Source organism: Oncorhynchus kisutch, linkage group LG22 (assembly GCF_002021735.2).
Source record: "Oncorhynchus kisutch isolate 150728-3 linkage group LG22, Okis_V2, whole genome shotgun sequence".
In the NCBI taxonomy this organism is placed as follows: domain Eukaryota; kingdom Metazoa; phylum Chordata; class Actinopteri; order Salmoniformes; family Salmonidae; genus Oncorhynchus; species Oncorhynchus kisutch.
Window position 1 is genome coordinate 49,669,700 of NC_034195.2, and position 72,089 is coordinate 49,741,788.

Genomic DNA, 72,089 nt, shown 5'->3' on the forward strand with positions numbered 1-72,089 from the left:
CTTTCTTTCTTTCTTTCTTTCTTTCTTTCTTTCTTTCTTTCTTTCTTTCTTTCTTTCTTTCTTTCTTTCTTTCTCTCTTCCTTTCTCTCTTTCTTTCTTTCTTTCTTTCTTTCTCTCTTTCTTTCTTTCTTTCTTTCTTCTCTCGCTTTCTCTCTTTCTTTCTCCTTCTCTCTCTAACCCTCACCTATTCATTTTAGCCCATCAGACACCTATCAGGCACTCTCATCATAATTTTGATTTCATTTGTTTTGATTTATTAGAATCCTCATTAGCCAACATCAATGGCGATAGCTAGTCTTACTGGGGTCCGACACATTACAAAAAAAATTTTCTGGACAAAATAATGTACAATTTACATACATTCAAAAACATTAAAATGTAGTGTGTTTGTGTACATCTATCAGTTACACATACCTGTCAGTACATACACACAACCAGTAGGTCACATGTCAGTACATACACACAACCAGTAGGCCACCTGTCAGTACATACACACAACCAGTAGGTCACCTGTCAGTACATACACACAACCAGTAGGTCACCTGTCAGTACATACACACAACCAGTAGGTCACATGTCAGTACATACACACAACCAGTAGGTCACCTGTCAGTACATACACACAACCAGTAGGTCACATGTCAGTACATACACACAACCAGTAGGTCACCTGTCAGTACATACACACAACCAGTAGGTCACATGTCAGTACATACACACAACCAGTAGGTCACATGTCAGTACATACACACAACCAGTAGGTCACCTGTCAGTACATACACACAACCAGTAGGTCACATGTCAGTACATACACACAACCAGTAGGTCACATGTCAGTACATACACACAACCAGTAGGTCACATGTCAGTACATACACACAACCAGTAGGTCACATGTCAGTACATACACACAACCAGTAGGTCACATGTCAGTACATACACACAACCAGTAGGTCACATGTCAGTACATACACACAACCAGTAGGTCACATGTCAGTACATACACACAACCAGTAGGTCACATGTCAGTACATACACACAACAAGTAGGTCACATGGGGGAGAGGCGTTGTGCCGTGAGGCTTTGCTTTATTCATTTTATAAAACCAGGCTTGCTATTCACTTGCGCTATATGAGATAAAACTAGAGCCTGTAGGACTTGCTTTGTGGAGTTTGGTGTCAAAAAAAGCAGAGCATCACTTTAATAGGGACAGACCTCTCCCCATCTTTACAACCATTGAATCTATATGTTTTGACCATGACAGTTTACAATCTAAGATAACACCAAGTAATTTAGTCTCCTCAACTTGTTCAACAGCCAGACCGTTCATTCATTACCAGATTGAGCAGAGGTCTAGAATTTAGGGAATGATTTGTACCAAATACAATGCTCTTAGTTTGGGCTCTCGAGTGACGCAGCAGTCTAAGGCACTGCATCTCAGTGTTAAAGGTGTTATTACAGACACCCTGGTTCAAATCCAGGCTGTATCACAACTGGCTGTGATTGGGGGTCCTGTAGGGCGGCACACAATTGGCCAAGTGTTGTCTGTGTTTGGCTGGTGTAGGCCGTCATTGTAAATAAGAATTTGTTCTTAACTGACTTAACTGAGTTAAATTAAAGGTACATTGTTTTAGAGATGTTCTGGACCAGTTTATTACAGGCCACCCATTCCAAAACAGACTGCAACTCTTTGTTAAGGGTTTCAGTGACTTCATTAGCTGTGGTTGCTAATGCGTATATGGTTGAATCATCAGCATACATGGACACACAAGAGTAGAGGGCCTTGAGAGCTGCCCTGTGGTACACCACACTTTACATGTTTGACATTAGAGAAGCTTCCATTAAGAAAACCCTCCACAATATGGCAGAGGTTGAAAAGCCAAAACACAAAGGTTTTCTCAACAACAGGTTATGGTGAATAATATCAAAGGCTGCACTGAAATCTAACAGTACAGCTTCAACAGTACAACAGTATCATCTATATGTGTTATGATACATCAAAGTCCGTAGCTTATTCGTAACAGTGCAGATTAACTTATGCAAACACACACAGTGTATCTATCACCTCTTGCTGAAATCTCTATTTTTCTCTATTTCATCCCCTCTCTCTGTTGACGCTCTCTGGTGATGTCATCATGAGGTAAAGAACTGGCTCACAAATGGCTGATTATTGGGGTCAAGGGTCAGACGACCCCAGGTCCAGGGTTGTATACCTGACAACTGGCAGGTGGTGTGTGTGTGTTTTAAATGAGTGACAGTTGGTAATAAGCGGTGACAGGAATGCACTTGAAAGACACTCTGGCCGGTTAGTTAAATGGCTGCGGTCCAAACATTTAAAAGACACACCCTATCCCCTCAGCCCTCAAATTAAGTGAACACTTCTAATGACGTATCATGATGTCTGACGAGTATACACTTGCAGGGCAAGGGGCGAGGGAGGAAGGAACGATTTTTAAATGTACCACCGTTGGCCGGGAATTCGTCACTCGTTCATCCCACGATGATTGTATTTTCAGCCACCGGTGGCTTGTGGGTGCTTTATATGCGCTCCGTTCAATTATGATGGCATGTCTACTTATATTAAATATATCATTATTAATATACGCCTGCTGTATGATAGCTAGCAAATTAATTAGCTAACTAACGTTAGCTTGCCTAGCTGGAACTTCTGAATACATTTTTATTTCTGCAATTTCCAACAGATAACCAAACCAAAACATATTGACTTTTTACGTAGTAGCAAAATTTCTAACTTATTTGCATTCGTTTTTGCTTAAGCTTGTATGTTGACTTCTCCATTGATGTTGTTTAAAAGTTTTCGCTGACTTCTCTTAGCGGATGTACAATCGTTGCAAATTGAATTATGGGGAGTTTCAGGCCGGAGTGAACATAATTGTACACTCGCAAAGCCGACTAAAAACCGGGGCTGAGGGGCTTACGTTCCAAACTTCCCTTGCTTGGCTAATCATTTGGACCGCCCTCCAAGATAGCGACGGGGATTCCCCCAAGGACATAAGGTGAAGGTAAGTGGACGAGAGTGTGTTTTTTAACTGTTTGGACCACAGCCACTGAAAACTTGTTTTTTAAAACAAAGACTTCAAATCAAATTCTAGTTGAGGTAATATGTACATGAAGGTAGAGTTATTAAAGTGACTATACATAGATAATAACAACAGAGAGTAGCAGCAGTGTAAAAGAGGGGAGGGGCAACGAAAATAGTTTGGGTAGCTATTTGACTAGGTGATCAGGAGTCTTATGGGATAGAAGCTGTTTAGAAGCCTCTTGGACCTAGACTTGGCGCTCCGGTACCGCTTGCCGTGTGGTAGCAGAGAAAACAGTCTATGACTAGGGTGGCTGGAGTCTTTGACAATTTTTAGGGCCTTCCTCCAACACCGCCTGGCCCCAGTACTGGGCCATTTGCACTACCCTCTGTAGTGCCTGGCGGTCGGAGGCCGAGCAGTTGCCATACCAGGCAGTGATGCAACCATGCTCTTGATGATGCAGCAGTGAACCTTTTGAGGATCTGAGGACCCATGCCAAATCTTTTTAGTCTCCTGAGGGGGAATAGGTTTTGTCGTGCCCTCTTCACGACTGTCTTCGTGTGCTTGGACCATGTTAGTTTGTTGGTGGTGTGGACACCAAGGAACTTGAAGCTCTCAACCTGCTCCTCTGCAGCCCCGTTGATGAGAATGGGAGCGTGTTCCGTCCTATTTTTCCAGTAGTCTACAATCATCTCCTTTGTCTTGATCATGTTGAAGGAGCGGCTGTTATCCTTGCACCACATGACCAGGTCTCTGACCTCCTCCATATAGGCTGTCTCGTCATTGTCGGTGATCAGGCCTACCACTGTTGTGTCATCGGCAATCTTAATGATGGTGTTGAAGTCATGCCTAGTCGTGCACTCATGAGTGAACAGGGAGTACAGGAGGGGACTGAGCACGCACCCCTGAGTGGCCCCTGTGTTGAGGATCAGCTTGACGGATGTGTTGTTACCTACCCTTACCACCTGGGAGCGGCCCGTCAGGAAGTCCAGGATCCAGTTGCACAGGGAGATGTTTAGTCCCAGGGTCAGCTTATTGATGAGCTTTGAAGGCACTATGGTGTTGAACTCTGAGCTGTAGTCAATGAACAGCATTCTACCATAGGTGTTCCTTTTGTCCAAGTGGGAAAGGGCTGTGTAGAGTGCAATAGATATTGCATCATCTGTGGATCTGTTGGGGCAGTATACAAATTGGTGTGGATCTAGGGATTCTGGGATAATGGTGATGATGTGAGCCATGATCAGCCTTTCAAAGCACTTCATGGCTACAGACGTGAGTGCTACGGGTCGGTAGTCATTTAGGCAGGTTACCTTAGTGTTCTTGGGCACAGGGGCTATGGTGGTCTGCTTAAAACATGTTAGTATTACAGTATTGGACATGGAGAGGTTGAAAATGTCAGTGAAGACACTTGCCAGTTGGTCAGCGCATGCTTGCAGTACACGTCCTGGTAATCCGTCTGGCCCTGCGGCCTTGTGAATGTTGACCTGTTTAAAGGTCTTACTCACATCAGCTGCAGCGAGCATGATCACACAGTTTTCCAGAACAGCTGGCGCTTTCATGCATGTTTCAGTGTTATTTGCCTCAAAGCGAGCATAGAAGTAGTTTAGCTCATCTGGTAGGCTCGTGTCACTGGGCAGCTCTCAGCTGTGCTTCCCTTTGTAGTCCGTAATGGTTTGCAAGCCCTGCCACATCTGACTAGCGTCAGAGCCGGTGAAGTACGATTCGATCTTAAGCCTGTATTCACGCTTTGCCGGTTTGATGGTTCGTCAGAGGGCATAGCGAGATTTCTTATAAGCTTCCGGGTTAGAGTCCCGCTCCTTGAAAGCGGCAGCTCTATCCTTTAGCTCGATGTGGATGTTGCCTGTAATTCATGGCTTCTGGTTGGGGTATATTCTAGAGGTCGACCGATTATGATTCTTCAACGCCGATACCGATTATTGGAGAACCAAAAACAGCCGATACCGATTAATCGGCCGATTTTTAAAAATGTATTTGTAATAATGACAATTACAACAATACTGAATGAACACTTATTTTAACTTAATATAATACATAAATAAAATCAATTTAGCCTCAAATAAACAATGAAACATGTTCAATTTGGTTTAAATAATACAAAAACAAAGTGTTGGAGAAGAAAGTAAAAGAGCAATATGTGCCATGTAAGAAAGCTAACGTTTAAGTTCCTTGCTCAGAACATGAGAACATATGAAAGCTGGTGGTTTCTTTTAACTGGAGTCTTCACTGACCCCTCCTGTCTCAGCCTCCAGTATTTATGCTGCAGTAGTTTATGTGTTGGAGGGCTAGGGTCAGTTTGTTATATCTGGAGTACTTATCCTGTCCTATTCGGTGTCCTGTGTGAATTTAAGTGTGCTCTCTCTAATTCTCTCTTTCTCTCTTTCTTTCTCTCTCTCGGAGGACCTGAGCCCTAGGACCATGCCTCAGGACTACCTGACATGATGACTCCTTGCTGTCCCCAGTCCACCTGGCCGTGCTGCTGCTCCCGTTTCAACTGTTCTGCCTTATTATTATTTGACCATGCTGGTCATTTATGAACATTTGAACATCTTGGCCATGTTCTGTTATAATCTCCACCCGGCACAGCCAGAAGAGGACTGGCCACCCCACATAGCCTGGTTCCTCTCTAGGTTTCTTCCTAGGTTTGGCCTTTCTAGGGAGTTTTTCCTAGCCACCGTGCTTCTACACCTGCATTGCTTGCTCTTTGGGGTTTTAGGCTGGGTTTCTGTACAGCACTTTGAGATATCAGCTGATGTACGAAGGGCTATATAAATACATTTTATTTTATTTTATTTGATGTCACGCCCTGGCCATAGAGAGGCTTTTTATTCTCTATTTTGGTTCGGCCAGGGTGTGACATCTTATGTCCCTTTTTCTATGTTTTGTATGTCTATGTCTTGGCCTGGTATGGTTCTCAATCAGAGGCAGCTGTCTATCGTTGTCTCTGATTGAGAACCATACTTAGGTACCCTTTTCCCCCACCTGTCTTTGTGGGAAGTTAACTTTGTAGTTGTTCAGGGCACATAGCCCAAAGCTTCACGGTTTGTCTTTGTTCAGGGCACATAGCCCAAAGCTTCACGGTTTGTCTTTGTTCAGGGGACATAGCCCAAAGCTTCACGGTTGTTTTTTTTGTTCTTCGTTTTGTCGGCGTCATCTTCTTCCACCAACAACGGCCGTGACAGAACTTCCCAACACCAACGGAGCAAGCAGCATGGTAAGGTGGACTCCTGGACATGGGAGGACTTTCTAGACGACAAGGGAGTCTCCACATGGGAGGAGATCCTGGCGGGAAGGGATCGCCTTCCATGGGAACAGGTGGAGGCAGCTAGGAGAGCAGAAGCAGCCGGAGAGAGGAACGGCTGGTTGTGATACAGCCTGAGATCGGACCCATGTCTGTAGTGACACCTCTATCACTGTGATGCAGTGCCTTAGACTACTGCGCCACTTGGGAGCCCAAACTAAGAGCATTTATTTGGTAAAAATCATTACAGACATATTCTAAAATGGATTAAATAAAACATTTTCCTCAGCAATCTACACATAATGACAAAGCTAAAACAGGTTTTTCCAAATTTCAGCAAATTTATACAAAATTTAAAACTGAAGTACCTTATTTACAGAAGTATTCCGACTTGAAATTGAGCTCAGCTGCATCCTGTTTCCATTGATCGTCCTTGAGATATTTCAACAACTTGATTGGAGTCCACCTGTGGTAAATTCAATTGATTGGACATGCTTTGTAAAGGCACACACCTGTCTATATAAGGTCACACAGTTGACAGTGCATGTCAGAGGAAAAACCAAGCCATGAGGTCAAAGGAATTGTCCATAGAGATCTGAGACAGGATTGTGTCGAGGCACAGATCTGGGGAAGGGTACCAAAAAATGTCTGCAGCATTGAAGGTCCCCAAGAACACAGTGGCCTCCGTCATTCTTAAATTGAAGAAGTTTGGAACCACCAAGACTCTTCCTAGAGCTGGCCTCCCGGCCAAACTGAGCAATCGGGGGAAATGGGCCTTGGTCAAGGAGGTGACCGCTGGTCACTCTGACAGAGCTCTAGAGTTCCTCTGTGGAGATGGGATAAACTATCAGAAGTACAACCACCAATCAGGCCTTTATGGTAAAGTGGACAGACGGAAGCCACTACTTAGTAAAAGGCACATGACAGCCCGCTTGGAGATTGCCAAAAGGCACCCAAAGACTCTCAGAACATGATGAACAAGATTCTCTGGTCTGATGAAACCAAGATTGAACTCTTTGGCCTGAATGCCAAGCGTCACGTCTGGAGGAAACCTGGCACCATCCCTATGGTGAAGCATGGTGGTGGCAGCATCATGCTTTGGGGATGTTTTTCAGCGACAGGGACTGGGAGACTAGTCAGGATTGAGGCAAAGATGAACGGAGCAAAGTACAGAGAGATCCTTGATGAAACCTCAGGACCTCAGACTGGGGCGAAGGTTCACCTTCCAACAGGACAACGACCCTAAGCTCACAGCCAAGACAGCGCAGGAGTGGCTTCGGGACAAGTCTCTGAATGTCCTTGAGTGGCTCAGCCAGAGCCCCGGACTTGAACCCGATCGAACATCTCTGAAGAGACCTGAAAATAGCTGTGCAGCGACGCTCCCCATCCAACCTGACAGAGCTTGAGAGGATCTGCTGAGAATATTGGGAGAAACTCCCCAAATACAGGTGTGCCAAGCTCGTAGCGTCATACCCAAAAAAACTCAAGACTGTAATTGCTACCAAAGATGCTTCAACAAAGTACTGATTGAAGGGTCTGAATACTAATGCATATTTATTTTTTATTTTATTTTACCTTTATTTAACCAGGCAAGTCAGTTAAGAACACATTCTTATTTTCAATGACGGCCTGGGAACAGTGGGTTAACTGCCTGTTCAGGGGCAGAACGACAGATTTGTACCTTGTCAGCTCGGGGGTTTGAACTGACAACCTTCCGGTTACTAGTCCAACGCTCTAACCACTAGGCTACCCTGCCCCAATACCCTATGTCATATTTTATTTTTTATAAATGTGTGTCGTTATGGGGTATTGTGTTTAGATTGATGAAGGAAAAGGATCATTTAATCAATTTTAGAATAAGGTTGTAACGTAACAAAATGTGGAACAAGTCAAGGGGTCTAAGTAGGGTAATTCCCAAATGGCACCCTATTCCCTATAGTGCGCTATACAAATCAAATCAAATCAAATTTATTTATATAGCCCTTCGTACATCAGCTGATATCTCAAAGTGCTGTACAGAAACCCAGCCTAAAACCCCAAACAGCAAGCAATGCAGGTGTAGAGAGAATAGGGTGCCATTTGAGATTGAACTATATTTAGAGGGCTGAGGGAGGGGATAAGGTTAGCATTTGGGAAATAACCATACAGTTGTTGGGAAAGACTATTAAATGCCTAGGCTTTCAACCTTTCCATATGTATATTTTATTTTTCAAACATTGATGATGTATTTAAGTACTCAGGAATGCTCAACCTTTTACAAACGATATTGGACACTTTAACAAGCCTGAAGATGGTGACGCGTACCTGTAACCTAGATTAATGCACAGTGATGACTTCGTTATAACTGAATGATATTCCATAGGTAGCAGACATCGTTTATGATCGACATCCAATCGACGGTGAGTGTTTTATTCTTCAATAGGCCTAATTACCGCGTCGGTTTGTTAATGCTGGAGGCGTCGTGCCGCTTCGGAGACAGCTCACTTGGCTAAAGTCAATCGTTTTGAGGAAACGTGCCTTCACTTGTTGTCACTATAAAAACAGACCTTCATCGCTGTTCTCTCTCAACTGTTCATACAAGAAGCAGCTAGGCTACCTGACTGTCTCAGTATGTTCTAGAACAGTCTTCAGGGATGTTCAAGATGAGACGGTGGACTTTACTTGTCGTGATTGCTCTTTGTGTGTCTCCGTTTCTTTTGGCTGGTAAGTAAAGGAATAGTAAAGTTAATTTTTTCTCATCCTTGTGCGGGCTTGGATTGAGTTGGTACTCGCAAACTTTAGCGCGAGTCTGTCCAAGTACGGATGCAGGCATTGAGGATGATTTGATTATCGCGTAGAGTATGTTGCTTTGACATGTTTGTTGGCTATCGTGCATCTCTCCCATCTAAAACAACGCTTTAATGTCTGTCCAATAGATCATTTTAAAATGTCAATTTAATATTGGATATTGTTTTGGCTAATCAGACTGGTATCGTAATCTGTGAAGATTAATTTAAATTGGAACAGTGAATTTTGTGTTAGATACAAATACATTTATCCCCCGAAAATATATTCTCTCTCTCTCTCTATCCCCCCCAGGTCCTTCCAGCTCTTCAGGTCCAGTCTCAGAGACCCAGAGCCGCTGTGCTGGCCGGGCCTGTAACCCTCCCATGGGGAACCTCGCCTTGGGCCGAGGACTACTCACCCAGTCAGTGTGTGGAGTCAACTCAACTGAGCCCTACTGCTCCTACCAGCAGATGTTTAGCTCTACCTCTTCCTTCCACAGAGACACTTCCTGTCCAGCAGCACCCAAATGCAGCAAGTGCAACGCAGCTCTCCCCCACCAGGCTCACCTGGCCTCTGCCATGACCGATTCCTCATTCCGATACCCAGATACCTGGTGGCAGTCTGCCGAGGGGGCGGAGACAGAAACCCTCCAACTAAACCTGGAGACAGAGTTCTACTTGACACATCTGATCCTGGTGTTCCGCTCCCCTCGGCCCGCCGCCATGTTGCTGGAGCGTTCTCAGGACCACGGGAGGACCTGGAAGACCCTCAGGTACCATCGAGGACCACTTTGGAAATGACTGTTTTAATTGATGTATTTACCCTCTGCGGTCAAATACACATCTTATTGATGGATGTAATGACCCTCTGCGGTCAAATACACATCTTATTGATGGATGTAATTACCCTCTGCGGTCAAATACACATCTTATTTGATGGATGTATTTACCCTCTGCGGTCAAATACACATCTTATTGATGGATGTATTTACCCTCTGCGGTCAAATACACATCTTATTGATGGATGTAATTACCCTCTGCGGTCAAATACACATCTTATTGATGGATGTAATTACCCTCTGCGGTCAAAAACGCATCTTATTGATGGATGTAATTACCCTCTGCGGTCAAATACACATCTTATTGATGGATGTAATTACCCTCTGCGGTCAAATACACATCTTATTGATGGATGTAATTACCCTCTGCGGTCAAATACACATCTTATTGATGGATGTAATTACCCTCTGCGGTCAAATACACATCTTATTGATGGATGTAATTATTTTCTACCCAGGTACTTTGCGAGGGACTGTGAGGACACCTTCGGCCTGGCAGAGGAGGCTCGTGTGAAGGAGAAAGGAGAGAGCGGGGCGGCCTGCACCTCCAAATACTCAGGAGCGTTCCCATGTACCCGAGGAGAGGTTAGAGTTGTGTATTGTGGGGTGTCTCTGATTGCACTTACCTATCCTCTTCATGCCTGCTGACACATAAAGGCAGAGACTTATACCACTTCTGACTGTCTAACGCCTGTTTTCAAGCTTAGCTTAAGTTCCTTGTGGCTACTAAGATTGTTGAGAGCCCAGACACACAGTCTTTGGACACAGGTGAAGGCAACATCCAGCTGGACGTTGTGGTTGCAGGGAAGATGGAGGACAGGACACAGGTGAAGGCAACATCCAGCTGGACGTTGTGGTTGCAGGGAAGATGGAGGACAGGACACAGGTGAAGGCAACATCCAGCTGGACGTTGTGGTTGCAGGGAAGATGGGAGGACAGGACACAGGGGAAGGCAACATCCAGCTGGACGTTGTGGTTGCAGGGAAGATGGAGGACAGGACACAGGGGAAGGCAACATCCAGCTGGATGTTGTGGTTGCAGGGAAGATGGAGGACAGGACACAGGGGAAGGCAACATCCAGCTGGACGTTGTGGTTGCAGGGAAGATGGAGGACAGGACACAGGGGAAGGCAACATCCAGCTGGATGTTGTGGTTGCAGGGAAGATAGAGGACAGGACACAGGGGAAGGCAACATCCAGCTGGACATTGTGGTTGCAGGGAAGATGGAGGACAGGACACAGGGGAAGGCAACATCCAGCTGGACATTGTGGTTGCAGGGAAGATGGAGGACAGGACACAGGTGAAGGCAACATCCAGCTGGACGTTGTGGTTGCAGGGAAGATGGAGGACAGGACACAGGGGAAGGCAACATCCAGCTGGACGTTGTGGTTGCAGGGAAGATGGAGGACAGGACACAGGTGAAGGCAACATCCAGCTGGACGTTGTGGTTGCAGGGAAGATGGAGGACAGGACACAGGTGAAGGCAACATCCAGCTGGACATTGTGGTTGCAGGGAAGATGGAGGACAGGACACAGGTGAAGGCAACATCCAGCTGGACGTTGTGGTTGCAGGGAAGATGGAGGACAGGACACAGGGGAAGGCAACATCCAGCTGGACGTTGTGGTTGCAGGGAAGATGGAGGACAGGACACAGGTGAAGGCAACATGCAGCTGGACGTTGTGGTTGCAGGGAAGATGGAGGACAGGACACAGGTGAAGGCAACATCCAGCTGGACGTTGTGGTTGCAGGGAAGATGGAGGACAGGACACAGGGGAAGGCAACATCCAGCTGGACGTTGTGGTTGCAGGGAAGATGGAGGACAGGACACAGGGGAAGGCAACATCCAGCTGGACATTGTGGTTGCAGGGAAGATGGAGGACAGGACACAGGGGAAGGCAACATCCAGCTGGACGTTGTGGTTGCAGGGAAGATGGGAGGACAGGACACAGGTGAAGGCAACATCCAGCTGGACGTTGTGGTTGCAGGGAAGATGGAGGACAGGACACAGGGGAAGGCAACATCCAGCTGGACGTTGTGGTTGCAGGGAAGATGGGAGGACAGGACACAGGTGAAGGCAACATCCAGCTGGACGTTGTGGTTGCAGGGAAGATGGAGGACAGGACACAGGTGAAGGCAACATCCAGCTGGACGTTGTGGTTGCAGGGAAGATGGAGGACAGGACACAGGTGAAGGCAACATCCAGCTGGACGTTGTGGTTGCAGGGAAGATGGAGGACAGGACACAGGTGAAGGCAACATCCAGCTGGACGTTGTGGTTGCAGGGAAGATGGAGGACAGGACACAGGGGAAGGCAACTTCCAGCTGGACGTTGTGGTTGCAGGGAAGATGGAGGACAGGACACAGGGGAAGGCAACATCCAGCTGGACGTTGTGGTTGCAGGGAAGATGGAGGACAGGACACAGGGGAAGGCAACATCCAGCTGGACGTTGTGGTTGCAGGGAAGATGGGAGGACAGGACACAGGGGAAGGCAACATCCAGCTGGACGTTGTGGTTGCAGGGAAGATGGGAGGACAGGACACAGGTGAAGGCAACATCCAGCTGGACGTTGTGGTTGCAGGGAAGATGGAGGACAGGACACAGGGGAAGGCAACATCCAGCTGGACGTTGTGGTTGCAGGGAAGATGGAGGACAGGACACAGGGGAAGGCAACATCCAGCTGGACGTTGTGGTTGCAGGGAAGATGGAGGACAGGACACAGGGGAAGGCAACATCCAGCTGGACGTTGTGGTTGCAGGGAAGATGGAGGACAGGACACAGGGGAAGGCAACATCCAGCTGGACGTTGTGGTTGCAGGGAAGATGGAGGACAGGACACAGGGGAAGGCAACATCCAGCTGGACGTTGTGGTTGCAGGGAAGATGGAGGACAGGACACAGGGGAAGGCAACATCCAGCTGGACGTTGTGGTTGCAGGGAAGATGGAGGACAGGACACAGGGGAAGGCAACATCCAGCTGGACGTTGTGGTTGCAGGGAAGATGGAGGACAGGACACAGGGGAAGGCAACATCCAGCTGGACGTTGTGGTTGCAGGGAAGATGGAGGACAGGACACAGGTGAAGGCAACATCCAGCTGGACGTTGTGGTTGCAGGGAAGATGGAGGACAGGACACAGGTGAAGGCAACATCCAGCTGGACGTTGTGGTTGCAGGGAAGATGGAGGACAGGACACAGGGGAAGGCAACATCCAGCTGGACGTTGTGGTTGCAGGGAAGATGGAGGACAGGACACAGGTGAAGGCAACATCCAGCTGGACGTTGTGGTTGCAGGGAAGATGGAGGACAGGACACAGGGGAAGGCAACATCCAGCTGGACGTTGTGGTTGCAGGGAAGATGGAGGACAGGACACAGGGGAAGGCAACATCCAGCTGGACGTTGTGGTTGCAGGGAAGATGGAGGACAGGACACAGGTGAAGGCAACATCCAGCTGGACGTTGTGGTTGCAGGGAAGATGGAGGACAGGACACAGGTGAAGGCAACATCCAGCTGGACGTTGTGGTTGCAGGGAAGATGGAGGACAGGACACAGGTGAAGGCAACATCCAGCTGGACGTTGTGGTTGCAGGGAAGATGGAGGACAGGACACAGGGGGTTGAATAGAACAGAGCTGTGACAGATTTCAAAGTGTCCCGTGCGAAACAACCTGTTAAACAATCTCAATGGTTCACAGTGGTAATTCATAACATCTGTACCATCTAATTGTTTGCTGTGGTGCTCAAATACATCATTGCTTGTGTGTGTGTGTGTGGGTGTGTGGGTGTGTGTGGGACAAGCGTTGAGCAAACAGACTAAGCTGTGTGTTCAAAGTAAACAGATCTAAACGGAAGCTTTTCAGATCGCATTTCTCAGCTGCACAAAGCCCATGACGACATCCATGCATCAATAGAATATCAATGTTCACCTTATTCCTCTGATGAGGCGCCCCGAGGTCTTTTTTTTTTTAGACGTGCCGTATCAACGGACAGAGGAAAGTTTGAGCCAGAGAGCAACAGGCCTTGTTGGTTTATTCATGAGCATCGTGATGTTCATTCCTCATCAGTCCTAGGGACTCGCAGCAAAAGAATCTGCTTTTTAATGTTCACTACTTCAATGTCTCTGCATGTCCAGCTGTTATATTTTGCCTCACAATGAAGTGTGTTACCATTTTATTTACAAGTAGAACACAACACTATTTGACATAAACAGTTGTGTATTGAGGAGTTTTATTAACACATGTCAATAATTGAATAAGGTCTGTCAAGAAAAAACCTAATAACAAATGTTTTTATGAGAACGCCGTAAGTACAGAAATGGTTTGCTCAGTGTGAAAATGAATATCCAACTAGTCAGCGACAACTGTTTGGAGTTTGTGACAGCAACTATGTGAGCTTATTACAGTATTATAGACACTATGTCCTGGGATTTACTATGATCGTCTATGTAGAATAACCCCTTACAGTATTATAGACACTATGACCTGGGATTTACTATGATCGTCTATGTAGAATAACCCCTTACAGTATTATAGACACTATGTCCTGGGATTTACTATGATCGTCTACGTAGAATAACCCCTTACAGTATTATAGACACTATGTCCTGGGATTTACTATGATCGTCTACGTAGAATAACCCCTTACAGTATTATAGACACTATGACCTGGGATTTACTATGATCTGTGTTTTGGGCTGTGTCAGGTCATGCTGTGTTGGGCTGTGTCAGGTCATGCTGTGTGTTGGGCTGTGTCAGGTCATGCTGTGTGTTGGGCTGTGTCAGGTCATGCTGTGTGTTGGACTGTGTCAGGTTATGCTGTGTGTTGGACTGTGTCAGGTCATGCTGTGTTGTGGGCTGTGTCAGGTCATGCTGTGTCAGGTCATGCTGTGTCAGGTCATGCTGTGTGTTGGGCTGTGTCAGGTTATTCTGTGTCAGGTCATGCTGTGTGTTGGGCTGTGTCAGGTCATGCTGTGTGTTGGGCTGTGTCAGGTCATGCTGTGTGTTGGGCTGTGTCAGGTCATGCTGTGTGTTGGGCTGTGTCAGGTCATGCTGTGTGTTGGACTGTGTCAGGTCATGCTGTGTGTTGGGCTGTGTCAGGTTATTCTGTGTCAGGTCATGCTGTGTGTTGGGCTGTGTCAGGTCATGCTGTGTGTTGGGCTGTGTCAGGTCATGCTGTGTGTTGGGCTGTGTCAGGTCATGCTGTGTGTTGGGCTGTGTCAGGTCATGCTGTGTGTTGGGCTGTGTCAGGTCATGCTGTGTGTTGGACTGTGTCAGGTCATGCTGTGTGTTGGACTGTGTCAGGTTATGCTGTGTGTTGGACTGTGTCAGGTCATGCTGTGTGTTGGACTGTGTCAGGTTATGCTGTGTGTTGGACTGTGTCAGGTCATGCTGTGTGTTGGACTGTGTCAGGTCATGCTGTGTGTTGCGCTGTGTCAGGTCATGCTGTGTGTTGGACTGTGTCAGGTCATGCTGTGTGTTGGACTGTGTCAGGTCATGCTGTGTGTTGGACTGTGTCAGGTCATGCTGTGTGTTGGACTGTGTCAGGTCATGCTGTGTGTTGGACTGTGTCAGGTCATGCTGTGTGTTGGACTGTGTCAGGTCATGCTGTGTGTTGGACTGTGTCAGGTTATGCTGTGTGTTGGGCTGTGTCAGGTCATGCTGTGTGTTGGACTGTGTCAGGTTATGCTGTGTGTTGGACTGTGTCAGGTTATGTGGTGTGTTGGACTGTGTCAGGTCATGCTGTGTGTTGGACTGTGTCAGGTCATGCTGTGTGTTGGACTGTGTCAGGTTTTGCCCCCCTCTAATTATTTTATAATGAGATATATACTGAACAAAAATATATAAATGCAAAATGCTACAATTTCAACGATTTTACTGAGTTGCAGTTCATATAAGGAAAATAGGTAAAGTACAATAAATGAATTAGTACCTAATCTATGGATTTCACATGGCTGGTCAGCGGCAAAGGCCCGCAGTGGGGCCAGGTCCAGCCATCCGGGTGGCTGGTCTCAGACGATCCCGCAGGTGAAGAATCCGGATGTGGAGGTCCAGTGTTGGCGTGGTTACACGCTTACGGTTGAGAAATGAACATGAAATTATCTGGCCACAGCTCTGGTGGACATTCCTGCAGTCAGCATGCCAGTTGTACGCTCCCTCAAAATTTGAGACATCTGTGGCATTGTGTTGTGTGACAAAACTGCACATTTTAGGGTGTCCTTTTATTGTCCCCAGCACAAGGTGCACCTCTGTAATGATCATGGTGTTTAATCAGCTTCTTGATATGCCACTAGGAATGATGCTGGCACTAGGACCGCACTCAACCAAATATATAAGGCCATAAGCAAACAAGAAAATCCTAACCCAGAAGCAGCGCTCCTAGTGGCCGGGGACTTTAATGCAGGCAAACTTAAATCAGTTTTACCACATTTTTACCAGCATGTCACATGTGCAACCAGAGGGAAGAAAACTATAGACCACATTCACTCCACACACAGAGATGCATACAAAGCCCTCCCTCGCCCTCCATTTGGCAAATCTGACCATAACTCTATCCTCCTGATTCCTGCTTACAAGCAATTAAAGCAGGAAGTACCAGTGACTCGCTCAATACGGAAGTGGTCAGATGAAGTGGATGCTACGCTACAGGACTGTTTTGCTAGCACAGACTGGAAAATGTTCTGAGATTCATCCAATGGCGTTGAGGAGTATACCACCTCAGTCATCGGCTTCATCAATAAATGCATTGATGACGTCGTCCCCACAGTGACTGTACGTACATACCCCAAACAGGAGCCATGGAGACGAACAATCAAACAAGCAAAGCGTCAATACAGGATTAAGACTGCACCGGGTCTGACGCTTGTTGGATGTGGCATTGCTTGAAAACTATTACGGACTACAAAGGGAAACCCAGACGCGAGCTGCCCAGTGACACGAGCCTACTAGACAAGCTAAATGCCTTTTATGCTTGCTTCGAGGCAAGCAACACTGAAGCATGCATGAGAGCACCAGCTGTTCTGGATGACTGTGTGATAACGCTCCCGGTAGCCGATGTGAGCAAGACCTTTAAACAGGTCAAAATTCACAAAGCTGCGGGACCAGATGGATTACCAGGACATGTACTCAAAGCATGCGCAAATCAGCTGGCAAGTGTCTTCACTGACATTTTCAACCTCTCCCTGACTGAGTCTGTAATACCAACATGTGTCAAGCAGACCACCATAGTCCCTGTGCCCAAGGAAGCGAAGGTAACCTGCCTAAATGATTACCTCCCTGTAGCACTTATGTCGGTAGCCATGAAGTACTTTGAAAGGCTGGTCATGGCTCACATCAACAGCATCCTCCCAGATACCCTAGACCCACTCCAATTTGCCTACTGCTCCAACAGATCCACAGATGACACAATCTTAATCGCACTCCACACTGCCCTTTCCCACCTGGACAAAAGCAACACCTATGTGAGAATGCTGTTCACTGACTACAGCTCAGCGTTCAAAACCATAGTGCCCACGAAGCTCATCACTAAGCCAAAGACCCTGGGACTCAACACCTCCCTCTGCAACTGGATCCTGGACTTCCTTATGGGCCGCCCCCAGGTGGTAAGAGTAGGCAACAAAATATCTGCCACGCTGATCCTCAACAATGGGGCCCCTCAGAGGTGTGTACTTACTCCCTCTCTTGTACTCCCTGTTCACCCACTACTGCATGGCCTAACACGACTCCAACACCATCATTAAGTTTGCTGATGACGCAACAGTGGTAGGCCTGATCACCGACAACGATGAGACAGCCTATAGGGAGGAGATCAGAGAACTGGCAATGTGGTGCCAGGACAACAACCTCTCCCGTAATGTGAGCAAGACAAAGAAGCTGATTGTGGACTACAGGAAAAGGCGTTCCGAACAGGCCCCCATTAACATCAATAGGGCCGTAGTGGAGCGAGTCGAGAGTTTCAAGTTCCTTGGTGTCCACATCACTAACAATCTATCACGATCCGAACACACCAAGACAGTCTTGACGAGGGCACGACAAAAGCTATTTCCCCTCGGGAGACTGAAAAGATTTGGCATGGGTCCCCCGATCCTCAAAGTTCTACAGCTGCACCATCGAGAGCATCCTGACCGGTTGCTTCACCGCCTGGCTTGGCATCTGACCATAAGGCATTACAGAGGGTAGTGCGTACGGCCCAGTACATCACTGGGGCCAAGCTTCCTGCAATCCGTAGCAGTCAGACATCTGTTGTCTTGTCCCGTCCGGTCCCATGTATATATCTTTTTCTTCGTATATCTTTTTTATTATTATTTTTCATCTCAATTCCCATCTACGGACTGAACATACTCTCCTGCAACCCGCCTCATCCAATGTGGTACGGATCTGCTATTTTTTTTTTACAGTTTAGAAGCTAGCCAGCTAACTAGCTACTTGCTAATAGTCAGTTAGCCACTGCTAGCGGTCATCAACGTTAACTTGGATATCAGCCAGCCTCAGCCCGGTCAATTCCTGCCAGTCTGCACAGCGTGATATCAACCCAGAGCATATCGGACTGCTTTTTCTCTACCACATCTCAGGATTCCTACCGCAAGCTCTGAACCTTGGATAATCGCAGCTAGCTAGCTGCTATCTGAGTGGCTACACCTGGCTAACGTCTCTGTCCCGAAGCAAGCACCAGATAGCCTGGAGCTATCTCCCGGCTAGCTGACGAGGTCCATCAGCCAATTCCTTGGGCTACAATACCTATTTTGCCAATTGGCCTGGGCCCTTTTACTGCCAACATAGAGCCCCACCGATCCATCACGACTGGTCTGCCAACGTAACCGTCCGAGGGGGTCTCAACAGGCCCTTCCATCGTGACATCCCCCGAAGGCCCTTCTGCTAGCCCTTGCCCGCTAGCTGTCTGAATCGCCATGTCTCCAGCTCACTTGGCTACGCATGCCTCTCCCTAACGTCAATATGCCTTGTCCATTGCTGTTTTGGTTAGTGATTATTGTCTTATTTCACTGTAGAGCCTCCAGCCCTGCTCAATATGCCTTAGCTAGCCCTTTTGTTCCACCCCCCCCCCACTCATGCGGTGACCTCACCTGGCCTAAATGGTGCCTCTAGAGACAACCTCTCTCATCGTCACTCAATGCCTAGGTTTACCTCCACTGTATTCACATCCTACCATACCCTTGTCTGTACATTATGCCTTGAATCCATTCTTCCTGGCCCAGAAATCTACTCCTTTTACTCTCTGTTCCTAACGCACTAGATGACCAGTTCTTATAGCCTTTAGCCGTACCCTTATCCTATTCCTCCTCTGTTCCTCTGGTGATGTAGAGGTTAATCCAGGCCCTGCAGTGCCTAGCTCCACTCCCATTCCCCAGGCGCTCTCATTTGTTGACTTCTATAACCGTAAAAGCCTAGGTTTCATGCATGTTAACATTAGAAGCCTCCTCCCTAAGTTTGTTTTATTCACTGCTTTAGCACACTCCGCCAACACTGATATCCTAGCCGTGTCTGAATCCTGGCTTAGGAATGCCTCCAAAAATCCAGAAATGTCCATCCCTAACTATAACATTTTCCGACAAGATAGAACTGCTTAAGGGGGTGGAGTTGCAATCTACTGCAGAGATAGCCTGCAGAGTTCTAGCATACTATCCAGGTCTGTGCCCAAACAATTTGAGCTTCTACTTTTAAAAATCCACCTTTTCAGAAACAAGTCTCTCACCATTGCCGATTGTAATAGACCCCTTTCAGCCCCCGGCTGTTAATTGATTGCCCCCCATCTATCTTCAGAGTTCGTACTGTTAGGTGACCTAAACTGGGACATGCTTAACACCCCGGCAGTTCTACAATCTAAGATAGATGCTTTCAATCTCACACAAATTATCAAGGAACATACCGTGTACAACCCTAAATCCGTAACCATGGGCACCCTCTTAGATATCATCCTGACCAACTTGCCCTCTAAATACCCCTCTGCTGTCTCCAACCAGGATCTCAGAGATCATTGCCTCATTGCCTGCGTGTGTAATGGGTCTGCGGTCAAAAGACCACTCCTCATCACTGTCAAACGCTCCCTAAAACACTTCAGCAAGCAGGCCTTTCTAATCGACCTAGCCCGAGTATCCTGGAAGGATATTGACCACATCCCGTCAGTAGAGGATGCCTGGTTTCTCTTTAAAAGTGATTTCCTCTCCATCTTAAATAAGCATGCCCCATTCAAAAAATGTAGAACTAAGAACAGATATAGCCCTTGCTTCACCCCAGACTGCCCTTGACCAGCACAAAAACATCCTGTGGCGTTCTGCATTAGCATCGAATAGCCCCCGCGAACTTTTCAGGGAAGTCAGGAACCAATATACTCAGTCAGTTAGGAGAGCTAAGGCTAGCTTTTTCAAACAGAAATGTGCATCCTGTAGTACTAATTCCAAAACGTTTTGGGACTGTAAAGTCCATGGAGAATAAAAGCACCTCCTCCCAGCTGCCCACTGCACTGAGGATAGGAAACATTGTCACCACCGATAAATCTACAATAACCGATAATTTCAAAAAACTTTTTTCTACAGCTGTCCATGCTTTCCACCTGGCTACAACTACCGCGGCCAACATCTCAGCACCCCCTGCAGCAACTGGCCCAAGCCCCCCTGCTTCTCCTTCACCCAAATCCAGACAGCTGATGTTCTGAAAGAACTGCAAAATCTGGATCCCTACAAATCAGCTGGGCTAGACAATCTGGACCCTTTCTTTCTAAAATTATCTGCCGAAATTGTTGCAACCCCTATTACTAGCTTATTCAACCACTCTTTCGTATAGTCTGAGATCCCCAAAGATTGGAAAGCTGCTGTGGTCATCCCCCTCTTCAAAGGGGGAGACACTCTAGACCCAAACTGTAATAGACCTATATCCATCCTGCCCTGCCTTTCTAAAATCTTTGAAAGCCAAGTTAACAAACAGATCACTGACCATCTCGAAACCCATCGTTTCTTCTCCACTATGCAATCTGGTTCCCAAGGTGGTCATGGGTGCACCTCAGCCACGCTCAAGGTCCTAAACAATATCATAACCTCCATCGATAAAAGACAGTACTGTGCAGCCGTCTTCATCGACCTGGCCAAGGCTTTCGACTCTGTCAATCACCACATTCTTATCGGCAGACTCAATAGCCTTGGCTTCTGAAATGCCTCGCCTGGTTCACCAACTACCTCTCTGATAGAGTTCAGTGTGTCAAATCGGAGGGCCTGTTGTCTGGACCTCTGGCAGTCTCTATGGTGGTGCCACAGGGTTCAATTCTCAGGCAGACTCTTTTCTCTGTATATATAAATGATGTCGCTCTTGCGGCTGGTGATTCTACGCAGATAACCTCTACACAGACGACAACATTCTGTATACATCTGGCCCTTATTTGTACATTGTGCTAACAAACAGCAGCCTGTGCTGCCCTCACTAGCATCAATACTCTGGATGGTACTGACTTAGAATATGTGGACAACTACAAATACCTAGGTGTCTGGTTAGACTGTAAACTCTCTTTCCAGACTCACATTAAAGACCAAAAGGCTCCTTAACAGTTTCTACCCCCAAGCCATAAGACTGCTGAACAATTAATCAAATGGCCACCGGACTATTTACATTGACCCCCCCCTCCATTTATTTTGTACACTGCTGTTATTCTTATTGTGTTACTTTTTATTATTTTTTACTTTAGTTTGTTTGGTCAATATTTTCTTAACTCTTCTTGAACTGCACTGTTGGCTAAGGGCATGTAAGTAGGCATTTCACTGTGAGGTCTACACACACGTGACAAAGTTTGATTTGATCTGCCAGATTTTGTTACCGGGAACTCTGACCCACTCTTCTCCCCTCTCTAGGTGATCTATCGCGCCCTGTCCCCCTGGTACTCACTGGACCCCTATGGCCCAGCAGCCCAGACTCAGTTGATGGTCACCAACCTGCGGGTGCGTCTGCTGCAGCGCCAGCCTTGCCCCTGCCAGGCTAAAGACCCAGATATCCAGGCACTGCCCACGAACCATTATGCCATCTATGACTTCATCGTCAAGGGCAGCTGCCTCTGCAACGGGCACGCTGAGCACTGTGTGCCAGCCAATGGGTACCGCCCCCCCAGGCAGAGGATCAATCACGTGGTGAGTAAGGGTGAAGAGCAGCACGAACAACCAATCACAACTGACCACTTATCTCTGTGTCTATTAGCGCTTCTCCAAAAGACTGCAATCATCACGTCACTCTGTTAACAAAAACAGTCAGAGATGTCCTGTATTTGTGTGTTTGTGCTGCCGAATGTTTGTGTGTATGGAGCGGCTTGTGTGTGTGTGTGTGTGTGTGTGTGTGTGTGTGAGAATGTGTTATTGTTTCTGGCACTCTCCATTCCCACCACCCCTTGGGTTCTACATCTGTGTAGTGGTGCTTTAATGCAGAGCCTCTAGGCTTTACTGAAGACTATATTTACCCACAGATTTACCTTCCATTACGGGATTATGACTATGAGGAAACCTTAATTATAGTGTAAAATATAGTAGCTTCAACATATTTTTCCCACTGAGAGTAGAAAGTGCCAGTGGAATTACATCAGCATTTCTCATATAGTAAACATTGGAGGCTTTAGTCAAACAGTGGTGGGAAGATAACTAAGAGTGTTCCACACTTCACTGTGCATTCCTCATTTACTGCAAAGTAGAAAATACACTGCTGCACTTGCGATTTTAGCATGCAAATCTTGGTGGGTCAAACTCAACCAAAATTGTTGTTGTTTTTTAGATACATGCCAGCAAAGCCACACTAAACAATACATTAATTGCACTATAACGGCGACAAGCAGTGCCCACAAATGTTTAGGGTCCACACAAAGCTGTCCCAATAGCAGAGCTTTCTTTTCGGCACCATGGAGTGAATCCTGACCACCTCTACACCTGGCTATCAGCGGAGCCTTGTTTGGCAGCGAAAACATGAATTCAGCCGGCTATCACCTGGCTATCACCTGGCTATCACCTGGCTATCAGCGGAGCCTTGTCTGGCAGCCTCGTTTACTGCCTCTTTAAAAAACATAGCTGATGTGGCTGACCATATCTCCCATCTTCCTATCATTTATGCAGCAGCAGATAAGACATTGTTTGGACTCGCCTTGTTTTGCGCGGCGGTCATCAAAGGAAAAGATGTACAACTGCGAGTTGGATGACCGTTCAAAGCGTATCTTCCCAGTCTGACTTCCCAGTTGCGATGCTTGTTTTCCCAGTCTGACTTCCCAGTTGCGATGCTTGTTTTCCCAGTCTGACTTCCCAGTTGCGATGCTTGTTTTCCCAGTCTGACTTCCCAGTTGCGATGCTTGTTTTCCCAGTCTGACTTCCCAGTTGCGATGCTTGTTTTCCCAGTCTGACTTCCCAGTTGCGATGCTTGTTTTCCCAGTCTGACTTCCCAGTTGCGATGCTTGTTTTTCCAGTCTGACTTCCCAGTTGCGATGCTTGTTTTCCCAGTCTGACTTCCCAGTTGCGATGCTTGTTTTCCCAGTCTGACTTCCCAGTTGCGATGCTTGTTTTCCCAGTCTGACTTCCCAGTTGCGATGCTTGTTTTCCCAGTCTGACTTCCCAGTTGCGATGCTTGTTTTCCCAGTCTGACTTCCCAGTTGCGATGCTTGTTTTCCCAGTCTGACTTCCCAGTTGCGATGCTTGCTGTTAGCCACTGTCACCGATTCCTTCCAAACAACTCATTGTTTTATTTGCGATTTTCAAACTTGTTGTGTAATGTTTATATCAAGTGGCCGATGAGCACCGATACGTTTTATCTATCATTTATCTTCATTATTTATCTTCATTATTTATCTTCATATGACAAGAATTAAAAAGGATTTGCCAGTAGATTGTCTACTTTATTTATGACGATGACTGCTAGCTCAGATTTTAGAAAGTAAGACGTTGACAGTCCAATCAAAGCTACTGTAGATATAATGTCGTTTGACGTTATTTTATCGGACCTTGAGAAGGGAACTTCTAATGTAACTCTATGGCAGTAGCCAAACGGCTCTATGGCAGTAGCCAAACGGCTCTATGGCAGTAGCCAAACGGCTCTATGGCAGTAGCCAAACGGCTTCTTGATGTCTACCCATACTCAAGGCTGGTGACAGTGTCCCCATGAGTGACAGAACACTGAACCAATCACGGTGCAATGCTGAGCCAATCACAGTGCAATGCTCCTATTTTTTGCTGGCCTGCCCCATCATCACAGAAAGCACTGAGCTAGGCTGAAACACCTGCATTTTGCAGCTGCCTGTTTGTATGCAGCTTTATTAGCTCAATGATATATATATATATATATAAAAACATTTTTTTTTACATTGTTTGCAAACTGATGTGACAAAAAAATGTGACACGTATTAATGCCAAAATAACATGCAATACAGGCAATATTTATTTAGGGGGGCTTACCTGTTTTGCATGTTATTTTGGCATTGATACGTGTCACATATCAATTTGCAAACAATATACATATATATATATTTTTTTTGGGGGTGCAAAATATTTGTGTGTCTATATCTGTGTTCCCTATTACAGTAAATATTGCTTTCTCTCTCCCCTGCGCCAGGTCCATGGGAAATGTGGGTGTGACTGTGTGTAACTGTCTGGAACCGTAATTCAGTAATACATACATAATACACTGCTCTCTCCCCTGCGGCAGGTCCATGGGAAATGTGTGTGTAAACACAACACTGCCGGCGACCACTGTGAGCACTGTGTTCCCCTCTACAATGACCAACCCTGGCAAGCTGCCAACGGCATCATAGGAGCACCTCGTGAATGCAAGAGTGAGTCTTACAAGGCCAGGAAGGTCAACCAGCAGAACCACGTACACAACAAGTACATTACCCGATACACACAGCCAGATGTCTTTTTTTGAATTAGTAGTAGTTGTAGAATTCAGTAGGTATATCTTCTTTTACCTATTCAATGCTCTCAAAGGGATCTGTCTTTTTGTTGTTGTTGAAACATTCACATTCAGAAATGACCCCTTGGTGCAAATGTCAATGAAACCTAGTATCTTTACTTTACCTTTGAGAGAATGGAAGCAATGGGAAAACAGAGATGCTTTTAAGGTGGTATTCTGACTAGATATCTTTGCTCTTAACTTGTGTTGTACATGTCTCCCATTGACGTCAATAATGATTTACATGAAAGTCAAGAGTTTTGCACGATTATCTTAGGCGCTTCCTCTTTTCTTTTACAGAGTGCAAGTGTCACGGCCATGCAGATAGCTGTCACTTTGACCGTGGTGTGTGGTTGGCATCGGGACGGCGTAGTGGGACTGTGTGTGACGTCTGCCACCACAACACACAGGGCAGACACTGCCAGAGCTGCCGTAGAGGGTTCTACAGACACCCCAGCAGACCTAGCTCTGCCGCTGACTCCTGCACACGTAAGAGGACAAAACATACCCTCTGCCTGTCCAGATAGCAGGGAACAGAGGTCAAATCATCAAGATAGCAGGGAACAGAGGTCAAATCATTCAGATAGCAGGGAACAGAGGTCAAATCATTCAGATAGCAGGGAACAGAGGTCAAATCATCCAGATAGCAGGGAACAGAGGTCAAATCATAGATATGTGTTTATGGTTGTTGAATCAATTAGACCATGCCCATCTTATTTTGGCCAACTTCCTGATCCTGCTTTGTAGTATACCCCTCAGACCATGGTAACAAGATAGTAACAATGTAGTAACAACAAACTAACAATGTAATAACAACGTAGTAACAATGTAGTAACATAGTAACAACGTAGTAACAACAAACTAACAATGTAGTAACAACGTAGCAACAATGTAGTAACGTAGTAACGATGTAGTAACAACATAGTAACGACGTAGTAACATAGTAACGACGTAGTAACATAGTAACAACGTAGTAACGTAGTAACGATGTAGTAACAGCATAGTAACAACGTAGTAACATAGTAACAACGTAGTAACGTAGTAACGATGTAGTAACAACATAGTAACAACGTAGTAACATAGTAACAACGTAGTAACGATGTAGTAACAACATAGTAACAACATAGTAACATAGTAACAACGTAAGTAACGTAGTAACGATGTAGTAACAACATAGTAACGATGTAGTAACAACAAGTCAGACATGGGTTGTCTACAGCCGTGATAGTCATTAATGCTCTTGAGGAGGTGCAGCACCGCAGGTCTTCACTCCTGCTCAGCAGTGAAACACCTGATTCGGGTGTCATCAAGGTGTTGAAGAGCAGTTGATTAGTTGAATCAGGTGTGATGACGGCACTAAACTGAAACAAAAACATGCAGTAGTGGAAGGTTAGTGGAAGGTTAGTGGAAGGTTAGTGGAAGGTTAGTGGAAGGTAGTCTAGCGGTTAGAGCGTTGAGGGCCAAGCCACTGAAAGGACTTGTAACCGAAAGATTGCAAGATTGAATCCCTGAGCTGACAAGGTAAAAATCTGTCGTTCTGCCCCTGAACAAGGCAGTTAACCCACTGTTCATAGGCCGTCATTGAAAATATGAATTTGTTCTTAACTGACTTGCCTAGTTAAATAAAAGGTAAATAATATAGAACCACTGCGACCACAATGTTATTGCCAACTTATACAATACTGACAATACTTGAGTACTTTTCAGTGCAGGACTAGAAGATCAACCACATCTTTGAGGAATGTGACAGTAATTGAAAACAATAGATGAGTTTCCCATACTCCATGCCTGGCACATTTTTCCCATTCCTGTCCTTTTCCCCAGGCATGCTCTTTCGCTTCGGTCTTTTAAAGAACAAACAAACTGTGTTTGAGAGAAAGAGAAACACAAGTGTGCTCACACACAGGCACGCATACACACATTCATGCATACATACATACACACACACACACACACACACACACACACACACACACACACACACACACACACACACACACACACACACACACACATACATGCACAAACAGACATACACACACAGAGACTGTACACACACACACACATACACAAACATACATACATGCATTCATGCATACATACAGACAGACATACATACAGACATACACACATACATACGTACACACAGGCACGCAAACGCACACATGCACACACACATTCACACACACACACACACTAAAAACCTATCCTTCACCAGGAGAGTCATCAACCAGTAAAAATGTCAGTGTGGAGGGAGAATTATTAACTTTTTGCTTTTACAGTAGTGTGTTTTTACAGTAGTATTGTGTTTCTACAGTAGTAGTGTGTTTTTACAGTAGTGTGTTTCTACAGTAGTATTGTGTTTTTACAGTAGTAGTGTGTTTTTACAGTAGTATTGTGTTTTTACAGTAGTAGTGTGTTTTTACAGTAGTATTGTGTTTCTACAGTAGTAGTGTATTTTTACAGTAGTGTGTTTTTACAGTAGCATTGTGTTTCTACAGTAGTAGTGTGTTTCTACAGTAGTAGTGTGTTTTTACAGTAGTGTGTTTCTACAGTAGTATTGTGTTTTTACAGTAGTATTGTGTTTTTACAGTAGTAGTGTGTTTTTACAGTAGTATTGTGTTTCTACAGTAGTAGTGTGTTTTTACAGTAGTGTGTTTTTACAGTAGCATTGTGTTTCTACAGTAGTAGTGTGTTTCTACAGTAGTAGTGTGTTTCTACAGTAGTAGTGTGTTTTTACAGTAGTGTGTTTCTACAGTAGTAGTGTGTTTTTACAGTAGTAGTGGGTTTTTACAGTAGTAGTGTGTTTTTACAGTGGTGTGATGTATCCTCAGGGTTAAATACATACTCCCGTGCGTGCGTGTGCTGTTGTTTTGTCTGGGACGTATGGTATGGAATTAAGTATCTTTTTTTCTGAATAAAGTCAAGAAACATATCCCGAGGGCCACACTATTAAAGACATGAATAAATGAGCTCCGTATGTTGGATATAATGGTAGGAATGTGCTAATCTCTCCCTCTCTGATCTGTTCTGTTTGTCCCTCCTCTTACCCCATACCAACAGCATGTGCCTGCCACCCTGTAGGGTCTAGACCCGCGATCTCAGGTGGCCAGGACCTCTGTAACCCTAGCAACGGGGCATGCACCTGCAGATCGGGCGTGGGCGGACCTCTCTGTGACAGATGCATTGTAGGGTTCTGGGGCTTCCATGGTTACGGGTGCAGACCGTGTGACTGTACAGGTGGGGACTGTGATCCCTACACCGGGGACTGCTTGTCTGGGTAAGTGTCTATGGATTCATATAGTAGGCTGCGTTCCAAATAGCACCCTATATTCTCTATTGGCCCTGTTCACATGTATAGTGAACAGGGAGCCATTTGAGACACAGACTATGCATATTCACTAGTACTTTTAGTATACTGTAACTCACCTGAAAGTCTCTCATTGACATCAATGAATAATTAATCAGACGGTTATCCTGAACCTGAATCAGACCCTTAATGAAGTAGTCTCCTCTACCCAGACGTCTCTCTCTGTGGTGTAGTCTCCTCTACCCAGACGTCTCTCTCTGTGGTGTAGTCTCCTCTACCCAGACGTCTCTCTCTGTGGTGTAGTCTCCTCTACCCAGACGGCTCTCTCTGGGGTGTAGTCTCTACCCAGGCGATTCTCTCTGTGGTGTAGTCTCCTCTCTCTGTGGTGTAGTCTCCTCTATCCAGACGGCTCTCTCTGTGGTGTAGTCTCCTCTACCCAGATGGCTCTCTCTGTGGTGTAGTCTCCTCTACCCAGATGGCTCTCTCTGTGGTGTAGTCTCCTCTACCCAGACGGCTCTCTCTGTGGTGTAGTCTCCTCTACCCAGACGGCTCTCTCTGTGGTGTAGTCTCCTCTACCCAGACGGCTCTCTCTGTGGTGTAGTCTCCTCTATCCAGACGGCTCTCTCTGTGGTGTAGTCTCCTCTACCCAGACGGCTCTCTCTGTGGTGTAGTCTCCTCTACCCAGACGGCTCTCTCTGTGGTGTAGTCTCCTCTATCCAGACGGCTCTCTCTGTGATGTAGTCTCCTCTACCCAGACGGCTCTCTTTGTGGTGTAGACTCCTCCCTCTGTGGTGTAGACTCCTCCCTCTGTGGTGTAGTCTCCTCTACCCAGACGGCTCTCTCTGTGGTGTAGTCTCCTCTACCCAGACGGCTCTCTCTGGGGTGTAGTCTCCTCTATCCAGACGGCTCTCTCTGTGGTGTAGTCTCCTCTACCCAGACGGCTCTCTCTGTGGTGTAGTCTCCTCTACCCAGATGGCTCTCTCTGTGGTGTAGTCTCCTCTACCCAGACGGCTCTCTCTGTGGTGTAGTCTCCTCTATCCAGACGGCTCTCTCTGTGGTGTAGTCTCCTCTATCCAGACGGCTCTCTCTGCGGTAGCAATTGAACCTGGGGATGACGTTATTAATGGAGTAGTCTTTATCTTAATGCAAAGTAAGTATGTAGAGGTGTATTCATGGATTGTATGGCTAGCAGGCAGTGCTATGTTTGACCAGAGTTTCCTCTGTGGTGTTTTGTGTTGTGATGTGATGTGTTGTGTTGTGTTCCAGCTCAGATCTGGACGTGTACTATACAGGAGGTGACAGCCACATACACAGAGGACCTAGCAGTAGTGAGCTAGCAACACTGTTTAGGGTGGAGGAGCTGTTCTCTGCACTGCACCACTCTGGTGAGTCATGGGTTATACACAAAAGCATGGGCACGCATGTAGGCACGCACACATGCAAGAAAGCAGACACACTATCTATACACACACACACACACACATCTATACACACACACGGATATATAATGTATAAGCGTAATCTACAGTACATGTTATTGTTTTCCCTGTCTTTCCAGAGAAATGTCAGTGTAAGGTGGTGCCTATAGGCAGCCCCAAACTCTTCTGTGCCAACGAGTATGACTACGGTAGGTGGGACATACAGTAATACTAAGAAAGATACGCGTGGGAAAAGTTCCTGGGAAAAACAATCATATTAATCTTAACTTTACAAGATATGAAAAGACTTAAACAATAGGAGAACATAAAGCAGAGTTGGTTGTAGATCAAAAGGAGATGTTTGAGGTTAACCACTCCTATGTTAGCCAACTCCCACGGGCCTGATATGCATAACAACGACCATAGAAGTTGGCTATAAAGCACAAACAAATCTGGGACCAGACTGTAGTGAACGATGCCAGTAGAATGGAAAAGGAAATCCCCCCCCCCCCCTCCTGTTTGTAGTGGCAATTGAACCGCTTGCAGAACGAATTAGACAGGACTCAAACGTAACAGGTATCAGTATTGGTAAACATGAATATCAATTTGACTTATTTGCCAATGATCTACTGGCAAGATGGCGGTGACAGACATGGCAGCTTTGCTTCTAGCTCCTAAGCAACTTTGCAGTATTTAGTTTTTTTGGGGTGTTATTTCTTACATTATCAGCCCAGAATGTTTTTTGGGGTGTTATTTCTTACATTATCAGCCCAGAATGTTTTTTGGGGTGTTATTTCTTACATTATCAGCCCAGAATGTTTTTTGGGGTGTTATTTCTTACATTATCAGCCCAGAATGTTTTTTGTGTTATTACATACAGCCGGAAAGAACATTTTGATATCAGAGCGGCGGCATTACGAACCAGGAACACGACTTTCCCGAATTGGATCCTTTGTTCGTACCCCCCCAGGGCAATTTAATTTATCCCAGAAGCTGCTCCAAGACGCCACCGGCGGAGAGAGGTATTTGGAGTGGACTTGTAGTCCGGCTCAGGAGGCGTGCACGCCATCCACGGTTTCCTAGTATATTAATTGCTAATGTTCAGTCTCTGGACAATAAAGTGGACAAGCTCAGGGCGAGGATCTCCTTCCAGAGAGACATCAGGGACTGTAACATACTCTGTTTTGTGGAATAATGGCTCTCTCCTGATATACTGTCCCCGTCCATACAGCCAGCTGGGTTCTCAGTACATCGCACAGACGGGAATAAAGAACTCCCCGGGAAGAGGAAGGGCGGTGGTATGTTTCATGATTAACCACTCAGGGTGTGATTGTGATAACATACAGAAACTCAAGTCCTTTTGTTCACCCAACCTAGAGTACCTCACAATCAAATGCTGACTGTATTACCTTCCAAGAGAATTCTCTTCAGTTATAGTCACAGCCGTGTACACTACTGTTCAAAAGTTTGGGGTCTCTTAGAAATGTCCTTGTTTTCCATGACAACATACATGAAATTAGTTGCAAAATGGATAGGAAACATAGTCAAGATGTTGACAAGGTTATATAATAATGATTTTTAATAAAACTTTGCTTTCGTCAAAGAATCCTCCATTTGCAGCAATTACAGCCTTGCAGACCTTTGGCATTCAAGTATTCTAGCAATCTGAATAGATTTCACCCCATGCTTCCTGAAGCACCTCCCACAAGTTGGATTGGTTTGATGGGCACATCTACCATACGGTCAAGCTGCGCCCACAATAGGGTTGAGATCCGGTGACTGTGCTGGCCACTCCATTATAGACAGAATGAATACCAGCTGACTGCTTCTTCCCTAAATAGTTATTGCATCGTTTGGAGCTTTGCTTTGGGTCATTGGCCTGTTCTAGGAGGAAATTAGCTCCAATTAAGCACCGTCCACAGGGTATGGTGTTGCAAAATGGAGTGATAGCCTTCCTTCTTCAAGATCCCTTTTACCCTGTACAACTCTCCCACTTTACCACCACCAAAGCACCCCCATACCATCACATTGCCTCCACCATGCTTGACAGATGGCGTCAAGCACTCCCTCAGCATCTTTTCATTTTTTTTGTGTCTCACAAATGTTCTTCTATGTGATCCGAACACCTCAAATTTAGATTTGTCTGTCCATAACACTTTTTCCAATCTTCCTCTGTCCAGTGTCTGTGTTCTTTTCTTTTTATTGGCCAGTCTGAGATATGGTGTTTTCTTTGCAACTCTGCCTAGAAGGCCAGCATCCCAGAGTCATCTCTTCACTGTTGACATTGAGACTGGTGTTTTGTGGGTACTATTTAATGAAGCTGCCAGTTGAGGACTTGTGAGGCATCTGTTTCTCAAACTAGACACTCTTAATGTTCATGTTTATATCCCAGGACAAATTAGCTAGCAACAGCAAGCTAGCTAAATAGGACAAATGATCTAGCAAGTGCAAGCTAACTAGCTAAATTGCCATACATGTTTAATGCTTTTTGACCTGTCCACAAATTAATGTCATTGGTTCAGAGTTTGTTTTGATATTTTAACCTGTGTGTCGTGATCGTGTTTGGTGTAGGGGGACAAAATAAATGTATGCACGATAGCGCACGATGGGCGCAGCCGGTTTGGGTTCCGTGTAAGGGAGTAGTTTCTTGGCAATTTCTCACACGGAATAGTCTTCACTTCTCAGAACAAGAATAGACTGTATAGACTTAATCAGATGTTCTTACATAAACGCTTGTTATGCTTTCACCGAAAAGCTTTATTGAAATCTGACACACCAGGTGGATTATCAACAAGTTAAGCTGTGTTTTGCTATATTGCACTTGTGATTTCATGAAAATTAAATATTTGTTGTAATTTAATTTGAATTTGGCGCTTTGCAATTCAGCGGATGTTGACGAAAATGATCCCGCTAACGGGATGGATGCATCAAGAAGTTAACAAAGCAAATTTGAGGAAAATGCTACGGAAGTACTATCAACACATTGACTGTAGTACCAACGCTGCTAAAATGCTCGACCATTGCTACTCCCCCTTCCGGGATGCCTACAAGGCCCTCCCCCGCCCTTCGGCAAATCAGAATACGGCTCCATTTTTCTCCTCCCTTCCTATAGGCAGAAACTCATACAGGAAGTACCCGTGCTAAGGTCTATTCAACGCTGGTCTGACCAATCGGAATGCATGCTTCAAGATTGATTTGATCACGCGGACTGGGATATGTTCCCGGGTAGCCACTGAAAATAACCTTGACGTTTACACGGACACAATGTCATCAGGAAATGTATAGGAGATGTTCCCAATGTGACTATTAAAATCTACCCAAACCAGAAACCGTGGGTAGATGGTAGCATTCGTGCAAAACTAAAAGCGAGAACCACCTCATTTAACCGTTGCAAGGTGACTGGGAATATGGTTAAATACAAACAGTGTAGATATTCCATCCGTAAGGCAATGAAACAGGCAAAATGTCAGTACAGAGGAAAAAGTAGAGTTGCAATTCAACGGCTCAGACACAAGACGTATGTGGCAGGGTCTACAGACAATCACTGAAAAGGAAAACCAGCCAAATGGCGGACACCGAATTCTTGCTCCTGGACAATTTGAACACCTTCTTCACGCGCTTTAAGAATAATACAGTGCCTCCGACGCGGCCCACTCCCAAGGACTGTAGGCTATTGTTCTCTGTGGGCGACGTAAGACATTTAAGTGTGTTAACCCTCGCAAGATGGCCTCACTAGCTGCATCCTCAGAGCATGCGGAGACCAGCTGGCTGGAGTGTTTACCGACATATTCAATCATTAAGCTCGGGGCACTGGGTCTGAACCCCGCCCTGTGCAACTGGCTCCTGGACATCCTGACGGGCCACCCCCTGGTGGTGAAGGTAGGAAACAACACCAATTTGCTGATCCTCAACACAGGCGGGGTGGTGCCAGGAAATAATTTCTCCCTCAACGTCAACAAAATGAAGGAGCTGATCATAGACTTCAGGAAACACATCAATGGGACCGCTTCAAGTTCCCTCGGCGTACACATCACAGACAATCCCATATTGTCCACCCACAGAGACAGTGTGGTGAAAAAGGTTCAACAGCCACGGCCTGTTCACCCCACAACAGTGTTTATAGATGCACAATTGAGGGCAAAAAAAAGAAATCACCATTTACAGCAATCCTTTTAAGTGGACCATAAAAAATAGAAAATATTTAGGATGCTTAATAAGTGACAACAAATATATAAAAATAACTTTATTTCATTACTCAACAATATGAAAGCAGATCTAATTAAATTGAATAGTCTTACAGGTAGAATAAATGTTTGGAATGGCTAAAGTTTGCAAAAGTTTTGGAATATTTTTTCTAGGTAATACCAATTACACCATCGGAGACATTCTTTAAAAAAGTATACTTGGTCACAACAGACTTTATTTGGCCAAATAAAATATAATATATAATAAAAAGGAACATTTTACATCTTCCTAAGTCAATGGTTGGTTTAAACCATCCAGACATGGAATTGGATCAAGTCGCCACCCAAGGCTTTTACTACAGACAGATAGTTAGATACACTAAAGAGGAACAATGGGTACATATTGAAGATGTGCATGCTCATCCCCAGAATCATTTTGTGTCTGTTTTCAAAGAACAAAGCTAAAAACATTAAACAACTTCATCGTTAAGAAAATTCTACGTATTCTAAAACAACCAATATCACTTCATAAAGCACAACCTTATGAAACAATCCTTAGATAGCTTTTCAGAATTCACTAATAAAATAGTCCTCATGGAAAACTAAAGGCATAGAAACCATAATTGACTTGGTAACAGGAAATACATTTATTTCCATGACAGAATTATTAAAAAGTAATTTTGGACTGACCAATGTAGAAAGAATTACATATCACAACATTTATATTTGAAGTCTTGTGGACATCAGAGAAACCTTAATGATATCCATGTGATAGGTAAGATATACAATACCTTGCAGAGTCTATCCAACTGACAATCTCTTAGGGAAAAAAATGAACAATTAGACCCGAGATTTAAACAGAACTGATGTTGACTCAAGACGGAAGGAAAGTTGGAGCATAACTAACAAAATGACAGTTAACAAAAATGTAGGCTTAATCCAGTATAAACTAATGTATAGAATTGACTATACAAGAGACAAAATTCACAAATTCCACAGTAAAACTAACAATGACTCAATAATTCATGCCTTCCGGGAATGCTAGAATGTCCAAAAGTTATGGGTGGAGCTAGAAAGTCAGTTGTCAGAAGTATTACAATATAAACGTACTTTTAATCCGTCTGTCTGCATATTTCAAGATGGCGTATGGGGGTTTGTAGTGAGAGACCCAATTGGTTGGACGATTCTCTTGTCAATCATCTGGAGAAAAAAATGTAAATACTAAAAACTTGGAAATCAATCAATCCTCCATCGTTAACACAATGGAAAAATCTAACGATGTAAACGATTTAAATACACAATGGTGCAGTTTGTGGCGGAAAATGATGTGTACACTGGAGATGACCGTGTGTGCTAGTGGGTCTGGGCAGGGTTGATGTAGTTGATGTTTCTATGACTTTGTCGTTTTGTATGTGTATGTTTTGTATTGTTCATAAAACATCAAATTAAATCTTACAAAAAAATTGATAATAATACAGAATTGAAGAGGAAATGCTAACAGGAAATGCTAACAGGAAATGCTAACTCACTGCATGTTTCAGTAGTAAATGGTGCCAGCAGAATTGAAAAGGGGTTGACGCCAACAGTATTGAGATTGATTGATTGATCAGATGGTGTGTGTGTGTTCACAGTGCTGATGGTGAGGATCATTGCGGCCCGTGATCAGGGCTCCCATGCTGAGGTGGAGGTTAAGGTAAAGAAGGTCCTGTACCACGGCAGCCAGGTGAACATCAAGAAAGGTCACATCACCCTCTACCCAGAATCCTGGACCACCCGAGGGTGCACCTGCCCCCTCCTTAACCCAGGTGAGCTCTTACGGTTTGGCCAGGCAACAGGACCTCGACTGCTTCTTGCCCTAATAGTTATTTTCTCTGACGTCGCTGGATACCTACCTGCCTTGTAGGTAGGTATGAAAACTCTGAACACCTTAAGCAGATGGGTAACTCCATATATGGGTAAATAGGCCTCACACTACCTTAAGCAGATGGATGGGTAACTCCATATATGGGTAAATAGGCCTCACACTACCTTAAGCAGATGGATGGGTAACTCCATATATGGGTAAATAGGCCTCACACTACCTTAAGCAGATGGATGGGTAACTCCATATATGGGTAAATAGGCCTCACACTACCTTAAGCAGATGGATGGGTAACTCCATATATGGGTAAATAGGCCTCACACTACCTTAAGCAGATGGATGGGTAACTCCATATATGGGTAAATAGGCCTCACACTACCTTAAGCAGATGGATGGGTAACCCCATATATGGGTAAATAAGCCTCACACTACCTTAAGCAGATGGATGGGTAACTCCATATATGGGTAAATAGGCCTCACACTACCTTAAGCAGATGGATGGGTAACCCCATATATGGGTAAATAGGCCTCACACTACCTTAAGCAGATGGATGGGTAACTCCATATATGGGTAAATAGGCCTCACACTACCTTAAGCAGATGGATGGGTAACTCCATATATGGGTAAATAGGCCTCACACTACCTTAAGCAGATGGATGGGTAACTCCATATATGGGTAAATAGGCCTCACACTACCTTAAGCAGATGGATGGGTAACTCCATATATGGGTAAATAGGCCTCACACTACCTTAAGCAGATGGATGGGTAACTCCATATATGGGTAAATAGGCCTCACACTACCTTAAGCAGATGGATGGGTAACTCCATATATGGGTAAATAGGCCTCACACTACCTTAAGCAGATGGATGGGTAACCCCATATATGGGTAAATAGGCCTCACACTACCTTAAGCAGATGGATGGGTAACTCCATATATGGGTAAATAGGCCTCACACTACCGTAAGCAGATGGATGGGTAACTCCATATATGGGTAAATAGGCCTCACACTACCTTAAGCAGATGGATGGGTAACTCCATATATGGGTAAATAGGCCTCACACTACCTTAAGCAGATGGATGGGTAACTCCATATATGGGTAAATAGGCCTCACACTACCTTAAGCAGATGGATGGGTAACTCCATATATGGGTAAATAGGCCTCACACTACCTTAAGCAGATGGATGGGTACCTCCATATATGGGTAAATAGGCCTCACACTACCTTAAGCAGATGGATGGGTAACTCCATATATGGGTAAATAGGCCTCACACTACCTTAAGCAGATGGATGGGTACCTCCATATATGGGTAAATAGGCCTCACACTACCTTAAGCAGATGGATGGGTAACTCCATATATGGGTAAATAGGCCTCACACTACCTTAAGCAGATGGATGGGTAACTCCATATATGGGTAAATAGGCCTCACACTACCTTAAGCAGATGGATGGGTAACTCCATATATGGGTAAATAGGCCTCACACTACCTTAAGCAGATGGATGGGTAACTCCATATATGGGTAAATAGGCCTCACACTACCTTAAGCAGATGGATGGGTAACTCCATATATGGGTAAATAGGCCTCACACTACCTTAAGCAGATGGATGGGTAACTCCATATATGGGTAAATAGGCCTCACACTACCTTAAGCAGATGGATGGGTAACTCCATATATGGGTAAATAGGCCTCACACTACCTTAAGCAGATGGATGGGTAACTCCATATATGGGTAAATAGGCCTCACACTACCTTAAGCAGATGGATGGGTAACTCCATATATGGGTAAATAGGCCTCACACTAGACACTTGTACATTAGATACCTCACTGCAACCTTTATCTGGTTCACTATAGCATTCTATATATTTTTTTAAACAGTATTTAAAGCCTGGGTAATACCCCACTCTATCAGTGTCCATTAAAAGTAAATTGACTGAATATAAACTGGAATTGACCCTGCTCTCTCTATTCTACTCCCCCAGGATCAGAGTATCTGGTGGGGGGCCACGAGGACCGGAGGACGGGTCGTCTGCTGGTGAACACCAAGAGCCTGGTCAAACCCTGGAGGCCCAGCCTGGGACGCAAGCTCCTGCACCTCCTCAACAAACACTGTAGCTCTTCCTCCTCCTCTTACTCTTCAAGGAAGACTGTAACAGAGAGACTGCAGAATGAAAACGTCTTTAGTCTGCAGAAGAAAAACTAGAGCCATGGAACAAGATGAAGAGAGGGATGGAGAGTTAAAAGTTATCCATGTTTTGGTGGATTGCATGAGAAGGACGATGAGCCGAATATAAAGACGTGTGAGAGTGTATTTTTGGACGAATGTGGGCTGGACATGGGGATACAGCCACAGCTTTGGCAATATGGGGAAAGGAGAACTATTTTGCCATTCAGGGCCTCATTTGCCTGTTTCATCCACAGACCCACGGAACACATTTCTGAAACGAAGACCTCCACGGCAGGACCATGAGCTGAATGGCACTATGTGGCTCAGTTGGAAAGGGCATGGCGCTGGCAACACTGAGGTTGTGGGTTCAATTCCTGCAGGGATCATAAACAAAAACATATGCAAAAAAATGTATGCACTCACTGTATTGCAAGTCACTTTGGTTAAACGTGTGAGTCTGCTTAGTGGTATATATTGGATTATATAATATGATGACAGGCAGCTGCACAGAGACAGAGTACAGACTCTCGTCTCCTTTTTTACAGGAAGAGGAAAATACGTTTCCAAAGGGAAGACCAGATATCCTGAGTGAAGGTTTACTGTCTGAGGAAGATTGATTGATTGATCTGACTTCTCATTCTGATCTTGGATGTTCCAGTCCCAAAGACATAAGAGCCACTGGGCTGGTGTTTAAATCCACTTTAGATTTGTCTCAGACTATAGTTGAAACCAAAACAAATATAGAACTAAAAGGATATTATTAATGAATGTTTTATCATACTGTCTATGAAATGGCAGAGATCTCTATCTTCTAGGATTAGCCTTCTGATCTATCCAAGGTTTTATGTTTGGTGTCCTGATGTTTGTATCCTCAGTTCCTGGAGTTATTGGCAGTAAAGCTGCAGAAGCATCATCGCGTGTGTGTGTGTGTGTGTGTGTCCACAAACTCGCTGTCCCTGGCTCGAAGGGACTGAGCAGGCCTTAACAAGTAGTATCTCCTGGTCTCCTGGAGCGGAAGAAGAGTAGAGAGAGAACAGAAAGTCTGTCTGGACCCCTCTGGGACTAAAGCACTGAAGACGCTCTCAGTTAGAATTGAACTGACGTCACGTCTTCCCTCACTCTCAGTCTGATTTCAATGACTCTCTGTCAGGTTTATGTCAAAACATGACATGCTGATGTTGTCTACTTACTCACATGGTTTGGTGTCCTCACTTCTATTGCACTCAGGGATGTAGTGGTAAAAACCTCTGAACACCTTAAACAGATGGGTAACCCCATATAAGGGGCAAATAGGACTCTTATTTTATTTGATTGGGCATAAGTGTGATCTAATCACATTGGTTCACCAGGAATGAATCCTACAGATCATGTGGCAAAGTCAGGAGATGTCCGTGTACTCAGATCTAGAATGGTGAACTGAGTTTACGTTTATTTATTTAAATGGGCAAGTCAGTTAAAAACCGATTCTTATTTACAAAGACAGCCTACCCCAGACAACACTGTGCTCCACCCTATGGTACTCCCAATGACAGCCCACCCCAGACAACACCCAATGGTACTCCCAATGACAGCCCACCCCAGACAACACTGTGCACCACCCTATGGTACTCCCAATGACAGCCCACCCCAGACAACACCCAATGGTACTCCCAATGACAGCCCACCCCAGACAACACTGTGCACCACCCTATGGTACTCCCAATGACAGCCCACCCCAGACAACACAGTGCACCACCCTATGGTACTCCCAATGACAGCCCACCCCAGACAACACCCTATGGTACTCCCAATGACAGCCCACCCCAGACAACACTGTGCACCACACTATGGTACTCCCAATGACAGCCTACCCCTGACAACACTGTGCACCACCCTATGGTACTCCCAATGACAGCCTACCCCAGACAACACTGTGCTCCACCCTATGGTACTCCCAATGACAGCCCACCCGATACAACACCCAATGGTACTCCCAATGACAGCCCACCCCAGACAACACAGTGCACCACCCTATGGTACTCCCAATGACAGCCCACCCCAGACAACACAGTGCACCACCCTATGGTACTCCCAATGACAGCCCACCCCAGACAACACAGTGCACCACCCTATGGTACTCCCAATGACAGCCCACCCCAGACAACACAGTGCACCACCCTATGGTACTCCCAATGACAGCCCACCCCAGACAACACCCAATGGTACTCCCAATGACAGCCCACCCCAGACAACACTGTGCACCACCCTATGGTACTCCCAATGACAGCCCACCCCAGACAACACAGTGCACCACCCTATGGTACTCCCAATGACAGCCCACCCCAGACAACACCCAATGGTACTCCCAATGACAGCCCACCCCAGACAACACTGTGCACCACCCTATGGTACTCCCAATGACAGCCCACCCCAGACAACACAGTGCACCACCCTATGGTACTCCCAATGACAGCCCACCCCAGACAACACCCTATGGTACTCCCAATGACAGCCCACCCCAGACAACACTGTGCACCACACTATGGTACTCCCAATGACAGCCTACCCCAGACAACACTGTGCTCCACCCTATGGTACTCCCAATGACAGCCCACCTGATACAACACCCAATGGTACTCCCAATGACAGCCCACCCCAGACAACACAGTGCACCACCCTATGGTACTCCCAATGACAGCCCACCCCAGACAACACAGTGCACCACCCTATGGTACTCCCAATGACAGCCCACCCCAGACAACACAGTGCACCACCCTATGGTACTCCCAATGACAGCCCACCCCAGACAACACAGTGCACCACCCTATGGAACTCCCAATGACAGCCCACCCCAGACAACACCCTATGGTACTCCCAATGACAGCCCACCCCAGACAAGACTGTGCACCACACTATGGTACTCCCAATGACAGCCTACCCCAGACAACACTGTGCACCACCCTATGGTACTCCCAATGACAGCTCACCCCAGACAACACTGTGCACCACCCTATGGTACTCCCAATGACAGCCCACCCCAGACAACACTGTGCACCACCCTATGGTACTCCCAATGACAGCCCACCCCAGACAACACAGTGCACCACCCTATGGTACTCCCAATGACAGCCCACCCCAGACAACACCCAATGGTACTCCCAATGACAGCCCACCCCAGACAACACTGTGCACCACCCTATGGTACTCCCAATGACAGCCCACCCCAGACAACACAGTGCACCACCCTATGGTACTCCCAATGACAGCCCACCCCAGACAACACCCAATGGTACTCCCAATGACAGCCCACCCCAGACAACACTGTGCACCACCCTATGGTACTCCCAATGACAGCCCACCCCAGACAACACAGTGCACCACCCTATGGTACTCCCAATGACAGCCCACCCCAGACAACACCCTATGGTACTCCCAATGACAGCCCACCCCAGACAACACTGTGCACCACACTATGGTACTCCCAATGACAGCCTACCCCAGACAACACTGTGCTCCACCCTATGGTACTCCCAATGACAGCCCACCCGATACAACACCCAATGGTACTCCCAATGACAGCCCACCCCAGACAACACAGTGCACCACCCTATGGTACTCCCAATGACAGCCCACCCCAGACAACACAGTGCACCACCCTATGGTACTCCCAATGACAGCCCACCCCAGACAACACAGTGCACCACCCTATGGTACTCCCAATGACAGCCCACCCCAGACAACACAGTGCACCACCCTATGGAACTCCCAATGACAGCCCACCCCAGACAACACCCTATGGTACTCCCAATGACAGCCCACCCCAGACAAGACTGTGCACCACACTATGGTACTCCCAATGACAGCCTACCCCAGACAACACTGTGCACCACCCTATGGTACTCCCAATGACAGCTCACCCCAGACAACACTGTGCACCACCCTATGGTACTCCCAATGACAGCCCACCCCAGACAACACTGTGCACCACCCTATGGTACTCCCAATGACAGCCTACCCCAGACAACACTGTGCACCACCCTATGGTACTCCCAATGACAGCTCACCCCAGACAACACTGTGCACCACCCTATGGTACTCCCAATGACAGCCCACCCCAGACAACACTGTGCACCACCCTATGGTACTCCCAATGACAGCCCACCCCAGACAACACCCTATGGTACTCCCAATGACAGCCCACCCCAGACAACACCCTATGGTACTCCCAATGACAGCCCACCCCAGACAACACAGTGCACCACCGTATGGTACTCCCATTGACAGCCCACCTCAGACAACACAGTGCACCACCCTATGGTACTCCCAATGACAGCCCACCCCAGACAACACAGTGCACCACCCTATGGTACTCCCAATGACAGCCCACCCCAAACAACACCCTATGGTACTCCCAATGACAGCCCACCCCAGACAACACTGTGCACCACACTATGGTACTCCCAATGACAGCCTACCCCAGACAACACTGTGCACCACCCTATGGTACTCCCAATGACAGCCTACCCCAGACAACACCCAATGGTACTCCCAATGACAGCCCACCCCAGACAACACTGTGCACCACCCTATGGTACTCCCAATGACAGCCCACCCCAGACAACACCCAATGGTACTCCCAATGATAGCCCACCCCAGACAACACAGTGCACCACCCTATGGTACTCCCAATGACAGCCCACCCCAGACAACACAGTGCACCCCCCTATGGTACTCCCAATGACAGCCCACCCCAGACAACACAGTGCACCACCCTATGGTACTCCCAATGACAGCCCACCCCAGACAACACAGTGCACCACCCTATGGTACTCCCAATGACAGCCCACCCCAGACAACACCCTATGGTACTCCCAATGACAGCCCACCCCAGACAACACTGTGCACCACACTATGGTACTCCCAATGACAGCCTACCCCAGACAACACTGTGCTCCACCCTATGGTACTCCCAATGACAGCCCACCCCAGACAACACAGTGCACCACCCTATGGTACTCTCAATGACAGCCCACCCCAGACAACACCCTATGGTACTCCCAATGACAGCCCACCCCAGACAACACTGTGCACCACACTATGGTACTCCCAATGACAGCCTACCCCAGACAACACTGTGCACCACCCTATGGTACTCCCAATGACAGCCTACCCCAGACAACACCCAATGGTACTCCCAATGACAGCCCACCCCAGACAACACTGTGCACCACCCTATGGTACTCCCAATGACAGCCCACCCCAGACAACACCCAATGGTACTCCCAATGACAGCCCACCCCAGACAACACAGTGCACCACCCTATGGTACTCCCAATGACAGCCCACCCCAGACAACACAGTGCACCACCCTATGGTACTCCCAATGACAGCCCACCCCAGACAACACAGTGCACCACCCTATGGTACTCCCAATGACAGCCCACCCCAGACAAGACTGTGCACCACACTATGGTACTCCCAATGACAGCCTACCCCAGACAACACTGTGCACCACCCTATGGTACTCCCAATGACAGCTCACCCCAGACAACACTGTGCACCACCCTATGGTACTCCCAATGACAGCCCACCCCAGACAACACTGTGCACCACCCTATGGTACTCCCAATGACAGCCTACCCCAGACAACACTGTGCACCACCCTATGGTACTCCCAATGACAGCTCACCCCAGACAACACTGTGCACCACCCTATGGTACTCCCAATGACAGCCCACCCCAGACAACACTGTGCACCACCCTATGGTACTCCCAATGACAGCCCACCCCAGACAACACCCTATGGTACTCCCAATGACAGCCCACCCCAGACAACACCCTATGGTACTCCCAATGACAGCCCACCCCAGACAACACAGTGCACCACCGTATGGTACTCCCATTGACAGCCCACCTCAGACAACACAGTGCACCACCCTATGGTACTCCCAATGACAGCCCACCCCAGACAACACAGTGCACCACCCTATGGTACTCCCAATGACAGCCCACCCCAAACAACACCCTATGGTACTCCCAATGACAGCCCACCCCAGACAACACTGTGCACCACACTATGGTACTCCCAATGACAGCCTACCCCAGACAACACTGTGCACCACCCTATGGTACTCCCAATGACAGCCTACCCCAGACAACACCCAATGGTACTCCCAATGACAGCCCACCCCAGACAACACTGTGCACCACCCTATGGTACTCCCAATGACAGCCCACCCCAGACAACACCCAATGGTACTCCCAATGATAGCCCACCCCAGACAACACAGTGCACCACCCTATGGTACTCCCAATGACAGCCCACCCCAGACAACACAGTGCACCCCCCTATGGTACTCCCAATGACAGCCCACCCCAGACAACACAGTGCACCACCCTATGGTACTCCCAATGACAGCCCACCCCAGACAACACAGTGCACCACCCTATGGTACTCCCAATGACAGCCCACCCCAGACAACACCCTATGGTACTCCCAATGACAGCCCACCCCAGACAACACTGTGCACCACACTATGGTACTCCCAATGACAGCCTACCCCAGACAACACTGTGCTCCACCCTATGGTACTCCCAATGACAGCCCACCCCAGACAACACAGTGCACCACCCTATGGTACTCTCAATGACAGCCCACCCCAGACAACACCCTATGGTACTCCCAATGACAGCCCACCCCAGACAACACTGTGCACCACACTATGGTACTCCCAATGACAGCCTACCCCAGACAACACTGTGCACCACCCTATGGTACTCCCAATGACAGCCTACCCCAGACAACACCCAATGGTACTCCCAATGACAGCCCACCCCAGACAACACTGTGCACCACCCTATGGTACTCCCAATGACAGCCCACCCCAGACAACACCCAATGGTACTCCCAATGACAGCCCACCCCAGACAACACAGTGCACCACCCTATGGTACTCCCAATGACAGCCCACCCCAGACAACACAGTGCACCACCCTATGGTACTCCCAATGACAGCCCACCCCAGACAACACAGTGCACCACCCTATGGTACTCCCAATGACAGCCCACCCCAGACAACACAGTGCACCACCCTATGGTACTCCCAATGACAGCCCACCCCAGACAACACAGTGCACCACCCTATGGTACTCCCAATGACAGCCCACCCCAGACAACACCCTATGGTACTCCCAATGACAGCCCACCCCAGACAACACTGTGCACCACACTATGGTACTCCCAATGACAGCCTACCCCAGACAACACTGTGCTCCACCCTATGGTACTCCCAATGACAGCCCACCCCAGACAACACAGTGCACCACCCTATGGTACTCCCAATGACAGCCCACCCCAGACAACACCCTATGGTACTCCCAATGACAGCCCACCCCAGACAACACAGTGCACCACCCTATGGTACTCCCAATGACAGCCCACCCCAGACAACACAGTGCACCACCCTATGGTACTCCCAATGACAGCCCACCCCAGACAACACAGTGCACCACCCTATGGTACTCCCAATGACAGCCCACCCCAGACAACACCCTATGGTACTCCCAATGACAGCCCACCCCAGACAACACTGTGCACCACACTATGGTACTCCCAATGACAGCCTACCCCAGACAACACTGTGCTCCACCCTATGGTACTCCCAATGACAGCCCACCCCAGACAACACAGTGCACCACCCTATGGTACTCCCAATGACAGCCCACCCCAGACAACACCCTATGGTACTCCCAATGACAGCCCACCCCAGACAACACTGTGCACCACACTATGGTACTCCCAATGACAGCCTACCCCAGACAACACTGTGCTCCACCCTATGGTACTCCCAATGACAGCCCACCCCAGACAACACAGTGCACCACCCTATGGTACTCCCAATGACAGCCCACCCCAGACAACACCCTATGGTACTCCCAATGACAGCCCACCCCAGACAACACTGTGCACCACACTATGGTACTCCCAATGACAGCCTACCCCAGACAACACTGTGCTCCACCCTATGGTACTCCCAATGACAGCCCACCCCAGACAACACAGTGCACCACCCTATGGTACTCCCAATGACAGCCCACCCCAGACAACACCCTATGGTACTCCCAATGACAGCCCACCCCAGACAACACTGTGCACCACACTATGGTACTCCCAATGACAGCCTACCCCAGACAACACTGTGCTCCACCCTATGGTACTCCCAATGACAGCCCACCCCAGACAACACAGTGCACCACCCTATGGTACTCCCAATGACAGCCCACCCCAGACAACACCCAATGGTACTCCCAATGACAGCCCACCCCAGACAACACAGTGCACCACCCTATGGTACTCCCAATGACAGCCCACCCCAGACAACACAGTGCACCACCCTATGGTACTCCCAATGACAGCCCACCCCAGACAACACAGTGCACCACCCTATGGTACTCCCAATGACAGCCCACCCCAGACAACACAGTGCACCACCCTATGGTACTCCCAATGACAGCCCACCCCAGACAACACAGTGCACCACCCTATGGTACTCCCAATGACAGCCCACCCCAGACAACACCCTATGGTACTCCCAATGACAGCCCACCCCAGACAACACTGTGCACCACACTATGGTACTCCCAATGACAGCCTACCCCAGACAACACTGTGCTCCACCCTATGGTACTCCCAATGACAGCCCACCCCAGACAACACAGTGCACCACCCTATGGTACTCCCAATGACAGCCCACCCCAGACAACACCCTATGGTACTCCCAATGACAGCCCACCCCAGACAACACAGTGCACCACCCTATGGTACTCCCAATGACAGCCCACCCCAGACAACACAGTGCACCACCCTATGGTACTCCCAATGACAGCCCACCCCAGACAACACAGTGCACCACCCTATGGTACTCCCAATGACAGCCCACCCCAGACAACACCCTATGGTACTCCCAATGACAGCCCACCCCAGACAACACTGTGCACCACACTATGGTACTCCCAATGACAGCCTACCCCAGACAACACTGTGCTCCACCCTATGGTACTCCCAATGACAGCCCACCCCAGACAACACAGTGCACCACCCTATGGTACTCCCAATGACAGCCCACCCCAGACAACACCCTATGGTACTCCCAATGACAGCCCACCCCAGACAACACTGTGCACCACACTATGGTACTCCCAATGACAGCCTACCCCAGACAACACTGTGCTCCACCCTATGGTACTCCCAATGACAGCCCACCCCAGACAACACAGTGCACCACCCTATGGTACTCCCAATGACAGCCCACCCCAGACAACACCCTATGGTACTCCCAATGACAGCCCACCCCAGACAACACTGTGCACCACACTATGGTACTCCCAATGACAGCCTACCCCAGACAACACTGTGCTCCACCCTATGGTACTCCCAATGACAGCCCACCCCAGACAACACAGTGCACCACCCTATGGTACTCCCAATGACAGCCCACCCCAGACAACACCCTATGGTACTCCCAATGACAGCCCACCCCAGACAACACTGTGCACCACACTATGGTACTCCCAATGACAGCCTACCCCAGACAGCACTGTGCACCACCCTATGGTACTCCCAATGACAGCCTACCCCAGACAACACCCAATGGTACTCCCAATGACAGCCCACCCCAGACAACACTGTGCACCACCCTATGGTACTCCCAATGACAGCCCACCCCAGACAACACCCTATGGTACTCCCAATGACAGCCCACCCCAGACAACACAGTGCACCACCCTATGGTACTCCCAATGACAGCCCACCCCAGACAACACAGTGCACCACCCTATGGTACTCCCAATGACAGCCCACCCCAGACAACACCCTATGGTACTCCCAATGACAGCCCACCCCAGACAACACTGTGCACCACACTATGGTACTCCCAATGACAGCCTACCTCAGACAACACTGTGCTCCACCCTATGGTACTCCCAATGACAGCCCACCCCAGACAACACAGTGCACCACCCTATGGTACTCCCAATGACAGCCCACCCCAGACAACACCCTATGGTACTCCCAATGACAGCCCACCCCAGACAACACTGTGCACCACACTATGGTACTCCCAATGACAGCCTACCCCAGACAACACTGTGCTCCACCCTATGGTACTCCCAATGACAGCCCACCCCAGACAACACAGTGCACCACCCTATGGTACTCCCAATGACAGCCCACCCCAGACAACACCCTATGGTACTCCCAATGACAGCCCACCCCAGACAACACTGTGCACCACACTATGGTACTCCCAATGACAGCCTACCCCAGACAACACTGTGCTCCACCCTATGGTACTCCCAATGACAGCCCACCCCAGACAACACAGTGCACCACCCTATGGTACTCCCAATGACAGCCCACCCCAGACAACACCCTATGGTACTCCCAATGACAGCCCACCCCAGACAACACTGTGCACCACACTATGGTACTCCCAATGACAGCCTACCCCAGACAGCACTGTGCACCACCCTATGGTACTCCCAATGACAGCCTACCCCAGACAACACCCAATGGTACTCCCAATGACAGCCCACCCCAGACAACACTGTGCACCACCCTATGGTACTCCCAATGACAGCCCACCCCAGACAACACCCTATGGTACTCCCAATGACAGCCCACCCCAGACAACACAGTGCACCACCCTATGGTACTCCCAATGACAGCCCACCCCAGACAACACAGTGCACCACCCTATGGTACTCCCAATGACAGCCCACCCCAGACAACACCCTATGGTACTCCCAATGACAGCCCACCCCAGACAACACTGTGCACCACACTATGGTACTCCCAATGACAGCCTACCCCAGACAACACTGTGCTCCACCCTATGGTACTCCCAATGACAGCCCACCCCAGACAACACAGTGCACCACCCTATGGTACTCCCAATGACAGCCCACCCCAGACAACACCCTATGGTACTCCCAATGACAGCCCACCCCAGACAACACTGTGCACCACACTATGGTACTCCCAATGACAGCCTACCCCAGACAACACTGTGCTCCACCCTATGGTACTCCCAATGACAGCCCACCCCAGACAACACAGTGCACCACCCTATGGTACTCCCAATGACAGCCCACCCCAGACAACACCCTATGGTACTCCCAATGACAGCCCACCCCAGACAACACTGTGCACCACACTATGGTACTCCCAATGACAGCCTACCCCAGACAACACTGTGCTCCACCCTATGGTACTCCCAATGACAGCCCACCCCAGACAACACAGTGCACCACCCTATGGTACTCCCAATGACAGCCCACCCCAGACAACACCCTATGGTACTCCCAATGACAGCCCACCCCAGACAACACTGTGCACCACACTATGGTACTCCCAATGACAGCCTACCCCAGACAGCACTGTGCACCACCCTATGGTACTCCCAATGACAGCCTACCCCAGACAACACCCAATGGTACTCCCAATGACAGCCCACCCCAGACAACACTGTGCACCACCCTATGGTACTCCCAATGACAGCCCACCCCAGACAACACCCTATGGTACTCCCAATGACAGCCCACCCCAGACAACACAGTGCACCACCCTATGGTACTCCCAATGACAGCCCACCCCAGACAACACAGTGCACCACCCTATGGTACTCCCAATGACAGCCCACCCCAGACAACACCCTATGGTACTCCCAATGACAGCCCACCCCAGACAACACTGTGCACCACACTATGGTACTCCCAATGACAGCCTACCCCAGACAACACTGTGCTCCACCCTATGGTACTCCCAATGACAGCCCACCCCAGACAACACAGTGCACCACCCTATGGTACTCCCAATGACAGCCCACCCCAGACAACACCCTATGGTACTCCCAATGACAGCCCACCCCAGACAACACTGTGCACCACACTATGGTACTCCCAATGACAGCCTACCCCAGACAACACTGTGCTCCACCCTATGGTACTCCCAATGACAGCCCACCCCAGACAACACAGTGCACCACCCTATGGTACTCCCAATGACAGCCCACCCCAGACAACACCCTATGGTACTCCCAATGACAGCCCACCCCAGACAACACTGTGCACCACACTATGGTACTCCCAATGACAGCCTACCCCAGACAACACTGTGCTCCACCCTATGGTACTCCCAATGACAGCCCACCCCAGACAACACAGTGCACCACCCTATGGTACTCCCAATGACAGCCCACCCCAGACAACACCCTATGGTACTCCCAATGACAGCCCACCCCAGACAACACTGTGCACCACACTATGGTACTCCCAATGACAGCCTACCCCAGACAGCACTGTGCACCACCCTATGGTACTCCCAATGACAGCCTACCCCAGACAACACCCAATGGTACTCCCAATGACAGCCCACCCCAGACAACACTGTGCACCACCCTATGGTACTCCCAATGACAGCCCACCCCAGACAACACCCTATGGTACTCCCAATGACAGCCCACCCCAGACAACACAGTGCACCACCCTATGGTACTCCCAATGACAGCCCACCCCAGACAACACAGTGCACCACCCTATGGTACTCCCAATGACAGCCCACCCCAGACAACACCCTATGGTACTCCCAATGACAGCCCACCCCAGACAACACTGTGCACCACACTATGGTACTCCCAATGACAGCCTACCCCAGACAACACTGTGCACCACCCTATGGTACTCCCAATGACAGCCTACCCCAGACAACACCCAATGGTACTCCCAATGACAGCCCACCCCAGACAACACAGTGCACCACCCTATGGTACTCCCAATGACAGCCCACCCCAGACAACACAGTGCACCACCCTATGGTACTCCCAATGACAGCCCACCCCAGACAACACAGTGCACCACCCTATGGTACTCCCAATGACAGCCCACCCCAGACAACACAGTGCACCACCCTATGGTACTCCCAATGACAGCCCACCCCAGACAACACCCTATGGTACTCCCAATGACAGCCCACCCCAGACAACACTGTGCACCACACTATGGTACTCCCAATGACAGCCTACCCCAGACAACACTGTGCTCCACCCTATGGTACTCCCAATGACAGCCCACCCCAGACAACACAGTGCACCACCCTATGGTACTCTCAATGACAGCCCACCCCAGACAACACCCTATGGTACTCCCAATGACAGCCCACCCCAGACAACACTGTGCACCACCCTATGGTACTCCCAATGACAGCCCACCCCAGACAACACCCTATGGTACTCCCAATGACAGCCCACCCCAGACAACACCCTATGGTACTCCCAATGACAGCTCACCCCAAACAACACTGTGCACCACCCTATGGTACTCCCAATGACAGCCCACCCCAGACAACACAGTGCACCACCCTATGGTACTCTCAATGACAGCCCACCCCAGACAACACCCTATGGTACTCCCCAATGACAGCCCACCCCAGACAACACTGTGCACCACCCTATGGTACTCCCAATGACAGCCCACCCCAGACAACACCCTATGGTACTCCCAATGACAGCTCACCCCAAACAACACTGTGCACCACCCTATGGTACTCCCAATGACAGCCCACCCCAGACAACACAGTGCACCACCCTATGGTACTCCCAATGACAGCCAGATGTGATTCAGCCTGGATTTGAACCAGGGACTATAGTGACACCTCTTGCACTGAGATGCAGTGCTTTAGACCGCTGTGACACTCAGGAGAATGAGTTTATCCTTCACTATGTAAACATGAGTTCATCCTTCACTATGTAAACATGAGTTCATCCTTCACTATGTAAACATGAGTTCATCCTTCACTATGTAAACATGAGTTCATCCTTCACTATGTAAACATGAGATTATCCTTCACTATGTAAACATGAGTTTATCCTTCACTATGTAAACATGAGTTCATCCTTCACTATGTAAACATGAGTTCATCCTTCACTATGTAAACATGAGTTTATCCTTCACTATGTAAACATGAGTTATCCTTCACTATGTAAACATGAGTTCATCCTTCACTATGTAAACATGAGTTCATCCTTCACTATGTAAACAAGAGTTCATCCTTCACTATGTAAACAAGAGTTCATCCTTCACTATGTAAACAAGAGTTCATCCTTCACTATGTAAACATGAGTTTATGCTTCACTATGTAAACATGAGTTTATCCTTCACTATGTAAACATGAGTTTATCCTTCACTATGTAAACATGAGTTCATCCTTCACTATGTAAACATGAGATTATCCTTCACTATGTAAACATGAGTTTATCCTTCACTATGTAAACATGAGTTCATCCTTCACTATGTAAACATGAGTTCATCCTTCACTATGTAAACATGAGTTTATCCTTCACTATGTAAACATGAGTTATCCTTCACTATGTAAACATGAGTTCATCCTTCACTATGTAAACATGAGTTCATCCTTCACTATGTAAACAAGAGTTCATCCTTCACTATGTAAACAAGAGTTCATCCTTCACTATGTAAACAAGAGTTCATCCTTCACTATGTAAACATGAGTTTATGCTTCACTATGTAAACATGAGTTTATCCTTCACTATGTAAACATGAGTTTATCCTTCACTATGTAAACATGAGTTCATCCTTCACTATGTAAACATGAGTTCATCCTTCACTATGTAAACATGAGTTCATCCTTCACTATGTAAACATGAGTTTATCCTTCACTATGTAAACATGAGTTTATCCTTCACTGCAGCGCTGATTCCACACTATACCAGGTTGTTGTTGTTGTTAGGGAAGACGGAAAATAACCCCATGTGTGTTTCTCTCATTAGTAAACGACCCAACAATCCATGAATCCCAAAATAAACATGGAGCTACTTAGCTAAGAAAGGAAGGGATGAATTGACGTCACTGTGTCAGATCTGTATCTGGAGAGGCTCGGTACATATTTGACCCAGACCTAGAATGCTTCCCAAATGGCACCCTATTCCCTACATAGTGCACTACTTTTGACCAGAACCCTATAGAACCCTATTCCCTATATAGTGCACTACTTTAGACCAGAACCCTATAGAACTCTATTCCCTATATAGTGCACTACTTTAGACCAGAGCCCTATAGAACTCTATTCCCTACATAGTGCACTACTTTAGACCAGAGCCCTATAGAACTCTATTCCCTACATAGTGCACTACTTTAGACCAGAGCCCTATAGAACTATATTCCCTACACAGTACACTACTTTAGACCAGAGCCCTATAGAACTCTATTCCCTACATAGTGCACTACTTTAGACCAGAGCCCTATAGAACTCTATTCCCTACACAGTGCACTACTTTAGACCAGAGCCCTATAGAACTCTATTCCCTATATAGTGCACTACTTTAGACCAGAGCCCTATAGAACTCTATTCCCTACACAGTGCACTACTTTAGACCAGAGTCCTATAGAACTCTATTCCCTACATAGTGCGCTACTTTAGACCAGAGCCCTATAGAACTCTATTCCCTACATAGTGCACTACTTTAGACCAGAGTCCTATAGAACTCTATTCCCTACATAGTGCACTACTTTAGACCAGAGCCCTATAGAACTCTATTCCCTATATAGTGCACTACTTTAGACCAGAGCCCTATAGAACCCTATTCCCTACATAGTGCACTACTTTAGACCAGAGCCCTATAGAACTCTATTCCCTACATAGTGCACTACTTTAGACCAGAGCCCTATAAAACTCTATTCCCTACATAGTGCACTACTTTAGACCAGAGAGCCCTATAGAACTCTATTCCCTACATAGTGCACTACTTTAGACCAGAGCCCTATAGAACTCTATTCCCTACATAGTGCACTACTTTAGACCAGAGCCCTATAGAACTCTATTCCCTACACAGTGCACTACTTTAGACCAGAGTCCTATAGAACTCTATTCCCTATATAGTGCACTACTTTAGACCAGAACCCTATAGAACTCTATTCCCTATATAGTGCACTACTTTAGACCAGAACCCTATAGAACTCTATTCCCTACATAGTGCACTACTTTAGACCAGAGCCCTATAGAACTCTATTCCCTACACAGTGCACTACTTTAGACCAGAGCCCTATAGAACTCTATTCCCTACATAGTGCACTACTTTAGACCAGAGCCCTATAGAACTCTATTCCCTACACAGTGCACTACTTTAGACCAGAGCCCTATAGAACTCTATTCCCTACATAGTGCACTACTTTAGACCAGAGAGCCCTGGTTAAGAATAGGTCTGTGTTGCTGTCTCTAAGACTGCGTTTACACAGGCAGACCAATTCTAATATTGTTATTTTTTTCTTTCAGATTTGCTCTGAAAAAAAGTTAGCATATTGGGGCTGTCTGTGTAACACTGCCTAAGGAGTAGCTAGGTCAGTAGCTGCTGGCCTGGGCTGAAGAGACATGATGCATTCCTGAACTGTGACGTCATCCGAATGCTTCGTCTTTGTCCCAAAGACTTTATTAAAGGAGTTTTGCAAGTGGTGAATGGAGCAGAGGTATGAGATCACACATTTTTTAATACCTTTATCTAACTAGGCAAGTCAGTTAAGAACAAATTCTTATTTTCAATGACGGCCTAAGAACAGTGGGGTTAACTGCCTTGTTCAGGGGCAGAAGGACAGATTTGTACCTTGTCAGCTCGGGAGTTTGAACTTGCAACCTTCCGGTTACTAGTCCAACGCTCTAACCACTAGGCCACCCTGCCGTCTCTACACTCTAACCACTAGGCCGCCCTGCCGTCTCTACACTCTAACCACTAGGCCGCCCTGCTGTCTCTACACTCTAACCACTAGGCTACCCTGCCGCCCCTCCACTCTAACCACTAGGCTACCCTGCCGCCCCTACACTCTAACCACTAGGCTACCCTACCGCCCCTCCACTCTAACCACTAGGCTACCCTGCCTCCCCTCCACTCTAACCACTAGGCTACCCTGCCTCCCCTCCACTCTAACCACTAGGCTACCCTGCCTCCCCTCCACTCTAACCACTAGGCTACCCTGCCGCCCCTCCACTCTAACCACTAGGCTACCCTGCCGCCCCTCCACTCTAACCACTAGGCTACCCTGCCGCCCCTCCACTCTAACCACTAGGCTACCCTACCGCCCCTCCACTCTAACCACTAGGCTACCCTGCCTCCCCTCCACTCTAACCACTAGGCTACCCTGCCACCTCTACACTCTAACCACTAGGCTACCCTGCCGCCCCTCCACTCTAACCACTAGGCTACCCTGCGGCCCCTCCACTCTAACCACTAGGCCACCCTGCCGCCCCTCCACTCTAACCACTAGGCTACCCTGCCTCCCCTCCACTCTAACCACTAGGCTACCCTGCCGCCCCTCCACTCTAACCACTAGGCTACCCTGCCGCCCCTCCACTCTAACCACTAGGCTACCCTGCCACCCCTCCACTCTAACCACTAGGCCACCCTGCCGCCCCTCCACTCTAACCACTAGGCTACCCTGCCTCCCCTCCACTCTAACCACTAGGCTACCCTGCCGCCCCTCCACTCTAACCACTAGGCTACCCTGCCGCCCCTCCACTCTAACCACTAGGCTACCCTGCCGCCCCTCCACTCTAACCACTAGGCTACCCTGCCGCCCCTCCACTCTAACCACTAGGCTACCCTGCCTCCCCTCCACTCTAACCACTAGGCTACCCTGCCTCCCCTCCACTCTAACCACTAGGCTACCCTGCCGCCCCTCCACTCTAACCACTAGGCTACCCTGCCACCCCTCCACTCTAACCACTAGGCCACCCTGCCGCCCCTCCACTCTAACCACTAGGCTACCCTGCCTCCCCTCCACTCTAACCACTAGGCTACCCTGCCGCCCCTCCACTCTAACCACTAGGCTACCCTGCCGCCCCTCCACTCTAACCACTAGGCTACCCTGCCGCCCCTCCACTCTAACCACTAGGCTACCCTGCCGCCCCTCCACTCTAACCACTAGGCTACCCTGCCTCCCCTCCACTCTAACCACTAGGCTACCCTGCCACCTCTACACTCTAACCACTAGGCTACCCTGCCGCCCCTCCACTCTAACCACTAGGCTACCCTGCGGCCCCTCCACTCTAACCACTAGGCCACCCTGCCGCCCCTCCACTCTAACCACTAGGCTACCCTGCCTCCCCTCCACTCTAACCACTAGGCTACCCTGCCGCCCCTCCACTCTAACCACTAGGCTACCCTGCCGCCCCTCCACTCTAACCACTAGGCTACCCTGCCACCCCTCCACTCTAACCACTAGGCCACCCTGCCGCCCCTCCACTCTAACCACTAGGCTACCCTGCCTCCCCTCCACTCTAACCACTAGGCTACCCTGCCGCCCCTCCACTCTAACCACTAGGCTACCCTGCCGCCCCTCCACTCTAACCACTAGGCTACCCTGCCGCCCCTCCACTCTAACCACTAGGCTACCCTGCCGCCCCTCCACTCTAACCACTAGGCTACCCTGCCTCCCCTCCACTCTAACCACTAGGCTACCCTGCCTCCCCTCCACTCTAACCACTAGGCTACCCTGCCGCCCCTCCACTCTAACCACTAGGCTACCCTGCCTCCCCTCCACTCTAACCACTAGGCTACCCTGCCACCTCTACACTCTAACCACTAGGCTACCCTGCCTCCCCTCCACTCTAACCACTAGGCTACCCTGCCTCCCCTCCACTCTAACCACTAGGCTACCCTGCCGCCCCGCCACTCTAACCACTAGGCTACCCTGCCGCCCCTCCACTCTAACCACTAGGCTACCCTGCCGCCCCTCCACTCTAACCACTAGGCCACCCTGCCGCCCCTCCACTCTAACCACTAGGCTACCCTACCGCCCCTCCACTCTAACCACTAGGCTACCCTACCGCCCCTCCACTCTAACCACTAGGCTACCCTGCCGCCCCTCCACTCTAACCACTAGGCTACCCTGCCGCCCCTACACTCTAACCACTAGGCTACCCTACCGCCCCTCCACTCTAACCACTAGGCTACCCTGCCTCCCCTCCACTCTAACCACTAGGCTACCCTGCCTCCCCTCCACTCTAACCACTAGGCTACCCTGCCGCCCCTCCACTCTAACCACTAGGCTACCCTGCCGCCCCGAATGAAAAGGGACGTGTACATATCATCACAATCATATCACCTTTGTAGCTACATACTGTAACTAAGTATTAGTTGGTATTAAAAAAATACACATCTTTTTTTATTTAACTTGTCAAGTCACTAAAGAACGTACTCTTATTTTTACAATGACGGCCTAAGAACAGTGGGGTTAACTGCCTTGTTCAGGGGCAGAACAACAGATTTTTACCTTGTCAGCTCAGGGATTCGATCTAAGAAACCTTTCGGTTACTGGCCCAACGCTCTAATTACTAATTACTACCTGATTTGTTTACGTCTTACATTTTCATTAGAATTGACATAAATGAGCTACAATTTGCATGCACAGATATCATGTGGAATCCATGAACTCTGCCTTTTTAAAGGGACATCTGTATGTCTGTCTATATGTGATACCTGACATGCATACATTACGTTTAATAAATAAGTCAGTGGTTTATTGTCCTACGTGGAATTAGTTTCTGACATGGTTCAGTACATCTTTGAAGCTCAATTTGAATGTGTATTCCTGTTAAGTTGTCTTGCCACTGAAACCACTGGAGTACCTATTTTAGTACATACCACTGGAGTACATATATTAGTACATACAACTGGAGTACATATATTAGTACATACAACTGAAGTACATATTTTAGTACATACCACTGGAGTACATATATTAGTACATACAACTGGAGTACATATATTAGTACATACAACTGAAGTACATATTTTAGTACATACCACTGAAGTACATATTTTAGTACATACCACTGGAGTACATACATTAGTACATACAACTGGAGTACATATATTAGTACATACAACTGAAGTACATATTTTAGTACATACCACTGGAGTACATATATTAGTACATACAACTGGAGTACATATATTAGTACATACAACTGAAGTACATATTTTAGTACATACCACTGGAGTACATATATTAGTACATACAACTGGAGTACATATATTAGTACATACAACTGAAGTACATATTTTAGTACATACCACTGGAGTACATATATTAGTACATACAACTGGAGTACATATATTAGTACATACAACTGAAGTACATATTTTAGTACATACAACTGAAGTACATATTTTAGTACATACCACTGGAGTACATACATACTTTATGTACTTTATGTACTTTATGTATGTACTAATATCGCCCTCCTTTGGTTAAAAGTGAGAATAGAACACTTCTACTCCTGATTTGGATTGGTTGGCTTATCCCTTTACATTCAAACATGAATACAAAATATACAAACAAAAATAAGATTAAATTAAAGATGTGCAACAATTCAATTTATTTATTTTTTAAATCACCTCAAAATAAATAGGGACAGAGAAACAAAATATAGAAATATAAATAATTTCATAGCATTATTAGAGTCATATCACAGGTTATTTTCAAGGCATTGAATATGCTTTGAATGATTACATAATACATTGGGGTGTCCACCCAAAACACAGGCAGTCATTTTTGCATATTTCATTTAATACGAAATCAACAATACAGGAATCAGGTAAGTATTAATAAAGAAAAAGATGATTATATTTCTTGCTTTTTACATGCCCTTATTTACTGGCTTGATCCTTTGAAAATAATACTTATATTAATGCACATGTTAAGTAATAATTAACGGTCTCTTGCTAAAACACTTGAAAGGTAGGATTCAAGCAACTTAAAATGACATCACAATAATAACGTTGCATAAATGTTATCATCAGTCGAGGACATATTTCAGGGATCGTGTTCATTTAGGCACCAAACTGAAAGAAAACGCACGCAAACACAGAAGGACTACCTTGACTTGTCCAATGAGAAACGTTATTAAACGGAGTGGAATTTGCATGTGGTGAATAGATCCTTGTTATGGCATCCAATGAACATGACCCTGATTTACAGTATATCACAAAAGTGAGTATACCCCTCACATTTTTGTAAATATTTGAGGTTATCTTTTCATGTGACAACACTGAAGAAATGACACTTTGCTACAATGTAAAGTAGTGAGTGTATAGCTTGTATAACAGTGTAAATTTGCTGTTCCCTCAAAATAACTCACATAGCCATTATTGTTTAAACCGCTGGCAACAAAAGTGAGTACACCCCTAAGTTAAAATTGGGCCCAAAGTGTCAATATTTTGTGTGGCCACCATCATTTTCCAGCACTGCCTTAACCCTCTTGGGCACGGAGTTCACCAGAGCTTCACAGGTTGCCACTGGTGTCCTCTTCCACTCCTCCATGACAACATCACGGAGCTGGTGGATGTTAGAGACCTTGCACTCCTCCACCTTCCGTTTGAGGATGCCCCACAGATGCTCAATAGGGTTTAGGTCTGGAGACATGCTTGGCCAGTCCATCACCTTTACCCTCAGCTTCTTTAGCAAGGCAGTGGTCGTCTTGGAGGTGTGTTTGGGGTCGTTATCATGATGGAATACTGCCCTGCGCCCCAGTCTCCGAAGGGAGGGGATCATGCTCTGCTTCAGTATGTCACAGTACATGTTGGCATTCATGGTTCCCTCAATGAACTGTAGCTCCCCAGTGCCGGCAGCACTCATGCAGCCCCAAACCATGACACTCCCACCACCATGCTTGACTGTAGGCAAGACACACTTGTCTTTGTACTCCTCACCTGGTTGCCGCCACACACACTTGACACCATCTGAACCAAATAAGTTTATCTTGGTCTCATCAGACCGCAGGACATGGTTCCAGTAATCCATGTCCTTAGTCTGCTTGTCTTCAGCAAACTGTTTGCGGGCTTTCTTGTGCATCATCTTTAGAAGAGGCTTCCTTCTGGGACGACAGCCATGCAGACCAATTTGATGCAGTGTACGGCGTATGGTCTGAGCACTGACAGGCTGACCCCCCACCCCTTAAACCTCTGCAGCAATGCTGGCAGCACTCATACGTCTATTTCCCAAAGACAACCTCTGGATATGACGCTGAGCACGTGCACTCAACTTCTTTGGTCGACCATGGCGAGGCCTGTTCTGAGTGGAACCTGTCCAGTTAAACCGCTGTATGGTCTTGGCCACCGTGCTGCAGCTCAGTTTCAGGGTCTTGGCAATCTTCTTATAGCCCAGGCCATCTTTATGTAGAGCAACAATGATTTTTTTCAGATCATCAGAGAGTTCTTTGCCATGAGGTGCCATGTTGAACTTCCAGTGACCAGTCCGTATGAGAGCGATGACACCAAATTTAACACACCTACTCCCCATTCACACCTGAGACCTTGTAACCCTAACGAGTCACATGACACCGGGGAGGGAAAATGGCTAATTGAGCCCAATTTGGACATTTTGACTTAGGGGTGTACTCACTTTTGTTGCCAGCGGTTTAGACATTAATGGCTGTGTGTTGAGTTATTTTGAGGGGACAGCAAATTTACACTGTTATACAAGCTGTACACTCACTACTTTACATTGTAGCAAAGTGTCATTTCTTCAGTGTTGTCACATGAAAAGATATACTCAAATATTTACAAAAATGTGACGGGTGTACTCACTTTTGTGATATACTGTATCTTCTCTCATTCTTTGTCTTCCTGGTTCGAGGACAGCTGGCCCACGGGAACGTACTCAGTAGTCATCACCCCTGCTCACCACTTCCTTACAGGTGGGCCTGAGAAGGATGGTGTGTTCGTATTGGGCAGTGTAGGAGCCCTTGGTGTCACAGAGAGGAGGGTACGGGTCTATGATGCCCAGGTCACACAGGTTCTTCAGTGCCATCAGGTACTTGCTCTCTCCCTGCCGGTCCAACCAGCGTCGGCAAAACGCCAACGTCCCGAAGTTGTCGTTGATCACGTTGAGCAGATGCTTAGCTCTGGGGAGCCTGCGACAGGGACACACACAGCACAATGGGAGGAGGCGGGGACACAGAGGGGAGGAGGCGGGGACACAGAGGGGAGGAGGGGAGAGCGATAAGGATTATGAGAGCAGTGCAGTAGGATAATCCACATTGATCAACATATCTGTAAAAATGCCAGATTTAGCCAGCTGGCTAATTTGTGTCTGTAGTTTATGGGTTCATTGTTGTATTAGTACAGTAGTATTCAGTGCAGGTGTATACTGTAAGAATCAGCGCATTGGAAAGGATCAGACTGAACAGGGTCATTCGCCCTCGATTGTCCTCGATGGTGAACAGAATGACATCTACAGTATAGATTTCTACTTAGCATCGATGTTCAGTATTATCATTCAGCATTAAAATCAGGTGAGGCTCGCACTCAGTGAGCGCCGACCGAACCGAGCGACCGACCTTATTGGCACGTGTCCAACGTTGAAGTTTTTCATGTAATGCGAGCAGTCCATGTCACCGTGAACAGCTCCCCTCCCAGTGCTGCCAAACGTCTCGATTGCGTACACCTCACCTTCCTGTAGAGCAGAAGGGTAGAGGAGGACACCGAAAACTCAGCAGATCCTAGAAACAACTGATTGACCGTAATCCATCTGCAACTTACATAAGACCAAAGTCCTTGAAACTGAAAGCCTTTATTGGCAGAAGGAAAAAGGGAGAGAAACTCACAGCATTTTTTTTTACGTCATTGAAATCCTTCTGGTAACGAATGTAGATGTTTAGAGATTATATTTTTCCTTTTTACAAGAATCAACATCATAGATGAGCAATTGGTTTTCCAGAGGATTCTATAAATGCTGATGTCATTACAGTAACTATTTAATCTCTTATAGTGTTCATTACAGTAACTCTTATCTCTTATAGTGTTCATTACAGTAACTCTTATCTCTTATAGTGTTCATTACAGTAACTATTTCATCTCTTATAGTGTTCATTACAGTAACTCTTATCTCTTATAGTGTTCATTACAGTAACTCTTATCTCTTATAGTGTTCAATACAGTAACTCATCTCTTATAGTGTTCATTACAGTAACTATTTCATCTCTTATAGTGTTCATTACAGTAACTCTTATCTCTTATAGTGTTCATTACAGTAACTCTTATCTCTTATAGTGTTCATTACAGTAACTATTTCATCTCTTATAGTGTTCATTACAGTAACTCTTATCTCTTATAGTGTTCATTACAGTAACTCATCTCTTATAGTGTTCATTACAGTAACTCATCTCTTATAGTGTTCATTACAGTAACTCTATCTCTTATAGTGTTCATTACAGTAACTCTTTATCTCTTATAGTGTTCATTACAGTAACTCTTATCTCTTATAGTGTTCGTTACAGTAACTCTTTATCTCTTAAAGTGTTCATTACAGTAACTCTTTATCTCTTATAGTGTTCATTACAGTAACTCTTTATCTCTTATAGTGTTCATTACAGTAACTCTTTATCTCTTATAGTGTTCATTCAGTAACTATTTCATCTCTTATAGTGTTCATTACAGTAACTCTTATCTCTTATAGTGTTCATTACACTAACTATTTAATCTCTTATAGTGTTCATTACAGTAACTCATCTCTTATAGTGTTCAATACAGTAACTCATCTCTTATAGTGTTCATTACAGTAACTATTTCATCTCTTATAGTGTTCATTACAGTAACTCATCTCTTATAGTGTTCATTACAGTAACTCATCTCTTATAGTGTTCAATACAGTAACTCATCTCTTATAGTGTTCATTACAGTAACTATTTCATCTCTTATAGTGTTCATTACAGTAACTCATCTCTTATAGTGTTCATTACAGTAACTCATCTCTTATAGTGTTCATTACAGTAACTCATCTCTTATAGTGTTCATTACAGTAACTATTTAATCTCTTATAGTGTTCTTATAGTGTACCATTAAGCAATGGTAAGTCCGACCCGACCCACTGGAGTGGGGGTAAGTCTCAATGGAAAAGCACCATATCAGTTGGTGGTGATTCAAGACCCTGTGGTATTAGCTGATAACACTGACACCCTTCCTCTCTGCTCAGATAATCACTCAGTGAGAGCAGCCTCGCAGTACGCCCTGCTGACACTCCACTCCAGTGAGAGCAGCCTCTCGGCACGCCCTGCTGACACTCCACCCCAGTGAGAGCAGCCTCTCGGCACGCCCTGCTGACACTCCACCCCAGTGAGAGCAGCCTCTCGGCACGCCCTGCTGACACTCCACCCCAGTGAGAGCAGCCTCTCGGCACGCCCTGCTGACACTCCACCCCAGTGAGAGCAGCCTCTCGGCACGCCCTGCTGACACTCCACCCCAGTGAGAGCAGCCTCTCGGCATGCCCTGCTGACACTCCACCGCAGTGAGAGCAGCCTCTCGGCACGCCCTGCTGACACTCCACCCCAGTGAGAGCAGCCTCTCGGCACGCCCTGCTGACACTCCAGCAGAACAGAGATCACACACACACATGCTGGCAAGCAAGCAAGCCTGCACACACACACACACACATACAAAGAGGGTAATGGCCCTAACCCAACACCACTCACTCCAGCTAAATATAAAACCTTCTAACCTGGCACATCAGCAACTTCATCCATCCCTTCCTGGCTTAGTTGAAAACATCAGCAACTCCATCCATCCCTTCCTGGCTTAGCTGAAAACATCAGCAACTCCATCCATCCCTTCCTGGCTTAGCTGACAAACATCAGCAACTCCATCCATCCCTTCCTGGCTTAGCTGAAAACATCAGCAACTCCATCCATCCCTTCCTGGCTTAGCTGAAAACATCAGCAACTCCATCCATCCCTTCCTGGCTTAGCTGAAAACATCAGCAACTCCATCCATTCCTTCCTGGCTTAGCTGACAAACATCAGCAACTCCATCCATCCCTTCCTGGCTTAGCTGAAAACATCAGCAACTCCATCCATCCCTTCCTGGCTTAGCTGAAAACATCAGCAACTCCATCCATCCCTTCCTGGCTTAGCTGACAAACATCAGCAACTCCATCCATCCCTTCCTGGCTTAGCTGAAAACATCAGCAACTCCATCCATCCCTTCCTGGCTTAGCTGAAAACATCAGCAACTCCATCCATCCCTTCCTGGCTTAGCTGAAAACATCAGCAACTCCATCCATCCCTTCCTGGCTTAGCTGAAAACATCAGCAACTCCATCCATCCCTTCCTGGCTTAGCTGAAAACATCAGCAACTCCATCCATCCCTTCCTGGCTTAGCTGAAAACATCAGCAACTCCATCCATCCCTTCCTGGCTTAGCTGAAAACATCAGCAACTCCATCCATCCCTTCCTGGCTTAGCTGAAAACATCAGCAACTCCATCCATCCCTTCCTGGCTTAGCTGAAAACATCAGCAACTCCATCCATCCCTTCCTGGCTTAGCTGAAAACATCAGCAACTCCATCCATCCCTTCCTGGCTTAGCTGACAACATCAGCAACTCCATCCATCCCTTCCTGGCTTAGCTGACAAACATCAGCAACTCCATCCATCCCTTCCTGGCTTAGCTGAAAACATCAGCAACTCCATCCATCCCTTCCTGGCTTAGCTGACAAACATCAGCAACTCCATCCATCCCTTCCTGGCTTAGCTGAAAACATCAGCAACTCCATCCATCCCTTCCTGGCTTAGCTGAAAACATCAGCAACTCCATCCATCCCTTCCTGGCTTAGCTGACAAACATCAGCAACTCCATCCATCCCTTCCTGGCTTAGCTGAAAACATCAGCAACTCCATCCATCCCTTCCTGGCTTAGCTGAAAACATCAGCAACTCCATCCATCCCTTCCTGGCTTAGCTGACAACATCAGCAACTCCATCCATCCCTTCCTGGCTTAGCTGACAAACATCAGCAACTCCATCCATCCCTTCCTGGCTTAGCTGAAAACATCAGCAACTCCATCCATCCCTTCCTGGCTTAGCTGACAAACATCAGCAACTCCATCCATCCCTTCCTGGCTTAGCTGAAAACATCAGCAACTCCATCCATCCCTTCCTGGCTTAGCTGAAAACATCAGCAACTCCATCCATCCCTTCCTGGCTTAGCTGACAAACATCAGCAACTCCATCCATCCCTTCCTGGCTTAGCTGAAAACATCAGCAACTCCATCCATCCCTTCCTGGCTTAGCTGAAAACATCAGCAAAACGTACCACTCAGCAGCCCGCCAATTAAAATGTTAAATTCTGTCCAAACGGAGTTAAGCATTGCAGCTGTGTGTGTCAGGGTGGGTGGTTAATAAACTACGGACCTTTAGCCTGAAACCCCGGATCTGTTTGTGCTGTCTTACCAACAAATGTGGTCATTCTCACACCTTAGGAGTGTGAGAATGAGCAAAACAGCACAGATAAATCTGGTACCAGGCTAATTGACCTCTGTGACCTCACCAATATGGTCCTTACCTGGGCAATATATTTAGATCCTCAGGTATCTAGGTATCGCTAAAGATATGTGGCAGGTGTCTAGGTATCTCTAACGATATGTGGCAGGTGTCTAGGTATCTCTAAAGATATGTGGCAGGTGTCTAGGTATCTCTAAAGATATGTAGCAGGTATCTAGGTATCTCTAAAGATATGTGGCAGGTGTCTAGGTATCTCTAACGATATGTGGCAGGTGTCTAGGTATCTCTAAAGATATGTAGCAGGTGTCTAGGTATCTCTAAAGATATGTAGCAGGTATCTAGGTATCTCTAAAGATATGTAGCAGGTATCTAGGTATCTCTAAATATATGTGGCAGGTATCTAGGTATCTCTAAAGATATGTAGCAGGTGTCTAGGTATCTCTAAAGATATGTAGCAGGTATCTAGGTATCTCTAAAGATATGTAGCAGGTATCTAGGTATCTCTAAAGATATGTAGCAGGTATCTAGGTATCTCTAAAGATATGTAGCAGGTATCTAGGTATCTCTAAATATATGTGGCAGGTATCTAGGTATCTCTAAAGATATGTAGCAGGTGTCTAGGTATCTCTAAAGATATGTAGCAGGTATCTAGGTATCTCTAAAGATATGTAGCAGGTATCTAGGTATCTCTAAATATATGTGGCAGGTATCTAGGTATCTCTAAAGATATGTGGCAGGTGTCTAGGCGATATCTCCTTTAGTGAGTGAACTGGTCATTAATTGACTTTGAGTGGTGAGAACTCGAGGTGTTTAGAGATATAATTGCTACTTGATGCTTCCAGGTGGTAATGTGCTTATAAGTGTAATAATGTGATTTTAAAGGTGCAATGATGTGACTAAAAGTGTAATTAAAGAACTGAAGGAGACGACTAAGGAGGTGTTGGAGTGTGTGTGTGTGCGTGTGCGTGTGTGTGTGTTTATACGTGTGAGATGTTAATCTGAGCTGATCTCGACACCTTGTAACTCTAATGAGATGTTCTCGCTATTACACTTCCTTAATCAAATCAAATTTCAAATCAAATTTATTTATATAGCCCTTCGTACATCAGCTGATATCTCAAAGTGCTGTACAGAAACCCAGCCTAAAACCCCAAACAGCAAGCAATGCAGGTGGAGAAGCACGGTGGCTAGGAAAAACTCCCTAGAAAGGCCAATACCTAGGAAGAAACCTAGAAAGGAACCAGGCTATGTGGGGTGGCCAGTCCTCTTCTGGCTGTGCCGGGTGGAGATTATAACAGAACATGGTCAAGATGTTCAATGTTCATAAATGACCAGCATGGTCGAATAATAATAAGGCAGAACAGTTGAAACTGGAGCAGCAGCATGGCCAGGTGGAAGTTGAAACTGGAGCAGCAGCATGGCCAGGTAGACTGTTAAAAGGGTTGTGTTTATAGGCTACTCTACGATTGTATTATTTGTATATATAATTTCACTTGAACAGAATGAACCTGCAAGAGAGGAGTTGTGTACCTTGATTGTGTTGTTGCGGACATGATGGAAAAAAAGAAGAGAAGAAGAAGAAGTTTAACAACATTGTACTGAGGTAACATCAGAAAAGGCCTCTGTTCAAATGAGCAAAATACGCCACCAGTCAGTACTCAGTCTTTTTTTAACCTTTATTTAGACAGTTAAGAACAAATTCTTATTTACAATGATGGCCGACCCCGGCCAAACCAGGACGACACTGGGCATATTGTGCGCCGCCCTATGGGACTCCCGATCATGACCGGATGTGATGCAGCCTGGATTCGAACCAGGTACTGCAGTGACGCCTCTTACATTGAGATGCAGTGTCTTAGACCACTGTGTCACTCGGGAGCCCTAATCATCAGTCAGTCTCTAGTCAGTCGCTAGACAGTACCCGGTCAGTCACCAGACAGTAACATGTCAGTCACCAGACAGTACCCTGTCAGTCACCAGACAGTAACCTGTCAGTCACCAGACAGTAACCTGTCAGTCACCAGACAGTACCCTGTCAGTCACCAGACAGTAACCTGTCAGCCACCAGACAGTAACCTGTCAGTCACCAGACAGTACCCTGTCAGTACTCAGTCACCAGACAGTACCCTGTCAGTCACCAGACAGTAACCAATCAGTACTCAGTCACCAGACAGTACCCAGTCAGTACTCAGTCACCAGACAGTACCCTGTCAGTCACCCAGACAGTAACCAATCAGTACCCAGTCAGTACTCAGTCACCAGTCAGTACCCAGACAGTACCCAATCAGTACCCAGTCAGTCACCAGTCAATACTCAGTCACCAGACAGTACCCAATCAGTACCCAGTCAGTACTCAGTCACCAGACAGTACCCAGTCAGTCACCAGACAGTACCCAATCAGTACCCAGTCAGTACTCAGTCACCAGACAGTACCCAGTCAGTCACCAGTCAGTACCCAGACAGTACCCAATCAGTATCCAGTCAGTCACCAGTCAATACTCAGTCACCAGACAGTACCCAATCAGTACTCAGTCACCAGACAGTACCCAGTCAGTACCCAGTCAGTACTCCGTCACCAGACAGTACCCAGTCAGTCACCAGTCAATACTCAGTCAGTCACCAGACAGTACCCAATCAGTACTCAGTCAGTCACCAGACAGTACCCAGTCAGTCACCAGTCAATACTCAGTCACCAATCAGTACCCAGTCAGTCACCAGTCAATACTTAGTCAGTCACCAGACAGTACCCAGTCAGTCACCAGTCAGTCACCAGTCAGTACCTAGTCAGTCACCAGTCAATACTCAGTCAGTCACCAGTCAATACCCAGTCAGTCACCAGTCAGTACTCAGTCACCAGACAGTACCCAGTCAGTCACCAGTCAGTACTCAGTCACCAGACAGTACCCAGTCAGTCACCAGACAGTACCCAGTCAGTCACCAGACAGTACCCAGTCAGTACTCAGTCACCAGTCAATACTCAGTCAGTCACCAGTCAATACCCAGTCACCAGACAGTACCCAGTCAATACTCAGTCGGTCACCAGTCAGTACTCAGTCACCAGTCAGTACTCAGTCACCAGACAGTACCCAGTCAGTCACCAGTCAATACTCAGTCACCAGACAGTACCCAGTCAGTCACCAGTCAGTACTCAGTCACCAGACAGTACCCAGTCAGTCACCAGTCAGTACTCAGTCACCAGACAGTACCCAGTCAGTCACCAGACAGTACCCAGTCAGTCACCAGACAGTACCCAGTCAGTCCCCAGTCAGTACTCAGTCACCAGTCAATACTCAGTCAGTCACCAGTCAATACCCAGTCACCAGACAGTACCCAGTCAATGCTCAGTCGGTCACCAGTCAGTACTCAGTCACCAGTCAGTACTCAGTCACCAGACAGTACCCAGTCAGTCACCAGTCAATACTCAGTCGGTCATCAGTCAGTACTCAGTCACCAGTCAGTACTCAGTCACCAGACAGTACCCAGTCAGTCACCAGTCAATACCCAGTCAGTCACCTGTCAGTACTCAGTCACCAGACAGTACCTAGTCAGTACCCAGTCAGCACTCAGTCAGTCACCAGACAGTACCCAGTCAGTCACCAGACAGTACCCAGTCAGTCACCAGACAGTACCCAGTCAGTCCCCAGTCAGTACTCAGTCACCAGTCAATACTCAGTCAGTCACCAGTCAATACCCAGTCACCAGACAGTACCCAGTCAATACTCAGTCGGTCACCAGTCAGTACTCAGTCACCAGTCAGTACTCAGTCACCAGACAGTACCCAGTCAGTCACCAGTCAATCCTCAGTCGGTCACCAGTCAGTACTCAGTCACCAGTCAGTACTCAGTCACCAGACAGTACCCAGTCAGTCACCAGTCAATACCCAGTCAGTCACCTGTCAGTACTCAGTCACCAGACAGTACCTAGTCAGTACCCAGTCAGCACTCAGTCAGTCACCAGTCAGTACCCAGTCAGTCACCAGTCAATACTCAGTCGGTCACCAGTCAGTACTCAGTCACCAGACAGTACTCAGTCACCAGACAGTACCTAGTCAGTACCCAGTCAGTACTCAGTCAGTCACCAGTCAATACCCAGTCAGTCACCAGTCAGTACTCAGTCACCAGACAGTACTCAGTCACCAGACAGTACCTAGTCAGTACCCAGTCAGTACTCAGTCACCAGACAGTACTCAGTCACCAGACAGTACCTAGTCAGTACCCAGTCAGTATTCAGTCAGTCACCAGTCAATACCCAGTCAGTCACCAGTCAATACTCAGTCGGTCACCAGTCAGTACTCAGTCACTAGTCAGTACTCAGTCACTAGTCAGTACTCAGTCACCAGTCAGTACTCAGTCACCAGACAGTACCTAGTCAGTACCCAGTCAGTACTCAGTCAGTCACCAGTCAATACCCAGTCAGTCACCAGTCAGTACTCAGTCACCAGACAGTACCCAATCAGTACCCAGTCAGTACTCAGTCACCAGACAGTACCCAGTCAGTCACCAGTCAGTACTCAGTCACCAGACAGTACCTAGTCAGTCACCAGTCAGTACTCAGTCACCAGACAGTACCCAGTCAATACTCAGTCAGTCACCAGTCAGTACTCAGTCACCAGTCAGTACTCAGTCACCAGACAGTACCCAGTCAGTCACCAGTCAGTACTCAGTCACCAGACAGTACCCAGTCAATACTCAGTCGGTCACCAGTCAGTACTCAGTCACCAGACAGTACCCAGTCAGTCACCAGTCAATACTCAGTCACCAGACAGTACCTAGTCAGTCACCAGCCAGTACTCAGTCACCAGACAGTACCCAGTCAATACTCAGTCAGTCACCAGTCAGTACTCAGTCACCAGTCAGTACTCAGTCACCAGACAGTACCCAGTCAGTCACCAGTCACCAGACAGTACCTAGTCAGTCACCAGTCAGTACTCAGTCACCAGACAGTACCCAGTCAATACTCAGTCAGTCACCAGTCAGTACTCAGTCACCAGTCAGTACTCAGTCACCAGACAGTACCCAGTCAGTCACCAGTCAGTACTCAGTCACCAGACAGTCACCAGTCAATACTCAGTCGGTCACCAGTCAGTACTCAGTCACCAGTCAGTACTCAGTCACCAGACAGTACCCAGTCAGTCACCAGTCAATACCCAGTCAGTCACCAGTCAGTACTCAGTCACCAGACAGTACCTACTCAGTACCCAGTCAGTACTCAGTCAGTCACCAGTCAGTACCCAGTCAGTCACCAGTCAATACTCAGTCGGTCACCAGTCAGTACTCAGTCACCAGACAGTACTCAGTCACCAGACAGTACCTAGTCAGTACCCAGTCAGTACTCAGTCAGTCACCAGTCAATACCCAGTCAGTCACCAGTCAGTACTCAGTCACCAGACAGTACCTAGTCAGTACCCAGTCAATACTCAGTCACCAGACAGTACCCAATCAGTACCCAGTCAGTACTCAGTCACCAGACAGTACCCAGTCAGTCACCAGACAGTACCCAATCAGTACCCAGTCAGTACTCAGTCACCAGACAGTACCCAGTCAGTCACCAGTCAGTACCCAAACAGTACCCAATCAGTATCCAGTCAGTCACCAGTCAATACTCAGTCACCAGACAGTACCCAATCAGTACCCAGTCAGTACTCAGTCACCAGACAGTACCCAGTCAGTACTCAGTCACCAGACAGTACCTAGTCAGTACCCAGTCAATACTCAGTCACCAGACAGTACCCAGTCAGTCACCAGTCAGTACCCACCTCCATTCTGGTAGCTTCTCCTCCCTTGACGATGGGGACAGTCTTGCCTGCATGTATCCTGTACTGGCCGATGGAGTGGCCATTGAGGTTCCTGATTGGCTTTACTACATAGGAAAAAAATTTATATATATATATTAGGCAAAAATACATACACCTTAGGCAAAAAAACATTGAAACTCAGTTTGTCACAATTCCTGACATTTTATCCTAGTAAAAATTCCCTGTCTTAGGTCAGTTAGGATCACCAGTTTATTTTAAGAATGTGAAATGTCAGAATAATAGTAGAGATAATGATTTATTTCAGCTTTTATTTCTTTCATCACATTTCTATAGGATTGACTTTGTTGTCCTTAAGCTATTTGCCACAACTTTGGAAGTATGATTGGGTTCCTCACTGATATCTTGAGATGTTGCTTCAATATATCCACATAATTGTCCTTCCTCATGAAGCCATCTATTTTGTGAAGTGCACCAGTCCCTCCTGCAGCAAAGCACCCCCACAACATGATTCTGCTACCCCCGTGCTTCACGGTTGGGATGGTGTTCTTAGGCTTGCAAGCCTCACCCTTTTTCCTCCAAACATAACGAGGGTCATTATGGCCAAACGGTTCTATTCTTCTTTCAGACCAGAGGACATTTCTCCAAAAAGTACGATCTTTGTCCCCACGTGCAGTTGCAAACCATAGTCTGGCTTTTTTATGGCGGTTTTGGAGCAGTGGCTTCTTCCTTGCTGAGCGGCCTTTCAGGTTATGTTGATATAGGACTCGTTTTACTGTGGATATAGATACTTTTGTACCTGTTTCCTCCAGCATCTTCACAAGGTCCTTTGCTGTTGTTCTGGGATTGATTTGCACTTTCGCACCAAAGTACGTTCATCTCTAGGAGACAGAACACGTCTCCTTCCTGAGCGGTGTGATGGCTGCATGGTCCCATGGTGTTTACACTTGCATACTATTGTTTGTACAGATGAACGTGGTACATTCAGGCGTTTGGAAATTGCTCCCAAGGATGAACCAGACTTGTGGAGGTCTACAATTGGTCTTGGCAGATTTCTTTTGATTTTCCCATGATGTCAAGCTAAGAGGCACTGAGTTTGAAGGTAGGCCTTGAAATACATCCACAGGTATACCTTCAATTGACTCAAATGATGTCAATTAGCCTATCAGAAGCCATTACATAATTTTCTGGAATTTTCCAAGCTGTTTAAAGGCCCAGTCAACTTAGTGTAACTTTTGACCCACTGGAATTGTGATACAGTGAATTATAC

The 72,089-nt window shown here is 47.2% G+C and overlaps 2 protein-coding genes across 2 annotated transcripts in view; one reads left to right on the plus strand and one right to left on the minus strand.

Annotated features, from left to right (window-relative positions):
- Positions 1-8,699: 8,699 nt before the first annotated feature.
- Positions 8,700-39,269, plus strand: LOC109867049 (netrin-4-like). Its single transcript, XM_020455958.2, has 10 exons — positions 8,700-9,838; positions 10,363-10,489; positions 21,745-22,017; positions 24,560-24,686; positions 25,106-25,294; positions 27,869-28,085; positions 29,382-29,500; positions 29,674-29,742; positions 35,349-35,522; positions 37,567-39,269. Exons 1-10 carry the CDS (start codon positions 9,450-9,452, stop codon positions 37,785-37,787), a joined length of 1,905 nt encoding a protein of 634 aa, XP_020311547.2. The 5' UTR covers positions 8,700-9,449; the 3' UTR covers positions 37,788-39,269.
- A 21,104-nt stretch (positions 39,270-60,373) lies between these two features.
- Positions 60,374-72,089, minus strand: part of LOC109867050 (methionine aminopeptidase 2-like) — a 26,510-nt gene continuing 14,794 nt past the window's right edge. Inside the window, exons 9-11 of the mRNA XM_031801093.1 lie at positions 70,823-70,926; positions 61,135-61,250; positions 60,374-60,708 (exon numbers count right to left, since the gene is read on the minus strand). Of these exons, the coding sequence (XP_031656953.1) occupies positions 60,456-60,708; positions 61,135-61,250; positions 70,823-70,926 (473 nt within the window). The 3' untranslated portion in view covers positions 60,374-60,455. The remainder of the gene's footprint in view (positions 60,709-61,134; positions 61,251-70,822; positions 70,927-72,089) is intronic.

Bases quoted from the DNA above. Each gene is read 5' to 3' on its own strand.
- LOC109867049 (XM_020455958.2), top strand. From the start codon at position 9,450: ATGGGGAACCTCGCCTTGGGCCGAGGACTACTCACCCAGTCAGTGTGT. The intron at 24,687-25,105 runs GTGAGTCTTACA...TTTCTTTTACAG, and splicing joins AGCACCTCGTGAATGCAAGA to AGTGCAAGTGTCACGGCCAT. The intron at 29,501-29,673 runs GTGAGTCATGGG...CTGTCTTTCCAG, and splicing joins CTCTGCACTGCACCACTCTG to AGAAATGTCAGTGTAAGGTG.